The sequence below is a fragment of the Strix aluco genome, chromosome 3 (assembly GCF_031877795.1).
Source record: "Strix aluco isolate bStrAlu1 chromosome 3, bStrAlu1.hap1, whole genome shotgun sequence".
Taxonomy (NCBI): domain Eukaryota; kingdom Metazoa; phylum Chordata; class Aves; order Strigiformes; family Strigidae; genus Strix; species Strix aluco.
In genome coordinates this window covers 24,377,599-24,449,687 of record NC_133933.1, presented here as the reverse complement: position 1 = coordinate 24,449,687, position 72,089 = coordinate 24,377,599, and the positions used below count along the sequence as shown (strand labels likewise).

Here is a 72,089-nt window from a genome sequence, read left to right as displayed (position 1 = left end):
ACAATGAAAGCTAACATTCTCAATTCATTCCAATAAATCTTATTCAAAAAAGTAATCCCACAGCTCTCAGTAGCATTTTGTTTCTCTTCAAGCAAAATCTTAATTTAAAGTCAATGGAAAAAATGTTTAATATGGGGATATTTTCCCTTTCACTGAAGTTAGTGAAGCTTCTCCTGAGCAGAAATAATTTATGAAACTGGCCAAAGCATTAGTTGGAAGAAGTTTAATGTAAGACAGAACCAACCAACAACACCCAACTCCAGGCCAGAACACAAGAGGAACGAGATCTTCTATGGTATCAGTATAAAGGAGCTGGTAGTGCTGTGGACCTCACAGACAGCAGAGTAAGATACAGCCCTCAGCACGTTCCTTTCTCTGTGTTGTTACCCAGGTGGGTTGCAGTATCTTGCTGGGTTGCTCCAACAGACTACGACTGCTTGGCTGCAGTCCAGTGCTAAACCCTTACATGGTGGTGCTGCTGTGGTGGCAGGTAGACTTCAATACCATATTCATACTGTTATTCAAATGAGTGATTTTCTTACACTGACAGGCTTGTCTCCCTGGATTTGTCAAAGGGTACAAAGTAAATTTTTTTTCTAAAGTCAAATAGCTCTGTTATATAACACAAAGTTTATGATTATTGTAAAAAGTCCAGAAATTTACCCTGGATTTTTCTGTGTTGTGGCTGTGTGGTCTGGCCTCTGAACAGTTGTACTCGTGTATAGTGGATGTTCTCAAGACCAGATTTGTCATTTTCTCTGTTAGACTTACCAGCCCTATTATAAAAGAAGCAGCACAAACAGAGGAAAGAAGAATGAAGGATACAAGATATCTGTTGCCCTCTTAACCCCATGCCATGTATCTGGCTAAACACAAGCTAAGCATACTTTGACCAAAGCAAGGGAAGTAAAGAACTGCATAGCTGTTGATGAAGAGCATCAAAAATGCTGTGATCTTTGGTTACAAGGCACTCTTCCCCATGTCACACTTTTAAGGGGGAAATATTCTATGCTATCCCTTTTGTCTCTGGTTCCTCCTTGCTGGTTGGTGGAGGCTAGAGATTCCTCCCCAAGCCTGCTCCCTTTCTGCCTTTTCCTGGAAGGGTGAATGTCATTACTTGGGAGCAGCAGTTTTCTTCTCTCACATGCTCTGGTGACACAGATAAATCCCACAAAAGTCATAAGAAAACATGTCATCTCCTTCTGCTCCTTCAAGCAGGTGTGCAATAAGCACACACTTAAATGAGTATTCATTTTCCTCATTTGCACCATCTGTAAAGCGAGAATGGTAATACCTAGATTGTGAAATCTTTCCATACTTATAATACTCTTTTTTTGTTGTTGTTTATCTGTTTTGGATTTTTTTGTAACTGTTGAATCTGCTTAAAGGAAAAATGTGGGAGATGGAAAAAAATGTGAGTGGATGAGACCTGAACAAGCTGCTTACCAAAGGGGTAGCTACACAGTGTGCTGTCCTGTAGCTGCCTGTTTCTGGAAGTGATGAAAAGGCAGCCCTGTTGGCAAGGTGTTGCTCTGTGGTTCTGCCTGTACTATATATAGTCAGGTAATTGAAGCAATGCTGAATAAAATTTTTGGTGCTATGACTGTTTCAGTTTCAAATACAGCAAATCAATGCTGATAGCAGAATGCTTCGCCTACAAATAATTAACTGCACTTAAGCTGTCAGAAATGTTTTTCCATCTGTTTCTTTGGGCCATACTCTTCCTTTTGCAGAAGCCACTGAAAGTGGAAGAAAAAGTTCTTCAACCTACACCTTCTTACAGGAACTACACTGAGGTTATTATGATCTGGCACTGCTGTTGGGGTCATGATTACTCATACATTAGTACGGGTATTAGCAATCTATTGCTTTTTCTTTCTCCATTCTGTCTCCACACAGATATTTTTGTAAAAAAATTTTTTTACAGGGAATGATACAAAATCTTTGAGTTTACTGAAGATTTTCTGTTGTTACCAATAGACTTCAGATAATGTTCATTACTCTAGAGCTGTGTGGGAAATAAGTTCACACTGGAAAGTCCCTAAAGTTTTGCTGGTAGGGATCCTGTCCTTTAGATCCTGATATCAACATCCATTTCACTGACTTGTCTTAATGGAAGAGGAACATGCACTTCAGAGGGATTAAGTGTAACATTTCAGTGCTCATGTCAGACTGTCACAGAAAGTTATACCAACTTGGTAAAATCTGCCTTCGTGGAAATTAATGGAAATCTTGCCTCTCATTTCACGTGAGCCCCACTTAGCATTGTACAATTTCCACCAAGAGGTCAATGGAAATTAAAAATAGACAAAAACCCTAAAGCAATGTTTAATTAATCAAAAACGTTAATGGATGTTACATAAAGCTTGGGTTGCTACAAATAAAACAGGAGAGCAAAAGGTTGAAAGCAAGATTTTTTTATTTGGGAAGCAACAAATATTAGACTGCCATCCGTGCTGCACTGAACTTTGCATTGGTGATCTCAATCCATATTCCTGCTTTGGTGAGTTTTTTGATCATTCATTTCTCATGAACACATTGTTCTGATTTATTTTTGTTCTGCACAGTAATGCAGTTGTAGGTGGGAAGGAGGGAAAATTCTGCTCTAAAATATAGAATTCCCCCTTTTTTCTCTGAGATAACCTATGAACGTGCTGTAACATAATTCTAATGATGTATTTCAGTGGTACATCTCAACCTAAGAATGAAGCTGTTTGCTGCAGATAATATTCTGCTGCAGTTTAATAAATCACAGTTCTAAAAATATTTTTAAGTGCTTACACAATTAAATGAGTTATTTTCTTACCTTTAAATTGCTGACCAACTTCTCATGCAAGAGAAAATGTACTTCCGTGGCCCAATTCCATGACTTTCTGGGTAGTCAAACTCTCAGTAAAGCTCTGAGGGATGTAAAGCACTTCTAAACTTTTTTTTTCTAATAATAAGACCCCACGTTTAAGTCATATATTATGGAAATGGAAATGAAGAATTAAAAAGCGAAAATCTCTTATTTAGTCAAAGCTTGAATAGATATTGCTCCTTTTTAACCCATGAAGTATCCCTAATATCACCAGTCTGTTGACAGATCTGAAGAAATTTGACTGTCCTGCTGTTCTGACAGGTTCAGTCTTTGTTTGCAAGTCAGATTTGCAACCACTGATCATTAGCATGAAACACTGACTGGAAAGCATAACTCCTCTAAACCACGCCAAGATTTATGAGAATGTGTTAAGTAACACAGCAGAGATCCAGTCTTGTGGAATAGCTCTCACATGTGCATAGTAATATAGAGTACCAAGCAAATAATAGTACAAGTAATATATAATACAACTCATATGGTACAAGCAAACCAGAATTTCTGTTCCATCTGTAATACGTTTTTTGTAATACAGTATTTTGCTTGGTGTAAAAAGCAATATAAATTGCAAGACAGAAGATAATCAGGCTGCAGCAGTTAACAGGAATGAAAAGTTTCACCAAGTTATTTCTAAACATTTCAAGTAATTACTGTTTCTGACAGTTATGGACAGCTTGGAGTTAGCAAATTTTGATGTTAATAGTGGCTTTAGCAATACTTAATGTTTGCTTCTCTGGGAATAAGAATCCATGTTTCTATCTAAAACATATTTAACACATTTTCAGACCTTTCCTGGCTCTCAATATATAGCAAATTTAAATGTATACAAGTGAAATGCAAATACAAAATATAGCAATCATGGTAGAGTCTTTAGCAAATTTCTAGAGAGCCTTGTTATTCAAAGGTAATGTCTAGGTTTAGTGTCATTTATTGCCAGTCTTTGGACTGTTGAAGCCCACTTGAATGCTGCCATTGTCAACAAAAGTTCTGCAAGAATATGAGCAAATACAAGCTTGGTTATGCCTTCCGAGCTGCCCAGAAACATCTTTTCATGTAGCCACATTTACAACAGAGCAGATGACATCCACTTTGTCATTTTGAATCACTTGCCCTTTCAGAAGGTAAGAACATCACAGTCCAAAACTCTTTTTAGCCATTTGCAGCCAGTGATGTTGACCTGCCTTGTCTTTACAAGAACACACTGGTCTCCAGGTTGAAAAATACCATCAGACAAGAGCAGTTTTCACTGACCTATTCTTGAGCTTCAGCTTTTCCTGTTTTGGGATGCATTTTTTTTTTGTCTGAAAGGACGATTCATTTCCTATGCCTAATGACCAGCATCACTACATTGGTTTTGGAAGCCTTCTTCCCACCTACCCTTTTGTTGGGTGCATTTTAGTACATATCAAAGTGTACTAAATCCATGTCTTTGAAATGTGTTTCTCCTCAGGTCTGATTTTCCGCATTCCTGCTCTTTCAGTGCTGAGTAGTTGTCCAGCCATAGAGGTATATAAATTAATTATAAAGTTGTATAAAATAACAGGTGGAAGAGGGCTCTTATCTATCATTTCTTATAAAAAAATTGAGACACAAAGATGTGAAACATAAATATATGCATTTTAATCAATGAACACATTGTCACAAAAGATACAAGTATCAGGACACCAAATATTCACTATTGTTCCATGTGAACCTATATCCTCATATCGATAACAAACACTTCCACAGTGACATTTGAAATAATAAAACTATAGAAGAGTTAGAAACCCACAGCTTTCAGGAGCCATCCAATTGCCAATGCTTTGAGTTCAGCAGACTATTTAATTATTATAATTTATTATTATATTATTATCTATTACAAAGTATTTTCCACTTTGTTCTGAAATGCCTAGAGGTGGCTGCTGTCAGAGATAGCAGCTGAAGCCAGACGGGCCATTGCTGTGTTCATTCAAGGACTCAGATTCTGTTCTCAAATGACCATAAATCCAGAACATCTAGTGAATTAGAAACTGTGTTTCAAATTATTAACTTCTCTACACCGAGGATAAAAATTTTAAAAGTTCCTAAATGACTTTGAAGTGTAAGTCTAATTTTCACAAATATTTGGATATTTACTTAATAGAGTTAAGGATCCTAAGAACCTCTTGAAAGTGAGATGAAACACTTGTTCACATACCAAGACTGCAGTACACAGGAGAAAGCAGTAAGAATTTGCCACACAGTAGCTATTCCTCACCAGGTCTTTGTATTTGCACTCTACATACTACAGCCTTGTAAAGCAAAGTCTGCAATTTCACAGGTAGTTTGCACTGGAAGTGCCCACAGAGGAAGTTAATGCCTAATAGCTAATGTACTCTTCAGTCCTTCCTTGCTCTTTAGATTTACTTTCCCTACAGGTGGACTCTTAAGCTCCTAAATACTTTAGGCACTTCAGAATGTTATTTGAGTGTGGTCTACTTACTCCTGTTAACTGCAGGATACATCCACTAATCAGCTAACCAGAAAGGATATAAAATTAAGGCAAAGTCAGATAATCCCTTTTTAAAAAATGAAGTTCTCATGGTTGAGTTATCTGAACTGAGAAAATGAGAGCTCAGTTCTTGCCCATTACACAGCCTACCTTTGTCACTTTGGGCAGGCACTTAATCTCTCAGCTCACCATCTCCTAACTCAAGGTGATAGCGCTTCCTTTCTCCCTCATTTTGTTTGTCTTGTCAGTTTAGATTATGAACTCTTGTGAGATGGAGCTGTTTCTTTGAGTAATGTCTGGCACTGCATAGTTGAAATTGGGAATTACATGTCTAGATGGTATTATAACCATAAATAATTAATACTTTTTCTCATGGGAAGAAACAACTGAATTCAGTAGAATTAGTCAAAATGTATTTGTTCCACTGTCACCAAGATCGGTACCTGAGCTGGTATGTTGCTGTGCCATAGGGCCTACTGACAAGTGTGCTTTAGCTTCTGAATGCATGTAAAGCTGTAATTTGATGCTGCCAAAAAGCACTAAAATGTAAAGAATAATAAAAGTCCAAACAGCTCCCTATTTCAGTATTTTACACCGTTCCAATTTCTCTTTGCTCTACACTTTTATCCTCTTCCTTTATCACACAATGGCATCCTGTTTTACTCATCTTTCAGCATTGCATTGAAAGCAAACCCAGTGCAAACTCAGACTAAAACAGTGGCACTGGATCTAATCCCAATCATTTGTCTGCTTGTGGACATTTATTTGAGAATAAAATTATCATATTTTTGTTTTAACTAGGTATAAATGGAAACCAGCTATTCTGATAGAAATCCTTTTTATTCTGGAATATGAATAAAGCCACATGTGTACAGGACTATGATTTTTAAATTTATTTATCTGCATTTGCACAAATTTGTTATTAGACTGGATCAGAAGCATAGATGTTGTCTCCATTTGACAAAGGATGATATATTTTGATAGATATATCCTAGCTGCAAAACAGCAGAGCTGTGTTCACAGGCAAGAATGTGCCCCAGTTGCAAGCACTGGTGTAAGCCCTCTCCAACCTTTCATGGTGTGGAGTCATGGAGGTTACTGGTGGGCAACTGGCCTCCGAGCCAATGCACTTGATTTTGCACTGCAGTGGCTGCGGAGTGGTCACAGCTTAGCTCCACTATGGGACCAGTGTTTATAATCAAAAGGGAAGTAAAACCACCCAGGAAGTTATTGTATTAAACAGTGCCAAACTTCTGCAAAGTGGATACATGTTTAACCCTTGTTTCTTCCACCACAGTTTATATCACCCTTGAATTTGGCCACTTAATATTTCAGTTCTAGATCCTTGAGTTCAACACTCAAGTAGACTGTTTTTTTTGTACATGTGTATATATTTTCAAGAGATTGCATCAGATGAACTATAAAGGAATCTAAGGGGTTTCCATCCCTTTTATCATCCATTTATAAGCCTTTAAATACTTTGGTATTTAACTTCATGTTCCTTGATATGCACATACACACACAAGCTAACTAGAAGCTAAATAAATTCTTGTCTGTTAATACAATGAACAAAGGCAGTGCTCTTCTGTTATCTCTGTGTATCTACCACTTATAGCAGGTCCAAACAGTAATATTACTTATGGGATTATACTGAGCAAGAAGAGGAAGCCGTATTTCTGGACTGGCGTTTCTAACAAGTTCATTTAAAATTCATTTTTGACAAGCGCCACTGGCGGGTTCAGAGGAGCTGCTGTGTGTAAACCACACCACCTCAGGTTGTTTGAGAGTCTTTTTTCAAGGGATGTTGAAGACACTCCCTGAATGTGCTCATTCTTTGACTCTTTGGCCTTGAAAACCTAAATGCAGTTAGCAAGGTCTGCAGCAGGAAAATTAAAGCTGATCAGTCCTGCCTGTCATCCAGAGCACTGTCATTCTTATGGCAGCAGACAGCGCTTTGGCTTTGAATATCTGTGAAGGAATTAGTTGTATTTTCTATCATAGATTTGCCTTATGAGAGCAGGAAATGTCCATTTAAGTTAATTGTTAAATAAGATTGTTAAATTGTATTGGAAAATGTGAATCATTCTTTCAAAACCTGTTGCCTTTAAGTAGAAGCAGTATTTGTACTCCAAAAGCTTCCTGGAGTGGTAGCGGCAGCAGCAGAATTTTAATGTACCTTCTCTCATTCATCATTTGAAGTCTACAACAACAAGTGATGAATCTTTGATGAACCTTGTCAAGCTTCCTTCAGATCCTAATAGCAGTTTTATAAGCTTCAGAGAAGTCAGAAACATTTTGTTATGACTGTATCTACTTTTTTTCTCTATGAGCACTCAGCCCAGTGCTGAACATTAATACATCACCGAATTAGAAGGTCCTTGTCCCTGTGTTTTTAGTGTAAATGAAAACCTATGTGGCAAGTACCAGAAGGGTATGTTCCAGAGAAATCCCAATAAAAACTGCCAGACTGCAGGGATCTTTTTAAATAATTTTTTTTATATTGTTATTATAAGTGTAATGAATCCATTGACCATATCTAGAGGCAATCTCTTTTCCCAGAGCACTGAATTGGAGATGCTTTTTTCATGCAGTTCTAGGGCTCCATTTTCTCTCTGCAACATATTTTAACATCCGTGAAACACACTTCTGTCTCCAGCAGATACCTTGTTCCCAGAGCTCAGTACAAATTTTATCAGAGACAAATAGCGTGTTCTCAAATGAGGACATTACTTTTGTCATTTCTTGTTTTGTCATCTTGTTTTCATGCCTCACCCTGCTAGAGGCTAGAGTCTGAACTACTGAATGCAAGCACGGAGAACTCAAAGACCTGGAAATTTGTTTATTGTTAACACAACCTTTGCAGTCACCAGTATTGTTGGCTACGAAAATAACCTGCTCTTTTAAAAGTTTGCCCTGGAACTTTATGACTTGCAGAAACTCTGGATATAGTTTCACGCCTGGATTAAGACATATCTGCATGGCTGTCTGGTGTCAAGGCTCTCATAAAGACAGAACAACTGATTGACAGAAGATTCTTGACACCTTGCAAAGCCCAAATGGAGCAAAGCTGCCTTGCCATGTCCTTACAATGATCAGGAGCAATGGGCTCTTACTGGGATTCCATCCTGCCTTGCTGATTCTGACTGCTGGAGTGGCTCCTTGTGAACTGCTATTAGCTGGCCCATGCTGAGATCAGCTTTCTTATGATGTTAAATGATGGGCTACTCTGCCAGTTCTCGCTTGTTTCACCAGTGTTTCAGTTCAGCAATACATTAAAGAGGTATAGTAACTCCAGAGAAGTAAAGCAAAAATACACAAGTTGTTTCATGGTCTTCTGCAAATTAGTAGTGAGACTACAGGCTCCTTATATCCTCTCAGGGTAGACAGGTATTTATCAATTCCAGTCAACTATGAAAATTTTAGTTTCAGTCACTGATGGCTTAACCTGCAGGCTATATGTGCAGAGGTGAATTTTTCAGGAAATCTTCATCAATAGTGAGTGAAAGAGGTTATCAAGTAACACTGGAAGTGATGTGTTCTCTTTTAAGCCTGACTTTTGAGTCTATGGTTTCTCCAATATGTTCAGAAAATTCTCATAGTATTGGTCCATGTAATTCATTTGACTGTGACTAGTGACCCCTCTTCACATGAGGATCCAATTCACTGGTTGGATTCTTGATCCACCAACAGTCAGTCACAGTGGCTGAACTTTTAGCTGTCTCTCTTTGTTCCTTCTTGGAAAGCTTCCTCCATTTCCTGACTTCTCAGTTTCTGCCAGGTGATGTCTGGAGACACAACTTTTCACAAAAATGGGAAGTTTGTGTATTTACATGAGGTGTCCATACGTAGTTTGGACAGCACAATCCCAAGAAACCAGAGTATGGATGAGGTGACTTTTGTGTCTTCAGCGCTGGCAAAGTAGACTGACTTTATCCTGTGATAGATGCCAATCTTTGGTAACCCTAAGCCCTGTGAAGTGCCTGGGATGATCAGATCAGTGGATGTTCATACCTAACTGTTCATACTGACTGTCTAGCTCAGTAACCTGTTTCCTACGGTGGCCAGAGTCTTAGAGGAACACTTAACAGGCCGTTAACAGATGTGGTACAATCTGTCCATCATGTTAAGTCTCATCCTGACCTCTTATAGCTGGAGATTGGTGCAAGTTCCTGAAGCCTGAACAACCCTGAAATGTTAATTGTAACTCATTTTTTTTAATATATGCAAATATCCAAACTTTTTTATTCCAGCTAAATTTTTGGGTTTATGTTGCTATGGGCTCTAGAATTTTATTAGATGTTGTTTGGGGACAAAAAATTCTTTTACTGCCTTAGAATGTAATCCTAGTTTCATTGAAAGTCCCCATTCCCTTTGGTTATGAGATTGGTAAAACAGAAGTTCCTGATGTATCACCATTACAATATTCATTATCCAATTCTATCATGAACCACTTTGTCTTCTTTTTTTTTTAGTGATAAATATCAGAATTCTGAGTGTTTCTGCACCTATTTTTCTATGCCTCATCTCAGCCTTTCTCCCTTTTTGTGACACCATAACTGCATATATTTTTAGTTTGGATAATCTGAACAACATTTTTGTATTCTCTGTTATTCATTGTTCTGCTTCACATGCAACTGTGCATGTTTATTTTTTTGTGTTTAAATTACAGCTGCTGTGAAGCAGAAGTCTTCCCTGAGCTCTCCAACTGTGATAGCCAGCTGGGCAGATATCCAGCTGGGCAGATTGGACTGAAATATCCAGTTGGACCAATTCCTTATTTGTATTTGGAACCCAAAGCAGCTACTTTTAAAACCGAAATAAAGCTGTGTTCTAGCCTTTGCAACATACAGTCCATTGACCAAAGAGAGGTAGGACAACCTCTTTGCTCTGGCCTGTGATTCTGCAGCAGAAACATACACCCCCAAACAGAAGTATTGCTCATCCTGATTTCTCAAGCTGAGAGGTGCAACGTTGTAAGAGGGAGAGGAGAGAGGGAACACAGAAGTAGATGAAGAAAATTAACTTTGGAGGGAAGCAGGACAGTATGGAAAGTGTGTAAGTTCTGAACCCATCTGACGCTCATAGCAGATAAACTGGAATATTTAGTGGCCCATCCATTTATCCAAGCAAAAGTATCTGCCCACCACTAGAGCTGCTATTCCAGGTCTCATTGCAGCATTTTATTAGTACTTACCCAAGCAGCTTACCTAGCTGCTTATCACCATTTCTCTTCTTGAAGCTACTGCCCCTGCACCTCTGCTGACAAGATGGTTTTTTTATGACTGTTCCCTAATCAGTGAAAAGCATCAGCTCACATTTACCAGCCCTTTGAACTCATATGACGATACTGAAGACCGTATTGTCGGGGGAGCCTGCACATATCTTGTGCCTCTGCTGCTTCTGGCATGGTGCACGGTGGGTGGTCACAAACAGAAACATCTGAAACTGTGACAGGTGAAGCTGCCATTAAAGACTCTACATGGAAAATAACAACTCATTTTTCTGTCATTTGGGGCGTTATGTACTAGGTGGGAATGAGAAAAGACTCAGACAAAATTGAAACTGCCCTGGGCTTAAAATCTAGACTGAATCTTTTGGAGAATTTGGATCATCTCTTTATTCTCTTGTTGCTGGGACTGGAAGAGAAAACTTAGAAAAAAGGAAAAATCTGTTCTTCCCAAACAGCCAGTACTCTTCTGCCAGCCTGAGGAGGCTGGTTTGTTTTAATAATCAATAGTATGGGTAGGTGGTTGTCTGACCAGGCCCACCAGAACTTTTGAGGTAGATTTTCTGTGTCATTGCTGCAGACTTGAGAAGCAGATGAACTATTGTACTCTGACACAGGTTCAGTGTGTGATCATGGTCAAATGACCTAACATTTCTACACTTCTGTTATTTCATCCTTACAATGGAGATTTAGATACTGTGTCTTGGCACTGCATTGTGAGGTTTATCTATAGCTTGTAAAGGAGTTTGCATGCATCGAGTGTGACACGTTTTACTAACAAAAGAAAACCTTTTCTAATGAAGAGAGGCAGCATCTTTTAATATTTTAAATACTTGACAGGGAAGCCTAGGTTCGTTTCTGATTATCCTAATGACTTATTGTCAATGAGGCATCACTTCATTTTCAAGAACATTGATTTTCCCCTCTCTCTAAAATTGGGTGAGTGCTGAATTGAAAAAGGAAAGTTCCAGATTGAAAATATCAGAGAGGAAAGAACATTATTGATATCACAGCTCACTATTGCTGTGTACCTTGAAATAAGGGATTTTGAATGGTTAACAAATTGCATGTCCTATTATGAAAGCTGCCTTGGTAGCAGAAGCCTTTAAAATGGTATTGTTGAACGACTTTGTTTTTAAGAAATTGTAAGTCCTTATTTGCATAGTAGTCCAACAAGTTCATCAACTCAGCTCCTGTTTGTAAGAAATCTAATGCATTTTATTAGCACTCTGAGCAATTCATAGGCCTGTGGGTTGCAACCTATAGCACAGAAGTCTTTCAGGTCTGGCTGCATGATAACTCTCAGGAATATACTAGTTGACTGACAGTTATCAGCATTACCTAGTTTTATTCACATTCAGCAAGTGAAGGGGGAGACAATGGTTAAGGCAGCCTGTAAAACAGAGCTCCCGTAATCCTCTGATTCAGGTCAGTGAAGTTAATTCACTTGAGAATCTGTTTGAGAATGAAAACTAACATAACTAATGCTGGTGCCTGACAAGTGATCACTCATTTCAATTACCAAAGAGCAATTTTTGCTCTCAGCAGCACAGCAGGTTGAGTTCTGACTTATAGAAACAATTTGTAATAGTGGATCAAAAATGCATTCATTTTCATCTGGAATATTTAATTTATTAGGCAAGTTGGGGTTGCACGGTGGTATAGCAATTCCATTACATTTCCAGCTCATAAAAATGGCATTTAAAAGCAAAAAAAGACATGCTAGCTATTTGTTATGCTAACAGAAAGTTTGGCTGAAATCTTGGCAAGTCCTTAAGGAGACGTTGTGGTTCTGTTCTTCAAGTTCTGAACTGTAGCTCCCAAGGTGGGACTGGGTCATTCACACCAGTGATGTGCAAAAGCCAGAATTTCTAGGGCTCTTTAAAATCCTGGGGTGAAGAACATAATTGATTTAGAGTTGGCTTGGTTTGGGTTTGGTTGTTGTAAAAGCATTTAATTTATTGGAGGAATTGCAAGTCCCTTCCTATCTCCGTACCAGAAAACACACTAAAAACAACAGCTACACACTTTTAATATAACCTATGTTGTGCTCTGGCGCTATAGTAACAGTAGAATTGCTGTTAATTTTTTATATTAGATTTACTGTCTGAGACCAAGCTGTGATAGATATCAAACAACTCAATTCTATATTTATGTTCTCAGAAAACAATTTTGGTTTCACAATGAGACCAAACTCCTTACTGGGTTATTTGTAATTTGAGAATATTCTGCCTAAACCCTAATTTGGTTTCCAAATTCCTTGCAGTCATTTGAAGAGGGAAAGGTTTATTAATACTCACTAGAGACAAGAGGTGAAAAATAAGAAAAATGTTAATTTCTGATTATAACTTTTAAAAATATGCTGTTCTTGAAAATGTTTTCTCTACTTTGTTGCTCTGGTAGTATCTTGGGGAAAATCTGATGGTTCGTCTTCAGAAATGAGTTAATTGATGATTAGGCTGATGTATCCAGGGGACAGACTCATTTTCCTGCTTGTTTTATTGCTGCTAAGAAGTACCCTGTGGCTTGGAAAAGGCAAAAGGAATATGTTCTACTGCTAAAACCGCTAAAAACTTTAAAAATTTGCAAAAAAGCACAAAAACTGCAAAAAAGCTATAGATGCTCTGATAAGCCTGATAAAACATGCTAAACCACACTAAAACATACAAAAATTGCTTAAAACACTACAACACAGTAAGCCTGCTAAAGCACGCAAAGCACACAAAACCCACAAACCCACAAAAAACTACATGCACACACAAAAGCAAAAAATGCAGAAAACAGTGTAAGATGCTACAACATGCTAAATCACCTAAAACGTGAAAATCTCACAAACCCCACCAAACCGGCAAAAACTGTAAGAAACACGAATGCTAAAACTGGAAAAAAAATATTCAGAAAATGATAAAATTGCAAAATTGATAACAACTAAAAAATGCTAAAAATGCTAAAAAGCTAAAGATGCAAGAATTCAGTCTGAAGGGACAATTCAGTCCCTTCTCTGAAGCATCTGGAGTATCCATCAGTCTGGAAGTAATACCATTTCTCTATACTGCAGCCACTTTATTATTCTTATAGCATAGAACAATTATTTCTGTAACATAGATAACTTTTACTGATAACATTTTGCTCATACACTATGCACTACTACTAAGAATCTAGGGGGCTTTCAACTTCTATTAGTGTTATAATAAAGATGTGACACGCAGGAATGGTGCTGGCCTCTGCCACGCTGGATGAATTGGCCAAGCAAACAGGTGTATCCCTGTAGCTTACTCCAGCAGCTACATTACATCAGTTCTTATCCCTGTTTCACAGCTGGAGATTCAAGAAGACAGAGAGGTGAAGGTCAAACAGTCTGAACTTTGAAACAGGTCTCTAAAACTACCTTAAAAATTCTGTCTTACTGGTTAGATATCTGCTGTCTGCTTGAGGACTGTGGGTACTTGTGATCCAGGTCATTCATCCCACGAAGTGATGACGTTTGACATTCCATGGATTAAACAGCAGGTAACGGAGGAACTAAACAAAGTCATCAGCTATCTCCTAAGCTATTGCTATCACTATCAGCTATCCACTAAACAACAAACATTCTCTGAGACTTAAAGAATAATGATGCCTTATCACTTTTTGCATAATTAACTACTTGGTTTTAAGTTTTTAATGTAGATGTGTGGTCACATAGGATGTGATATTTTTTTAATCTTTTTTGTTTCATCACTTATTGCCCTGCCACTATCACATGCTATGTTCCCATGGAGTTTAATCCTCGCGTCTCTAAAATATTAAAACCACTTGAGACACAAGGTCAATGTTGCCACGCACACAGTGAATACTAATGCAGATGCTGTGCTTCACATTCCAGACTGAGTGATGAGTCTTCCAGGAGGAGGAAGGATCAGAAAACCTTTTAAATGCTGCACAAACATTGATACCTTTATTATAGCGTAAATCAAATCAAAGGAAACATGTTCAACAAAACTTAAGAGTTCATTAGGGTTTTTTTTATTAATTAGGAAATACCACATAGGAAATGTAATTTTATTTTAAGATCTATATTAACTGCATGTCTAAATGCAACTGTACGGTTTCTGTAAATGTGATGTATACAGAGTGAGTAAACTGTTGCATAAAAAAGGGGCTATATAGAACACTTGTGTGAATGGCAAAATCCATACACGAGTTAACATGTGCAACAGACTGTGATTTATTTCTTGGCATGTAAAATTGCATATGTGGAGTTTAGAGTTGCCTGGCAAGCGTCAGCAGTTACTGGTTCCAAGAGCTGCTGTTGTACTTGTGTATTACCACAATATCTGGGCATAATTCATAAATATTTCATGGGTTTTCATGGTGTCTCACTGAACTAGAAGGACCTGGTGATAAAAGTATAAATTCAGAGTCTGTGCTCTGCAACCAGGAGGAAAGAATAAAGATGACAAGAGAAGCAGACAGGTAATCAGACTAAATTAATTGATGGAGTAGAGGCAAAAGCCCACTTAACAAGGGAGAAGAACAGATGAGCAAGAAGGGGAATTTAAAATGATAAATAAATTTGTTCTGTCTTTCCATATATGTTTCTTACTGGTCATCTGAGTTCCAAGAAAACACAATTCCAAGTGTGGAGACCGGGAAGCCTGCAATTACTCAGAGCACAGGAGCAAAATAATCATGGCAAGTAAAATCCTGAACTGGAGCTTGCTGATTTCAACTTCTAATCAGACCTGTCTCACAGCACAGAATAAATGATAATTATAAGCACTGCAGGAGCTTGTTGCTGTCACGACTGAATTCTGATCATTCTGTATCTGTTATTTAATTAAATTTGCTTATAAATTCCACATTACATGACATTAAAGATAAGGTTCGAAGTTGTTCTTCATTTGGTTTCTTTTCACCTTTTAATCCATCAAAGTTTCTAAGCCCAAACTGCTCCATTATGCTTTCTTCCCTGAAAAGCAGTTAAATCTGTTATTATAACAGCCTGCTCCTTTCAAACTCATTCATGCATTGAAACAAAGGGCTGAGTATTCCACAGTGACTTAAACTTTGACTTGTTTTTATTAAGTGTAATGGATCTGATTAGCTATTTACGGAGGTAATCATATGGCCACTGTTGCACAGCATCTGAATACCTGCAATAGTACAAAAATTATCATACAGGATTTCCAGCCTTTGGGGACTGTGTTTCTGGTTTCAGATTTAACAGCTCAGAGACTATACAGAAAACATGTGTGTACAAGCATCTCACATGTTCTTTCCCTACTAGGGAGAAATCTGTAGGTAGAAACTTTGGGCAAAAGAACAGTTCAGAGAACTGAGTGAGGCTCAGCTCTGCCACTAATCTGCACGGGGCTTCTTTTTTTTTTTTTTTCTCTTTATTTTGCAATTAACTTCAACATAGCCTGAATTTTACTTAGAGAATGGAAGGGACTGAGCAGTGGAAGTGACCACTTCTGTGGGAGTTCTGTGCTTCTGGGCAGCTGTGGTTATTTGATGCTACCATTTCTTAGCTTTTTGAGTAGAAGCTTTAACATCCCAGATTTCCCTTTGTTAAAAATCTTGAATTATGCCCTCAGTGGTAGTGTTGAGCCAACATTTTTTCTTCAAAAGAATTCATGTACCTTTTCCTATTATCCTTTTTCGCTGGAATGACTTGGAATTGTTTTATACATCTTACAGTTTTGGTGTCTTTATCCCTAACACAAATTGCAAATGATCAGTTTATGGTGTTTATATGGCTTAATAAAACTCTTTTTTTTTTTTTTTAAACAGAAAAACATATCCTGACACATCAACTAATTGAAAATTGGTTTCACATATAGGTCATCTGTTGTAAAAACTATTTCCTAATATTAAATCCAAGTCTGCATTCCTAATTCTATATTTGGTGCTGTTTGCTATTAAAGGCAGTTTAACAAGAAGAGAGCTGGTAAGAATTTATGATGGTCTGTGAGAAATATAGTGAGTTCACAGTGATTTAGCATATTTTATGGATTTCATACAGTACATTCTGCTCTTAACTACAAAGGCTCCTTTAAGCAAAAATGATCTTTAGTCTTAGCTTTCATCAATACATGACAATGCAGTGGCTCTGAAGAGCTTTACACACTTCTGCTACTGCTCTGCGTGTTCATGTTCATATTTTAATTGGCACTGGTCTGCACTGAGATACCAATTGCAGTTGACTAAAACCAATTTATATATGAGATGTTAATACAAAAGCCTGCATTATTTTAATTAATGTGGTATTTGCATACCTAGTCTTCCTAAAACAAATCCTTTGTTGTATCTTACGTTTGGTTTTAGAGAAGTACAATATTGCATCATTTTAACCTTCTTTGTTGAAGATAGCTGCATAATTGTAGTAATATATTGTCCTTTTTATGAGCAAAAAGGTCCTTCTTTAAAAAGGTGAATAAAACAATTAAATAGAGGGATTTAAATATATTTATTAAATAACTGAATTCAAAAAGGATGAACACAACAGCTCAAAAAGTTGTTAACAGCTCAAAAAGGATGAGCGCAACTTAACTTCAGTTCTGTCTCTATTTAACTTCACTTTCAACTTGGTCATGTCTTCTGCATCCTTACTGAATTAGCACTGTGGCTTCCTTAAAATCTGTCCTGTTCAAGTCTGGAAAAATTACTCTTCTATTTCTAATGCCAGTAAGACACTCATCCTTTTCTGCTTAACTTAGCATAGAGACAGTTTTTTCAGACCCAATTTTTTTTTTTTTTCAGCATTACAATTCATCACCTTTCATGTAAATTTTGTTCTTTCTAATTTACATTATTGGAGGCTGAAGTGATAGTCCTTAGCCACCGGAGAAATTTTTATTGCAGGGTGCATATAACATAGCCAGAGCAAAGAATTCATGTGTTCACATGATTGTAGGGAAACGAATGTTGTTATTCTGCTGAAGTGTCACTTGTTAATAATTCAAGATAGCAACAGCTGAAAAATAACTGTATAGCAGTAACAAATCAAAGTGGAAGGAATTTCACTACTGAGGCAAAATGAGGGCTAATTTTGCATGAAACTAGCCCCATAGTAGCTCTAAGCTAACCAGAGCATTTCCTTTTTACTGTCGAGATATACAGTCTGAATAAAGTGTGTGGGACCAGACCATTGGTATGGCACTTCCAGGCAAACAACCGCTGCACAGGAACAGGTAATTTGGTAGCACATCAACAATGGTTTCCCTGCATCCTGAGACACAGAGCACTGTACGTCATGGCTGGTTCCCAAAGTGTGAGAATAACTTACAGCATGGCAGAGCAAGCTGTATAAGAGGTAAAGGGCAGGTACAGCACTTCCCACTGTGCTTGACATCATGTGTGTGTGAAGCCAAGCAGTGGAGACAGGCAGTGGGTGAGGAACAAAGCAATTCCACCTAATGAAGCTGCTCTCCCACTGATTATTGGGAAAGTGATGCTGCAGAGCACTTGGATGTATTTTTTTTGTCTGGGAATACTTGACAGGAAACCAATGACTTTTGCACTTCTGAGGTAGTAGTTGGTATTCTGAATAGCCTAAGAAGCACAACTACAAGGAAAAATTTTCTAGCTGTTTTATTTTGAACAAGCATATACACACGTGCTGCCTAGATACTTCATGATTAATTAACATCTTGTGAGTCTGAGACTCCTTAATTAGACTAACAATTTGAAATTGCATTCAACAATGCAGGATACAGTTTATATCAGAAATGCCCATAGTAATTATTAAGAATGTAAAAGAGATGACCTAGACGTGATTTAACTAAAAATTTTTCAGCAAAAATAAACACTCAATGTTCCTGTGAGATGAGAAAAGTGAGTCCCTCATCACTCTCTCAGTGTGTGATTTTATGCAAAACTGGTCTGTCATGCTAATTCAAGGATTAGTTCTTGCTGTTTAGCCTCCCTTTGCTTGTCCTCCACATGGTTTCGAATAATGAAATCGTCTAACAATATACCTGTAATATTAGTGAGAACATATCTCAGATTTCTACATAGAAATAACTGCATCTCAGGCAGTGACCCATGTATACACTTACTGAACCTTCTAGAGGAAGCACCTCTAGTACATTAACTAATAACAATTTACTCAATACATTAATCATAATTATTTTTTTAGAACAGGTTATGTTAGGTTATGTGATTAAGGGTTCATCTCCATGACACAAAGAAGCATAGAAGCTCCATGGTAGATGGGGGAAGCCCCAGTAACCTTACCTGGGGGTATGGGATATGTTATGGGATGCAGGGAAGAGCTTTTGGTGATTGTACAAGACCTATGATAGGATATTTAGGAGAGGAACCAAAGGTTTGAGAAGGGACAAGTATGAGAAAATAGAAAGATAAGGAGACAGCCACGTGTATGCTCATCTGACTGACCCCCGCACCTCGTCAACGTAGTCTACACCATTTTCTCACTAAACTCTGTTTCTGAATACTGTCCTGAGTGAAGGGACTCTCTGCTCTTCATGTATGTGTGTGTGTGTAGGTTTAAATGCCAGCAACTGGGGTGGGGACCATGGGTCACAGCAGGGGCCCGTGTGTCTCTGTGTCCACAATGGGAGACATGGGAGAGATGAGGGTCCGTGCCCATTGTCTGGGTGCGTATGTCAGGGTGTGATCACTAGTGACTATCAAGCAGGACCAGTGACAAGCAGGATAAGAGGCTTGGGAGCCGGGTTTCAAGGTGGATGTAAGTCTGGGTTGGATACTGGAGACGTCAATGTCACAAGGTGGCTACTGGAGGGACCAGGAGGTCCAAGCCAGCTACTGGTGAGACCATGGGGTCTGGGGCTGACTGAGACCAGTTTGTATGTCTATGTCTGTGTATGAGGCAACTGGAGCTGAGAGGATCCAAGGGCCAGCTACTGGGGCCATGCTGTCCATGTATTACATATTTTCCATCAATGGACCTTCATCCTGATCAGCCAGAGAGGGAACAGGATGAGGACATTGGTGTCATCTGTGTGTGCGTGAGTGTTTCTGTCTGGGGTAACGTGTGTGTGTTTGCCCTCTACTAGCAAGAGAAAAAAGCAGTTTCTGGTATCTCCTGGTTACCATAAGGTGAGCTTTCCTATACATCAGGTACACTGAGTACTGGCAGTGAGAGGCAGGAGCTCTGAGGCAAATATGTAGATAAATAAAAGTAAGATACCTTGTTTGTTCTGGGCCACAATTAGACCATTTCAGGGTTCCTGTAAAAAAATATTTCTTTTTTGTATCTTTCCTCCTGTTTATCTGTAAATATTGTTATATATGTTCAGCTGTTATTTGAATAGCATTCTGTTGTTTGATGTTTTGATCCTGTCCAAAGATGGACTGTAGTTAGTGTCAAGAGAGGGATTTCTTACCGGCACTCCACATGAGCTCAGCTGCAGTTTCAAACACACAAAGGATGCAGCTCCTCAGCTTCAACAGAAAGGTAGGCAACACGCACAACTCGTGGTGGCTAAGCTGCTGCAATGCAGTCCTTGATATATCTCTGCTTCCCTCCTTCAGACAAAGTGGGAGTTGTGCTCAGAAGAACGTGTGATCTAATGGTCTTCTGCTGACTGAATACAGATGATACCCTGGTATGATTACAGTTAATGGAAATACAACACAGTGCTTAGGCTTTGTTTTTCTTTTTTAAGAACAAGCTACCCTGATTACAAAGTGGATTTATATAATATTCGGTGAGGAGTTTCACTTCAGGAATCCTGGATTAGTTTCGATGACTAGCTTGTAGAAACCAATGTGACATTTTCAGAGAAAAGTGGAAGTTTCAAAAGTTTGTTTTGATATAGAGTTAAAATCACTACTGGAACTGTGTGTGCAGCTTCATCAGTTTTATTTCTACTGGATGAACAATAGAAAAGATACTTCTTTAAACAATTTATTGCAGTTACCATCCTGCATTAGCATCATCATTATTAATACCAAACAACTTCATGTTCCCTTAGATCCTTTCCTTTTCCTATGGATGATCAATGCCAACAGCAGTGGTGTTTTTACTGTACTGTGAATACGGTTTACAAATATAAAAATTTTTCATGATACCACTTTCAGCTTGAATCTTCCAGCCCAGAGAAATGAGAACATTGATGGGCATGAATAATCTATCAGTGGTATATATCTTTGTCAGCTCAATATTTTTTCAGTGATCTTGAAATGGAAATGAGAAAAAATTCTGTATGCATGTTTGTATTTATGCATTAACGGGTGACAGTGTAAATTATTATTTAATATTTCTATTTAAGACACCAGACATTTAATCATCTGATTGCCCAGACTCTTCCTCAGTATTCCATCAAGTTTATGAATAACCTGTAATGACAGATGGCAAAGGGCATTTTGCAACAGTCAGTGACTGACTGGAGTTGCTGAGGGATAGAGGCAAATAGCTACATAACCATCTGTAGGAAATGGACAATACTGACTTCTCAAAATAAAATCTTTGGCTAACAACTTATTAAATTTTCCTTTTTTCCCAATCATATTTTTTCCTAGGTTTGGTCTTTCAGAACCTTTTGGAGTGTTATGGAATGAAAGTGGTATACTTCCAGACCAGTTAGCCAAATATGCCACTTTTAGCATTTTTCACCAATAGAGAGTGATGGAAGCCATTATAATCTGTGGATTAACAACATTTTACCAACGTGTTGGCAAAATACTTTTCTGTGAAGAATTTCAGAGTTATATGGAACACATTCATTGTCTTAAAACAAAATAGCAAGAGTTAGGTCAGGTACCTGACTGCATATTTGTTGATTGCATATGTGCTTCTCCCTTCTGGCTTTTTGAAAGATTAGAACATATAACATTTAAGTGGAGTCTAACATCAGTAGCTTGACTAGCAGATTATTGTAAAAGCCATGCTTTTGGAGAAAATTAATCTTTCTTCTTTATTAATTCTGTTTGAAGGGTCTTCTTTGACTTCCCTTATTAGGTTCTGGACTAGTCTTGCAGAATGCTAGAAATTCAGTCTCAGTTAAGTCTGCAGAGCTGCCACACATCAGCATTTGTCATTACATCTTAAATGAAACTCAAAAGACAAAATAAATCCTGCAGAAAGCAAAGGCATTGACAGCCTTGTCAGTTTACTCTCTCCATGATGCAGTGCCACACTACAGAAATTGTTGAAGAAGTTGATGAACTCATTTACTATTGGTTTTACTCAGCATATCATGGAACAGTTTTCACCAAAAATTGAATGGTTTTCATGAAAAATTAAATGGTTTTCACCAAAAATTAACCTTACTTCACCTCTCAATTGCGGGATTTTATTGCTGCAATGACTGCCCTCTGGTCAGAGGTCAGTATGTATGAACCAAGGCTGGCGCTACAGAAGCCATGTGGCACGGCCCATCCGGGAGAGCCGTTAGCCCTCAGCGCCTGGCAACGGCCCCCCAACGCAACCCCCCAACGGTCACTGCTAGTGGCCAGGGGCCCTGTGCCATCCAGCCCAATGGCTCCCGGTTGGAGGTAATGGCCAGGTCAGCAGATGGTGAGTGGAGCTGGGGGGGTCTGTCTGCTTTTTGGGTGTGGAAAGAAAGCTTGCACGACGGATCCCAAAATGTAGAAACATTAAAGTTGATGTCTATTTCATGATTACTGCTAATATAGCTGCTTCTGTATCAAAAAATGTTTTGCTTATATAGCATTATTAGTATATGTGCCACTTTGAGGCACAATTGCAGTCTTTTTGGATCTAGCTGTTATGGGTAAAGAGTTTATTACTACTCAGTTGGAGCTTACACTTCCACAGTTGAGCTAACTGTGCCTGCGAACTGCCCTGATCAATTCTGAGCAGAGTTAGCTGTTGCATTGGTTTGAACCATCTGTTCTGCACTGAATAGATTGAGGAACCTGCAGGTGATGTCTGAAAGCGCACTGATTGTGGGAATATTAGCTACTACTTCAATGGTAAAAAGTGGTGAGGAAAGAGCAGCACTTTGTATTCTTGGGATGTGAGTGGATGTACTGGATCTAGTAGGAGTGGTTTGAAGGGGTACTGTCACCATGTGCTTGCAGCTGCCTCAGCAACCGATTCTCACAGCACTTCCCTGCTGAAACTGTTTTAGACTGTTCGAAACATAGTTTGTAAAGTAGTACTACAAGGGGGAAAGTGCCACTTCTCAACATAGGATGCTTTTATGTTGCCAAAAAAGTAATCTTACCTGATGTTCAAAAATAGGCTAAACATCGACCTTAATATTAGATCATAATTCATCAAACCTCTTCAAGACATCATGAAATTTAAGGTATGTTCATGCTTTACCATCTTTCACTTAATCTTTAATCTAATGAGCACAGTGACCTCCTGCCACTGTGGATACAGATAGATCTAAAAAAATACTGTGTAGTTTCAGAAGAGATCTCAGCCATTGGGATAAGACAAGTCCTCCTTCCTTCCATTTCCTAATTTTAAGATCAACTGAGTGACCTGAGCCCTGATGCACAGGGCTACTTATGGATCCTAGAGAAACAGGAGAAAAAACCTGAGCTCAAGGGATCAGCTATGCTTGCAGCCTCATAAAACTATGTTCTGCTGCTGAGTTGCCTTAACTCCACTGGAATAATCAAGTCTGCCTCACTGACTTGTTACACTGAGTTTCAAAATCCCAAAAGATACTATAGCCAATGACTAAGCCTCCTGCAATTCAAATGTGAAGCAAGGCAAGATCTTTACCTCTTTATATTTTACCTATGATGTCATACATTTTCTCTTATGGAATATACAATAGAGACTAACACTTCAAGTGGCATTTGGAATTTGTCTGGAGATCTGGATAAATAATATTATTGAAGAATGTATGGTGTCTATACTTCATTAACACTGTTTATAAACTCCAGTTCCAGGGTTTAAATATCGTTGAACTGTGATTCGGACTTTGATCCATTTTTAATCTACAGTTCTGGAATTCTTTGCAGATCCCTGGAGGTATTTAAAAGACATGTAGATGTGACACTTAGGGACATGGTTTAGTGGTGGACTTGGCAGTGTTAGGTTAACAGTTGGACATGATGATCTTAAGGGTCTTTTCCAACCTAAATGGCTCTATGATTTATTCTTCTATGTACTCTGTTTGTTTAAATCACTGAAAATGCCATATGCAACATCATTTCAGTGATGTTTCTTGAATTTAAGTATTTGACCTTAATAGTTCATAAGATTTATAATAGGATGCAAATAAAGCATCTTTTTCTAGACTGCGGCCATTAGGACATCAGTCACTTTTTGGGTGGGAAATAAGAGTGTTTAATTCTGGGAGATACAGGCTGTAAGCTAATAACATATGAAATTAAGATGATGAAGGAACTGTGTGTCCTGTGAGACTACTTTCTCCTATTACATATCTGTCTTGTGTCCACCAATGGCCACATCAATGGAAAGATGAAATTGCTTTTCCTTGACCCTTTTAAGCAGATGTTGGCACAGAACAACATTCACAAGTGGTGAATACAGAGCAGGCTGGTTTTATGCAGTGAGCTAGCATGTGTTGAGCCAGACCCTACTAGTTTTGCAGATGTTGATCTGCAGTAATCTGTTTCAGTCTAAATTTGATTTTATACATATCTTTGCAGTTCATAATTAACTGTTTGTCCTTGTTTTGGCTGGGATAGAGTTAATTTTTCTTCTTAGTAGCTAGACTAGTGCTGTGTTTTGGATTCAGTATGGAATTTGGTATGAGAAGAATGCAGATAATACACTGATGTTTTCAGCTGTTGCTATGAGATCTAGGACGCTCCCTGTCTCCTGCCCATGCGCAGGTGTACAAGAAGCTGGAAGGGAGCACAGCCAGAGCACCGGACCCAAGCTAGCCACTGAAATATTCCATATCCCGTAACATCGTGCTCAGTATGTAAAGGAGGGGCAGCCAGGAAGGAAGGAGCTCTCTCTCACTTCTGGGATTGCGATTGCAGGATCTTGATATTTTGGGATTGCTAGCTGGGAATGAGCTGGGTATCAGTCAGCAGGTGGTGAGTAATTGCACTGTACATTACCCATTTGTACTTTCTATTACTGTTATTGTTTTATTACAATTATTAAGCCATTTTTATGTCAACCTGTGAGTTTCCCTTTACCCCTTCAGTTTATTCCCCCATCCCCCAGGCAGGGGGAGGGTGAGTGAGAGGCTGTGTTTGGCTGCCAGTTGGGTTCAAACCATGACGCTGTTGCGTATCAGCTTCTGGAGACTGAGACAACAGTCGAAGTATATAATACTTAACTTTTTTAACATGTTACATATTATCACATCAGGGCTTTGATGATGCTGTAATTCTGAAACATGTGAGGGAATGGAGAAGGGGGACCTAACTGGGAAAATAAGCTACAGTGATATCTGAGTGAGATTTGCAAGTCAGGAATGAAGACACCTGCTCTGTCATGGTTTTGAATGCTTTTTTAAAAAATTTTGTATTAATATCTTCCTGGTCAGAAAGTACAATGGTCTTTTTGAACTAGATTTTCAAGATTACTATTTTTGGCTGGATTTAGCATTTAAAAAAATCCTCAGAATACGTTTTCAGACTCTTTTAAACTTTCCATATATACTGTATATAGTATATAACTCTTAAAAAATTCAGAGATTCTTTTTTTTCTCGTAGACGTCCTTGTAAAAATGTACATTTTAATCTAAATTATGACTATTGCCTTTATAGTTCTACATTATTCATTTTTCAGAGCAAATGTATGTTTCATTTGCCACTTGGTGTACAATTAACTGGTTTTAATTTGTCGACTGTGTGAGCTTTCAGTTCCAACACTGCAGAAGCAAATATCCGAACACCACCTGATTTCTAATAAGTCATGCAGATATTCTCAAGTATGAAGTTCACTCTGAGAGTATAGTGGGAGGACAGTCATTGTTGCAGATTTAATTCAATAGTTATTTTCTTGCTGTTAGGCTGAAGAATACCTACCCCAGATGAATGAGCAAAGCAAAATGCTGAAAGAAAAATTAGTATCTCATCTCCGGTTTGAACCAGAGAGGGCAGAGGTACTGCTTATGGTAAAAGGAAAATATATTGTGTGTGAACCAACTGACAGCAGTGAAAAAGACAACAGTGAACTGGTGAGAATGTGCATGATTTTAAACTAGACAATGTGTTAATATTTTAATTGCAGTTAATATCCTTCTAGCTATAGTTTCATTATACTAAAGTCTGACTTAGAGTTTACGGATACAATTATATATTGTCTTAAGCTAAAGTTAAATATAAAAGCATGTATGTTCCTGAGTCCTTTCTAAATCTGGGTGACCAAAATCCCAAATTTAGATCTTTAAAAATGCTGGTCAGTTGCTGCTAATCCTGGAGTCAGGGTTAGCTCATGCACTCATAAATTAAAACTGGTGCTGTTGTATGTGTGCTTCTGGACTGAGCATGCTGTGCAACTGTGGCGGTTGAAAACATAGCGTTGCTGAGCTGTTAGAGTGTCTTAGGAGTGGTCCAAAACCAAAATATAAACAGACTTGAAGTAGAATATAGGGACTTGTAGAGACTCTCTGGGAGTTTGTAACAGTGTTAAAGTAATTTTTACACAACTGATTTTGTTTGCCAGCACAGCTTTGGGGATATTGGGAAGTTTTGTAAAACTGAAAAAAGTGATGTTAACCTAATGTGTAGGCAGGCATCCTTTGTTTGGATAACCTTGGTATACATAGGCTAATCCTAGATTTACAATATATTTATGTACAGTATTTTTTGTTATTTTAAATCTGGCTTCTGCCTGGGAACATGTTATATGAATACATGTTGATTACATATTTAGTGCCTGTGCAGTCATGGGAGTGAAAGTCTTCCTCCTAGGAACCTTGTAAGGAAAATTTCAGAGGCTGCCATTTATTGTGAGGCATTTTCCTGGAGGAAATATTTGATACCGAGTAACAATGAAATACGGGAATTTGGAAGAAAAGTGGTTTTGCTTGAAACCAAATTACAATCCTGCCATTGTTGGAGGAATCCTCTTAATTTGTTATAACCCTTTGTCTCTCCAAAGCAGAGTACAGTGGAGATCCTCACATAACTTAGGTGCTCTTACCAAATGTGCTACAGTATGTTAGCCTTCATCATTTAAACTATCTTCTCATACCAGTAAACTGTATCTTTCAAATATGAGGCAGAGACATTATATTCAGTTTTACATTATCTTATTTTTTCTTATCCAGTGTAAACTGTTTCTTTTCATCATATCAGGTAGCAAAATTCTATTTTATGATGCTAGTTTGAATAACCAAAATCAGACCTCTACATTTTATATATGTGAATCCCTTACTTCCTGTATAAATTCATGTAAATTAATCTAATTTACATGATTAATGGAAGTATTTTCATTTAGTTAGTGTTTGTCTCAACTGTCCTGAAAAACAATGATTTGTTGTTCTAAACTTAGAATTTCCTTTTCTGAAGGTTTGTAACTATTAGGCTTAGGTTGATGGAAACAGGAGAAAGCAAGTTTATACTCCATATGAAAATAATAGACATTAATTTTAGTGTTCTGAGCACCATTATTTTTAAGTCATTTATCAAGATTCTTTTTATAAGTAAATTTTTATGCATGTGAAATGCTGTATATCTTAACTCAGAAAAATTCTATAATGAAAGCCGAGTTAAGCTATCAGTTGGTTTGAAAATGTTTTCCATGCCTGTTGAATAAATGTCTTCTTGGATTTTTTTAGATCATAATATATGATCATTCACTCAATAGTTATTAAAATTTATGTATTTCTCTGCCCTTTGTTCCCAGTCATCCTCAGTAGAGAAGAAATACCCTATTCTTCACACAGCAGTTTACAGACCAAATACAGAAAGGAAAAACAAAGCAACAATAAAAGTGGAAGGCGTATATTTTGGAAATGTGTATGTGAAATTATATTTTTTTATGATAACTTTTTCTTTACTGCTACTTAAAATTTGAAGCAGCAATGGATGTATTCTACTGAATTATTTGACTACTTCCCTGCAAATTCTGTAAAGCTTAGACTGATGCTCCAGCATAAACCCTATAATTTTCACCCCTTGCAATAGAGTCTGATCCAGTTTATGTCACTGAAAATCTGAAGTGCTAGAGAAGTCATTGCAACCAGAATACAGTCTAGTCAATGGGGAATAATATACATGTGCAAATGTATTCCTATGTACTGTCTGGCTTTCGCCTGTATAAAAGAAGACAAGCATTAGTGTTTCTCAAATTTAATGATAGAATACGATGACTGAGTTGATTTAAGTGTTTAATGTTTGTTGTCCTGAAGTGAAACTAAAGGACTGTTCATATTGCTCACAAATACTGTATCAAAAAACCTTTGAAGTGGCATGACAAGGTGAAGGGATGATGTATACTTGCCAAGAACTGAAGGTTCAGAAAAATTGCTGTAGTGGGATCAGTGAAGTCCAGTATTCTGTCTCTAACATTAGCAGTAGAGCCTATTTAGGGTGACCATGCGAGCCTCACTGACTGCCTTCTGCAGTCCATTTCCCCTGTAGTCCCTTAGCATCCATAACATATGGAAATTTTGCATTATGAATGTTTGGGGCTGTAGCATTTCCAAGTACCTGTTTATGAACCTGTTGACCATGAACTTGTCTTCTCCCCTTTTAAACATCCTCAAACTGTCATCCTCCATGGATACCTGTGGCAGGAAGCTTTAGGAGATCATAATCCCCAGTCTTCTGGCACAGTCCATCTTTTGGTTTGCTTTCTCTTTCATACAGGTGATGAGGAAGGAAAGCATTTTTTGGAGACTGAAGAGACAAGAATAGCTTCCTCCAGGCAAACCTCTATTCCTGAGTTTTGTAGATTGGATTAAAACCAGTCCTGGAGTATTTTAGCCTAAATTCCTTTTTTTGGGGGGGAAAGAAAAAAAAAAAAAAAAAAAAAGGAAGTTTGTCTAGGATTTTCTTCTCAACAGATTTTGAACTAATTGATCTCTTGCATCTAAACTCATATGAGAGATGTAGACATCTGGAGGATGTGAACTTCTCAGTTTGTGAAAAATGAGGTTTTGTGTAATGGAACCTCAATTTTTATCATTCCTGAGCCAGTCAGAATGGTCTCCATCCTAAATATTGGAAAGTATCTGAACAGTAAGGATCTGCATTCTGGCTTGTATCACCAGCCACAATACGTGCTGCTAATTGTCTAGTTTAATTAGTAAGTGATGTGAGAGAAAGCTGAGGGGAGGAATTCAAGCATGGAAATTGAAGATGGAAGTATTTCTGGGGAGTGATTAGGCAGTATTAAAGCACAGATTAGGAAACTGCCAGTCTTCATTAGTTTCAGTGCTCACAGTACAACTTATTTTGTGTTTGTCTATTTTGAACAGATAAAACTTTTGGCTTTGTAAATTTGTCTTCAGGAAAGCACGTAGGTGCTGCTACTAGTATATCAGGGACTGCTAACAGATTTCTGTCTCATCCTTCACATACTGGGTTTGACTTTGCCAGCACTTTATCACTCTTCAGTCAACAGAGGAACCTTATTTGGGGTTTCCTTTTGCTACCCGAGGTTTCACTTTTTTGCTCTCACACCTCTTTTCACAAGGCAAAACTCCTCTTAGCACAGAACTGTCTGCACTGGCTGTACCATCCAGTTCAGTGCAGTCTAGTTCTCCACTCCTTTTTTAGATTTTTCTCACAAGTTTCTTTAAGAAATCTTCTCTGCTGTAACTGTGAGACTGTGAAGAAAGGATTCTATAACAGTTAGCTCCTAGTCCCCCAAATAAAGGATGTTCCTGTATCTTTGAATTAAGGAAGAGCCAGTCTCCATTCATAGAGTCAAGTATTAAGATAATTGCTAACCACCATAATCCTCCTTTGCAGCCAGGGATCTAGTTTGCACCTCTTACATTTTGGAATAAATTCTCATATTTGCTTGCATCTTATCACATGGCAAATGTAATTCATAGTGAATGAGGGCTATTACTGAAAATTATTCTACTGATCTACTCGTCTAGGTAAGAGGAGAGCAGACCAGCACAGTGTAGCACTATGTCCTAGCTAGAGAAGAGATCAGTTTAAAAAAAGAAGTGTTTCTTCCTAACAGTTAGCAGAGGACAGCTGCATAATCTTGACCCAGGGAAGGGTAAAGATGCGAAAATCAAATTTTATTCTAGTACAAATAATGGAATTTATAGGGCCATGTCAGAGTTTGGCCAAATTACACTTCCTCCAAGAATTCCAGATCTGAGTGGACATTGGTGTCTCTCAATGTGACAGTCTGATGAGGGAGATAAGAACTTACCTGCCTATTCTGAGCCATGTTGTCTCCTGCATCTGTGTGTCGTTGCATGACAGATGTGCCTCAGATATGTGCAAGGGAGTGACTGTGGTCTCTGCCAGATAAGCAGTAAAATATTGATACCTAGATAATCACTGTATATGATTATCTAGTTAGTAGATATTCACTGTTCTGTTACCAGGTCCCCTCTCCCTTTCTCCCATCTTTCCAGAAAGTGGCTACTGTTCCTGTTCTTTCTGATTAGTCCCTGAACTACCACATGCACATTCATGCACTGCTTTGAGGTTCAAGACCTCTAGAAGAGCCACACTGAGAATGCTAAGGTTATATCTAGTCAAGATTGCTGTTATATCAGGCAAAGCTGCTCTTTCTCTCAAAGACCTGAAATCAGTCTTCAAAGGAACAGGCTGCTGTCGAAGTGCTGCCCACAGCTAAGTGTGCACGTACCAGAAGAAAGAAGTTACAGTGAACAAGTACCAGGTGAAGAAAGAAGTTATGGAATAGAGTAACGTCTTTGAGATGTATTTTTGGTGGCTCTGTCCTTCCTTTCAATAGTTTGCATTATGGAATTCTGTTCTGGAAGAGAAGCTTCAAGACTTGTGTATTGATCTTTCATGCTCTTGTGGGAAGTGTGTATATAGTGTGTGGCTGCTGCTAAAGCAAAAATTTCTGGCACATGAGTTTTAGAGAATTTCAGCTGCTCTGAGTGATTCTTTGATGCCATTGCCACTTTGAAATAATCTAGATTATGAATTAGCCTTTTCAGTCTGAATTTTTTACAATGTATCCATAACAGAGTAGGACCAACAGTTAGTTGAAGCATAGTTATCTTAATTCATTTCCCCACCACTGTTCCTGTAGTTTATTTTTGATTGTTACTGAAGATGTAATTGACTAAATGAGAGCAAGCTGTGAATGAAATCATTACTTCCTTCATGGTTTTTATTTATTTTTTGTCTTGTCCTGACAAGTGAATGTAGTTGAAACTTCAGAGATTAAAAATATATCTAAACTGTGCATGCTTTAGTGCGTGCAGAGGCTAAGTCATCCACAAGAAGCTGGTGTAGCTGACTCTCCTGTGTCCTTTTTTTTTTGTATTTTAACTGCTGATAGTTATTTTTCTTATGTTTTCATAAAGGCAGGCTAATGTAGGGCATATACTTTCCAGAGCTCTCTAGCTTAACCTTGAATTACTTTTTCATGTGTATTAAACTTATTTAAGAGACTTTCAGATTGATTTATAAATCTAAGAATGAACTTGAAAAAAAACCCCACTATAATGCAAAACCTGTATTACAGGATTCTTATTTTTATGCTTTCTCTAGGAAATAATTTAATTTACAAAATACAACTTATTATCTTCTTTCTGCTTTTATAGTAGATACCATGCTGTTGGAATTACTAAGAATGAGAACAAATTATAGCATTGATTTTCTGAAGTATTATTTTCTCGGTTGTATTTCCCAGAGCTTAAGCTTAGTTTAACCTTGAAGCTCTTTTAACTTTGAGACAAATCAAAATAATGGGCAGATTTTATGTAATATTGCTTCTAATACCTATAGTGTAAGAGAACAAGAGGTAGGGATGTAATTTTATTTAGATTTCTTTCCCCGCCCTCACTGTATGTTTTATTCATCATGAGTAAAGCTCTAATTCTGTGCTGTAGGACAGCTGTATCTTAATCATAAATTCAAACCATTATACAAGTCGCATTTTAGTTGATTGTTCTATTTTGCCTGTATGACTGCATCTTCAGGTTTTTTCCTAAAAGAGTATATTGTTCAATTTTAGACTCTCAAGGATGCATAAAGAGGGAAGAGAAGAATCTGTTTGTCAGCCTACTAACATGTCAGAGCATGAGACAATGAAGTTAAAAAGGAGCATAATAAAACCGGCATCCCTAATGTCAAAGAATGAGATTTTGAAAAAGACCCTTCCCGCGACTTCTGCTTGCAAAGATGTTCAGCCTGGTTTTGGCACACCAGCTTCATCTTCTGTACATGGTAAAGTACCTAAAATGGCAGAAAGTGGGGTAATAGAAGGTATTACTTTCTTCCCTCATCGTTGTAACAATTCTTTTTGAAATAGTTGTACATATACGGTGTCCTCCAGTGCATTTCTAACAAAGAGTACTGTAAGTCACAAGCATTCCAGTTTTTACTTCAAGCATGGTCTGATAGCTCATTTTTTGTTTTTCGGCCAAAAATAACAGACTTACTGGGCTTCTAATATTTGCTGAGATACAATATTGCAGCCGTACATGAACATACACCCTGTCCTTCTCTCTGAAGCCCTTAGGAGGGAATGCTCTTCTTTCTCTGGGCATTACAGGGGATGCAACCAGCACTTTCTTTGTAGGTGGTGAATACATAAAAAGACTCCTGCAAAGCTTCACATCTTTTAAGAAACAAAAAGGAAAAATGGAATAGTGTAGATGTAACACTGACTTTAACTCAGTATACCAACTGCAAAGTGCATAATAGTGTGCATTTATTCTGGTTTTCAAAAAGTTACAGTTACCCCTACTTCTTTTCTGTGTAGATTTACCTATTCAAAGTTTCTTTCAGTGCGAAGGCTGTGTAATGGGTCTTGAATATGCTTTTTCCAGCAGATGTTAATGAAAACTAAATATATGATTGTCTTTCGTATTGTTCTCCAATCAACTTGGGGTTTTTTTGAAGTGTGAAGTGAGATCATCTCTCTGAAATGCAGAATCATAGTTCATGGAAGTGTATGTATGGGGAAATACATACAACTTCCCACATCACAAAGACTTGGCGGCCTTGTGATCACAATTCTTGCTCTTTGAAAGTCATTGCAAGTTTCAAACTGACATCAACAGGTCAAAATTCAAGCAAGTCTGCAAGCTGGAGTTCATTTACATCAGTAATTTTTAGACTAGACTTTGAATGAAACTTGCAGAAAACATTTTTGAATCATTTGTGTCCTAGAAGTCTTCAGCACATTAAAAATGAAAATTAAGAAACTGTGCCTTGTTAAACAAGGCATTGAAGTGTAGGGTTGTACTGACTCTGCCTGGGATGGAGTTAACTTTCTTTGAAGTAGTCCATATGCAGCTGTGCTTTATATCTGTGGCTAGAACAGTGCTGATAAGGCATCAATGTTTTGTCTATTGCTGAGCAGGCTGCTTTCCTGGGATCCAGGCTTTCTCTCTTTCAGAATTGATGATAAGGTTTTCCAGTAATAAACAGAACCAACCAAACAACAAAAGTCAATGTTATCCTCTTTACCTCATGGGATAGACAGGAAACAAGTACTACGTTTCTTATCCAAACATACTGAAGTAACTGATGCCAACTGATGATCTGAATACAAGTTTTAATGTATTGCCAACAAAAAGAAACATCATCTCTGTGTGTGTACGTCTCTCTATATACAAATATTAAAACCATCAGAATGCATTTGTGGAAGTAGATATTGCAGAAATGTAAACTTGTAGGAACATTAAATTAGAAAATAATTGTGCATAATGATCTGCTTTAAATTACTATTTTCCTTTTTAATGTGTCAGTTGCAGATTATATTCAAAAGACTGAAATGCAAACAGCTGTTTTGGAACCAAGTTGCCATGAGAAGACTTGTGAGCCACTAAAAGTTGAAAGATCTTCCAAAAAGCTTTTGAGAACCAAAGTTCATTCTTATGATAGAACGGGTACGTAAATTGTAGCATTGGAGGGGAAGAATATGCTGTTAGTTATGCCTGTACAGCCAGAGTATTTACTTCAGATTACATTGATATAATGGAGAATATACTCAACTGCTACTGTCTTTCCTCATCCCTCTCCTGCCTTTAGAGTAAGAGTATATGTGTAGGGCAGAGCTGATACAGTTGTAAATGAGAGAGTGCTGTCATTTTAAACCTTATTTCAAAGAGTAACAACTTTACCCTCTGTATTCACCTTCTAATTTTTTTTTTATACCCGATCTCAGAGCAGAATTTCAGACAGCATTTGAAATTTTCTTTTAATATTGTTTATATTTTAGAGTTAGCTACAGTAAGTTTTCTTTTAATCAGAAGATTTCTAAAGAGTAGTCATGTTTTCCCACTTACCTTCCAGGATTAGTGTTGGGAAAAATAGATTTTGGTCATTATTTCTCCATTAAAAATACCTATCACTGAGTCTGAAAATGGGGAAGGAATGATACCACAACTGGATTTCAATTTTCTTTTTGCTTTTTTTGCAAACTTTTTGTCTATGTACATTTTAATAGGGATGAAAAAACTTAAGAAAAAATATTTTTAATGCTTTTCAGGACATTGCAAATAGTTTTCCATAATGTTGCAGGGTCTTTTGTTCAGCTAGAGTGTTCTTCTCCTATGCAGGATTAGATTGGTCTGATTAGTGGAGTACTATGTTTCCATGTAAAAAGGAATTTCTTTTTAATATTAGAAAGAAATGTATTATTGTTATTCTTTTATTTTCACCATTCTTCTTGCTGAGATTTTGCTCTTCAGGAGCCCTTTCTTATTCTTTCAGGCTTTTTAGCATTCGAGAAGGTCTTTGGGAAGTAAGTCATGATTTTTCTACTGAGTACTTTGAATTTTGCTGTGTAAATTACACCAAATCACTGTAAAATCACTGGAAATTGAAATTACTCTGAACTCAATTGAACCACTGTCCTTCAACTGCAGTAAAACTGGAATATCTGATGGCTTGGGGTTTTTTTTGAGGAAGACTTTCTGAGACATGTTTTTAATGTCTTCCAACTCAGTCTAATTAACATTAGACTAATCCTCCACACTTGTTAAGGCTTATGCAATGAAACTAAAGAATGAATGTCTGGCTGGCTTGTGTAATAAATTTAAAGATTTTATGTTTAAGGGAAAAAAACCCCACTTTTTTTCTTTTCTTGATGTACCAGAACCAATTGATGATGATGTTATAACACATATTTTGAGGCTTCGAGGCAAACTTGGATGGCAAACAGAGCTACCATCATGTGAACGGTTAGCTAGAGAGGCTGATGTGGCCAGATTTCAGAAGTTCACACTTACGGTGAATTTTACTTTCCCTTCTCCACATCCTGTGCAATTACACATTCTAGAAATGATGTTGGTTATAAATCTAAAATACTTATTTCGTGAAAGTTTTTGCCTCTAAAAAAGGGTAGATCTGTTCTTAGAATCAAGAAATTGTTTAACGTTTAAAGAGAATAAACTCTTAGAATTCTAATTAGCAGGCTTGAATTACACTGCAATGGTCAGAGCCATAGTAGAGTTCTGCGAGGAGATGGTACCTAGAATTATTCTGGGAGGAGAGTAGTGGCACCTAGAATTATTTTTTCCATCTCTTTGTGCATAGCAATCACTTAAACTCAGTACTTAGCCAGTGCTCCCCATAGTTGAGCTATTCTAGCACTAAGTTGAATTGTGATCATGTCTGTCCTGATCAGACATGCCAACTATGAGGCCAGTATTTGTTGTGAGTGGTACTGGGCAGTCTGCTCTTAATGTAGCCAGATGGGACACTGCCTGTATTCTCTTACTAGTTTGGTGCATTCAATGACAGACAGACACATGTCTGGTTTAATTATAACTTTGCATACACACTTTTTCACGAAGAAAAAAAAAAAAGGTCAATACAGCAAAAATAATCAGGTTTTTTTCAATGTGCAATGTGAAACATTTTGAATGCACAATAAAAATGAAATCTATCTTATATTTTGTCCCTTGGGAGTTTTGATTTCAGATATGGCTGCAAAATTTTTAAGAAGCATTACAATTGTCCACAAAACTAAAAATTCTTCCAGCTGTAATGACATATTTTCAAAACAACGAGGTATCACTGATGTTTACAATCTTTAACTGTATAGGTGTTTGCTACTAAAGAGCTTTATGGTGTTTTTTTAATCTTAGCAGTGTTTACCACTTTTTATAGATGGAGAAACTTAACTACTAAAATGTTTCTTCAGATTTGGATAAAAACGTTATAACATTAATAGGGTTATATGAAACTGTTTTCTCAACAAGAAAAAGTAATATTTAACTAGCTGTTGGTGGAACTGAAAAATAATTATCTAGAGCAGAAATAATAGAAAAATGTGATGATAGTAGAATAACTTTCTAGTCCATTCAGTGTTGCCACTAAGTACCTTATCAAAACTTTTGGGTACTTTTTTACTTTTCTTCTCATAGTAAAATATGTAGATATATAATTTCTAATGATGAAAAATAAATTACATATATACATGTAAATAATTTCCTCTTTTGACAGAAGCCTTTACTGCTAAAAGATAGTGGAGAATATATATATTGTCTTGAACGAAACAGGAAGAACTTTAAAGTTCCCTACAACCCATATGATTTAGAGGTTGTCTCTACAAATACAGCTCTGCAGAACAAAGAATATTGGACCATTACAGCTTCATTTGTGTCTAAGGTAGTATGTTGTACAACGCACAGAATAACATGAACCCAGAGATTTCCACAGAAAGAACATTTTGCTTTTCATTTATTGTCATGTATTCCCATTGCAATTATGTTACCTTCTTTGCTTAGGAGCTTACTGATCCCTCCTAAAGACAAGTCCTCTGTTGGCTTTGAGCTGAACATAGTTCATCCTTTTGCTCAGGCACGTGTTTAGATCTTGAACTATGGTATAGCTCAAGACTAGGTGTATCAGAAGACGGGTAACTTAAAACTTAGCATCCAGTAATCCACCAACCATCTGCATTCCTAGGCATAGTAATGCAGACCATCCTGTGTGTTCTCATCTCAGACAAGGGCATACCCTCTGCTGATAGTTGTGTGTGACAATTGGTAATGTTCATGCCTTATCTTTGCTTTTTCTGTTCTTTTACTCTTTTCATTGTAAATGGGTAAGCCCTTAGTGACTTATTAATTAGTCTTTGTTTAGTCTTGACAGCATTTTCTTTTTAAAAAATAAAAGACCAAAGTTTATTCTCTATCTCAGAATGACATCTCACAACTGGTTTAAGCCCATGTAAGGCTGCTGAGAATCCGGCTTTAAGCCACCCTCTCCATTGCATTGGCACTGGTGATTTCATGGCCAGTATGATGGATCATCTCACTAATTTAGCATAAAATGAATGAAAATACTTTATATGTGTATTTATCTTGTTAGGTGAATTTTCAGTCACATTAGAGAGCTAATCCATCTCACCAGGAGCACAGAGTACTTATATTCCTAAAAGAAGCATTAAAAATAATACCTTTTAAGAATATGAGCACCACATTTCATGATGTTTCATCAGTTCCTAAATGTCTTTGAACACAACTCAACTTTGAAACCCTTTTTCTCTTTAGCATCAGTAAATTTTAGAACTAGTATGACACTAAACTTGCATGGAAGAAGTGATAATTGCATAATTTACATAATTGGATTGTTGCTGGATGCTAAAGTTAAACTTTTTTTGTTGTATGTATGAGATACATGATTTGAATGTCAGAAAATTACAGACATAGCTTAGAAACTGATGCAATTACTGTTGTTAAAATGAGGAAAATGTCTTTTCTATCAGTGGAGTTACTAAGCTTTTATAAAACCAAATTGGAAGAAAAGAATAAATGTTGGGAACCTGACAGAGGAAAAGGCTGTGACCTTGTTCCTTTGACTTCAGAATGCTTGATGTAGTACAGAAATTTGAAGTACAACCTTGATTTAAATACAAAGTGATTTGTTCCAAAACATCTCTAATAAAAGGTCTACTACTACTGTGGTCTGAACCACAGAATGATTCATTCAAAACAGTTAATTAATGCCTAGTACCTGATCTTTTATCTCTTATACTCCTATGAAAGATAATGAAGATTTCTACAAAAGTACATATGCCCATTACCACTTTACTGTATCCTTGGCAGTCAGATTCCAGCCCATGATTTGAAAAGGAATTTTGCTAATTTATAATTTGTACTTTTTATATCATTTCACACAGGTGTGAACATTCTCTTTGGAGAATGAAAGTCTATTTGCTTGCCCTGCTGTTGATTTGGTTCTAAGATGCTGTTTGTCTACCTGAAAGATATGACAGAGGTTCAGGAAAAGGTTTTTTGGAGTTTGCTGCCAGAATGTGTTATGATGACCACCCTTTGAGTGGGTGTATCTGCCCACATTGTATTGAAAACCTTTCCACAGGTCTAATTCTCATTTCCTCTTATTCAGTGTTGTATCACATAGTGATGGGAAGAAATTGATATTCCATAGTTTTACTTGCTAACAATAAATAAGTACATTCAAATTTCTCCCTCTTACATACTTTCTGTGATAGAAAGCATTTTTGTACAAGAAAGGTATTCAATAAGCCTAAATAAGTGGATATTTAAATGTACTGAGGGGCTTTCCTAACGAGGGACAGACTCAGACATCTGCCTGAATACTTTCCTGAATAGTGTGTATGTGCCATAATGACATATTTTGAATGACAGAAGCATCTTAATATTTAAAATGATAAAAACATGTAACTGTAAGCTTGTTCAAAATTAAACAAAACTACATAGGTAGACAAGATAAAACATGATTAATGTTGCCACTGCTGAGGTCATCAGCATTCATGCTTTTTTGTCTTTGATAATGAAGAATCAGTATCGATTGTCAAATTCTTTTTCAAAAGGAGTTGTATATTTTTTCTTATTTTTTTTCCCTAGTTTTCTGCAGACCATAAATTAGGAGAAATGGAAATAACACCAGTGCCACAATGGCTGCGTGAAAGACACCTGTATTCTAAGTTACTTAATCTGAATTTCTTTTCCAATTTCCGGTAACGAAATGAAAAAAAATTAATTGACATTAACCAATTACAGTAATAATTTTCAATATGTTTGCATGATAAAATGCCAACTTAATACTGTGTTAATTCCTGCATAGGCATTTTTAAGAGTGACAATATCTAAAGACTACTCAAGATCTTTTTGGTTCTTATGTCTCAATCATTAATGGAACCAAACATCCTCTTTTCTCTTTGATTATTTTTTGTTTCATCTTGTTTATTTATTTGACCTTAGAAGAAATAAAAATAACTCTAATAATATCTTCCTATGCACTAATTTTTAGGAGGCAAGTTAATTCTTCCATTTGTTCTCTTCCACATTATATAGAATGTACAAAGCAGCTAATAACATTCATCTTATATAGAATGCATTCAAGCAAATTATGTGTAAAATAGAAGAAAATATTTAGTGGCTGGCTGTTTTGGAAACATCAGTAAAAACATTATAGCTGAATTTTAACCTCTTGCTTAGACTAATATTAAACATCCACCTCCTACACATTTGTCTCTATATTTTACTTTTATTACTTTTTAGGGGGAGATACTTGTTTCTGGTTTATTTTTTTACTTTCATGTAGAGAATATTGCTGGAAGTGATTCAGTTTTGGTGCTTGACCCTGTGTCTCATGTTGGATTTGTGCATGCAAGTTTTTTTGTGTGTGCACCAGTCCTCACAAAGATGGCATCACAAATTTCACACATTTTCAAAAATGCATTTTATGTTTGCCAGTGCCACATTCCACATCTAAAAATTAACCAAAGTAATCATGATTTTATTTTATTATATTGCTCCACAAAATTCTGATAATGCTGGTTGTTACTGAATATGTGTGTATATATGTCAATCAGAGAATTAAAGATTGCTGTGATGGGAATGTTTAGAAGCCAATTTTAAACTTTTAAATAAAATTTTACTCAACCGACATTCTTTAACTATGCACTTTATGCTAATACTTAGTTCATATCCATTATCAGTCATTATGACTCCGTAGTCAGTTAATCCCTCACAATCTCTACCTGTGAGCATGCAGTACCACAGTGCTGATGTGGTGTGTTTAGCACAGTTCTTGATTGCCTTAGTCACCGAGGTTGAGGTGGCAAGGCTCAAAACCTGTCTGCCAAGGGAAGCTGAAAGGATAATGAACTTGTTTCATCTCTTCTCCCAGCCCAACTGCATTGGGGACCCTACACATTTATAAATGTATTGTGTCTATATTGTTTCTAGACAATTGGCCTCTGCCTCTGGGCTAGGTGTTGCAAAAGCTTAATTAATGAACACTTTCCCAGTCTGAAGCAGGTTCATTATCCTTTAGCTTTGCTGTTTGGTTGTTTTGGGTTTTGTTTATTTGTTTGTTTCTTTGTTGATTTTCCTTAGTTGGCTGCTGTTTCTTTTCTTAAAGTAAACGTAGTATTTGCCCAGCTTTGGAAGTTCTGTTTTATCACTGCCCAGTAACTGTGAGTTCTGGGACTCTGTTTTCAATTTGTGGTCGTATTTTCAAGGCCTTTACTGTTATTCTGTGCTTAACCTACATCTCAACAAGAAATGTCTGGTACCAAGGTCCGGTTTACACAGGAAATTTGGAGAACAAGTTGGTAACAAGCCTAACCAATCAGGACTGGGACTTGGTACGATTAACATAAGGCACAGTTAGCTTAAAGCTTCTGGTTTATTATTGGCAGTGGCAATACTATTTTTACTGGACACAAAAATGCTTATGCAATTATGATACATCAAGGATGCTCATGTTTGGGTTTAAAACAAGCTAATATTAATGTTTGCTTAGTGTACTTTTTCTTTTGTGGGTACAACAGGCCTCTGCTTTAGCTATCCTTTTCATACATCTGTCAAGACAGATGAAGAGGTGTGGAGGCAATGTTTGGGAGCAGATTTAGAAAGTGGGAATTGGCTAAATAGATCTGCATCTGTCTCCCAGTAGCATAAGTGCTGTTAATGAGCTGTTGCAACAGCAGGTATGACAGTCAGTAAAATTTACATGCATAAATAATTATTTCTATTGCTTCTAGAATGAAGAAATGCTTTCTAGTCTGGAAAATCAATGCTAGAAGAAGCAAGGAGAACAAGACCAAGTCAATTTGAATATAGGTTTTTCATGGGAAAAGAATTAAAGAATACTTCATCTCCTTCTGTAAAGATTACCAATTTGTATCTTATTTTCCTTAAATACTTTATAAATCAACAAAGAACATTATTCAAATGCCAGATAACTTGTTAATAATAGCATGAAAGATGTACTCTGATAAAACTTTTATGGTGCCTTTATATTGCTTGTAAGGAGCCTGGAATTTTAATCTGAAGAAAGCTGAGCTTTAATTTGATGTTTGTCTAGTGCCAAGCACAGTGGGATTCTGCTTTATGACTAGGGATTTTTGCTATAAATGGGATGAAAATAATAATATAGTTTTATATTGTAAAATGAGAGCAGTTGCACCAAATCCAGACTGAATATGGGCTGAAAGAAAAGATGGAATTCAGTCTGTATGTTGAGGCAAGTAAATAAAATCCCATCACACTTCATCTATTCTCCTTAAGGCCATCCTTTATTGGCGTGTAAATAATATTTGTATTGTGTAGGTTTGATTATGAAAAAGACATTGTTAACTCTTCACAAGAAATTTTTTTCCCCTTTTATGGAAATGTATCCTGCTGTTCAGATTATCCTTACAAGTTTTTAATAAACCATTATGTGAGGAAGAGACTTCTTTCTGGGGGTTATATCAAATGATTAACTTTGCGCTGAGAGCATATGGATTAGATCTTTCACTTGTACCTAGGGGTAAGGAGCTGGGAAAGGTTGGTGGCCTTTTTGTTCTATTAGAACAGTCAAGTGAAAAAGGCATAAACTGTCAGGTAGTCCTTTGTCTTCTAAATTTAAAGTTACTGAAATAGGAAAGGTATTTGAATAAACAGGGTTTTTTAATGGCATAAAATCTGAAAACTGTCATTTATGGAATGTATAATTAAAAATAATATATGATGAGTCAGCTTCTGAAAAAAAAAATCATGTTTTCTCTTTGCTTGGCATTAGTCAGAGACGCGTTCATTAATTCATACATTAATGTTTAACAGCTACATATCGCTTTCCCTAAAAGCAGATTTTTTGTAGGTGGCAAGTTCATAAAAATTCAGTTGGGGCACTTTAAATGACCTGACTATAGAATATTTTTAGTATGTTTTGTCAAAATCAGATTTGTCTTTTGAAAGGTTTCTATGCCGTGAAATCATATGACCTTAAACTGTAACCCTTTTATAAACTATAAAGTAGTTCTGATGCTCTCCACACTTCAGCATTTGAATAAATTTTCAAATTTCCTCTGAACAGAGATGGTGAAAGAGAGCATAGTCCCTATAGAGTCCATATATTTGTTCTGGTTAGTTTTTGGGTTTGGTTTTATTCCTTAGTATTTTGCTGCTCACACAAAGTTTTTGGACCTTCATATAGGTAGGTTAGGGCAGGATACTTTTTCAAAAGGAAATCACAGAAGGACGTCTAATGCTATGTGGACTACACAGCCTGTTTATGCAACTGATTTTTCGTAAAATGATTTAGATCTCTACGTGTTAAGAAAAGCAATTTGTTGGATTTGTTGAAATCTTTATATTTCTTATATGTCACATCGAAGCAAAGCTCTTCAAAGTTTATTCATGCAATAAATAGATTGGATTATGCTATTCCGTGTTTTAAAATCATTAAAAAGAGTACTCTAAACATGGATAGTGAAATGCAAATACGTTTGAACTGCACATTGACTGTTTGCTGTATTTCTGTATTCTACACAAAGGTGTGCACATTGTTTCATACAAATCACAAAAACAAAAGGAACCTGTTTTGATTTGGAGACCACATAACGGCTTTGTTATCAGAAATAAGAGGTTGTGAGCTTAGCCTACTTATATATTTATTCTACCCATTACAGTCCTTCTTTTTGGTCTGTATTCCCCCACAGAACTTGAGCCTAAGATTTTGTTATCAGGAACATCTGCTGAAGAGAGACCCTCCCTTTGAATATCCCAGCGCTATTAGTCAAAGGCATAAAACCCAGTGCTGCTTATCGTCACCTTACAAGTCCTTCCTGGTACTTAGGGTCACATATTTTAATGGTGTTATTATAAAGGAGTTGTCTCTTAAATAAAGTAATAGCTGATATCATTTTAGTTGTCCTAAACTCTCAGATTTTGGATTACTCATGGTTTCAGTCATTTACGCCATTGAACAATTGGTTATGTTAATGAAGACAAAACTGTCTAAGATTTATATAAATTATTTTCAAAGACTGGAGAGAGTTTAAAGGAATCTTATGTAAAATAAAAAGAAAACAAATATTCTAGAAAAGATCAAGCACTTAGCAGCCCTCTGGACTTGCTAGGGTAGAACATAAGATTATGCCTTATGGAAAAAATGCTGTATCTAGTTGTTCAAGGATTTGCACAAGTATTAGAAACTGGCCCTTCACCTTCTTTAAAAAAATAAAATCTTTAGACAGCAAAGGAAATTAGGAATGTCAAAACCAAAGCAACACTCGTCTCCTAGCCATCTCCTTCATGGTCTTTAGATTCAAGGTCCATAAATCTTTTATAGCCTCACTGATCTGAAGGGCAGCCCAGCAAGGACCTCTTCAGCAGCTGATGATAAAAGCCACCAGGGCATCATGTGGCATCTCAGTGCTCACTTGCTACTGACTGCCGTTCTTGCAAATGTGGTGAGAGTGGGTTAAGTCTTGCTACTTCCTCTATTGATTAGTGGAGTGCCATTATTCATAGTAACTGCTCCAGCACTTTCCTATGACAGTCCACAATTTGTCACTGTTCCCCTATAGTACCACAATCAACCACATTCTGCTCACTCTGAGGACTTACTAGTGAACGTCAGCTTTTTTTCTTTTTTATGCTATCAGTGCTAAGCTCTATTTTGCACATATCTAAAATTATTTGTAGCTTGGTACCCAGTGTTGGTGTTAATCCTTTTAGGGCACGAGAGAAACTCCCCAGCTTGCAAGGACTATGTCAGTAACAAAAACTAGATCCTGACCATGTTTTCCTTCCTTGCCAACCAAGAGGGACTGATTCAGAAGGAGTATAATTCAGATAAATAAACACAAGAAAGCTGTCTTCACAGTGTTTGATAGCAGTCTGCATACTTGCAAGGCTACTATAATAACGTCTACTCTGGAGGTATGGGTTGTGGATAAAATCTTTAACCAATGGATATTACTCTCACTTCTGGTTAAGGTTAAGTAGATCATCTGTTAATGGGAACTTAACCAGACATAGCAATGTTACTATGACAAACCCCTTTCTTGAGAAAGAGAAGCCAGCTGCTTTCAGATTTCAGAAAGATCTTGCCAAATAAAGTCCTACAAGTCAAATTAAAAACTCAAATAATAAAATGAGTTCTTTAGTAAGAAAAACTGCTAATAAGAAAAATCAGTACAAATAGAAATATCAAATTATTTTCTTCCAGACAAGATATGATTTTATCAATTAGGATTCTTCTAAGTTTTCACTTTAAAATTTCCATAATATTTACAGGTGAAATTAAGGTTTGTTATCACAGAGAAGGTTAACTTCTGTTAAGAATAGTACTGTAGGAACCCCTGCATGCAAAAACCAAAATCTTCTGGCATTTCAGTCGCTGAAGTTGTTCAGACCTTTCTGACACCATTTTTTCCTGGAATGTCAGAGAAGATGAAAATAACCAAAGTTCCTCCATTTTAAAAGAGTATTGCGTACTTTTAAATAAATAGAGTTTAAGACCTCCTAGTATTTCTACTTAGTCTAAAATAAAAATAACACAAGCTGTAGCTTTACTAGAGGCAATTCTTTTACACCTCTAACAAGAACCAGATCAAGGAAGAAATGCAAGTTTTTTACAAGTTTTTTTTCCTTCTCTGTTTACTGCTCCATTATACCACCAGTGTCCTAACAACTTCAGGGCAGCTAATTTGGTCATTCCAATTGACAAATGCTATGGGTTTTTCTGTGTCACTTCATTTTTAGGTACAACATTTCAGGAACATCAACAGTTATTAAACGGACAGTCGTTCAGTTGCTCTGCTTCCTCCACTTTCATCTTCCTTCTTTGTTCTTATTTAGGACTCTGTCTCAAGAGTAGGGGTCTTGGTTATTTTGAGTTTTGAAATTGGGATTTGTGTTTTGGGGTGGGTTTTTTGATGTTGGAGTTAGATATGTGCTATCCCTAGTATACTGCTTGCTATGACATTCTGGAGAGCTTTTTTTTACTCATTTCCCCCTACAGTGAAGTATTTAAATTACTTAGAATCCTTTATGTAAACACACTGGTCATGTGATATAGCTTCAGCAAGGGACCTCTGTGCAACCCATGTCAACCACACTTATTTTATGGTGAAGGAACTGAGAAGTGAAGGAAGCAGAACCTGTTTTTTACACTGTTTGCTGAAGGTTCAGGGACATTCACAGTACAACCACTATCCTGAAGGATGCTCCATACCAAAATGTTAATTTTATATACAGAAGATGCACAAAAATAGAATAGGAAACTATGTAAGAGGAAAGATACTTACTGTACAGTAGCTGTAATTCCTTGAGAAAATTGCTCAAGAGGCAAGGCTGAAATTTTTGCTGTGTGAACCTTCTCCATCTGGTTTGAGTAGCTCTACAGGAACCTCTGCTGGGATTCTTTACTATGAAGGCTGCAATGAAGGGTGAAAACAACAGCTAAAACCATGATGAGATTGGAAACTACTTGTAGGAATAGACCTATGCTACTGTAACAACGCATGTGTCACAGGATTAAGAAATGCAGCTTAAGTGTCAGTGGTACTTTAACTGTAGAAGAATAATCTCAGAAAGTCTATATTTAAGCCCCAGAAGTGTGTGCACTGCTAAATAAAATGAAGCAATATCTGTCCTGAAAAGTTAACATCATAGTAACAAAACATTGAGGGAGAACCTGAGAGGGAAGTAATACTGAAATTGTTGATATCATAAACCAAGAATTTTTAGGCAGGCTTCGAAAGAGTTTAAAATGATTGCACAGAATAACAAGTTGAATAAACGTAAGAACATAGAATTTCGTGCTCTTTACAGCAGTTTGCCTTTTTGATAATGCTATTTCTTGGAGCTGCAGTAGTTTAGAGTGTGTTTAAGCAATTGCTTGAAATTGAGTTGCTTATTCTATTGCATCTTACATATAACTGTGCATGCTTCAAGAACAATGCAACTGAAAGTAGAACGTGTTAAAGTAGTCCTTACCCTAACAAAATCCTAACAAAGTAGACAATTGGTTGCAGTTAAGAGTTAGACATTTTTATTGTACAGAATAAAACTTACATTTTTTTCTCTTGCAATGTTAAATTCACAGATGGCAAGTCTTCTGTCTCTTAGTAGTTCAATGGCACAAGTAGAATCCAAGAGCAGACCGTTCATATTATTATCTTAGCATGGTGAATAATGCTAACATTGCAAACATCAAAATCAACACTATAAAAGGAAGTATCTTCAGAAGATTTCAAGTACATGCTAGTTAAGTGTACAAAGCCTATGAAATAAGTTGTAGGAATGACTACTGAAAAGCATATCTGTATATCAAATTCAAAAGCTTTAACTATCAGAAAGACTGCCTTCCACATTTTGACAGCCCTCCATTTGGTTTATATAACACATTTATCTATGAATAATAAAATTGCAGAAATAAGTTCACATCTCTTTCAATTAAGTGGATTTATAGCTGGTAAGACATAAACCACTGATGGAGATAAATGAGAACTTGCTATGTCATTGTTTTTCATATTTAAAATTCAGAGATACTTTGAAATCAAATGCTTCTTCTTGACAATGATGTCACTAGACCTTTATAATGTCTGCTTGGCACTGTGAACTGCATTCTGTGTAAATCATGGTTCTTTCTCAAAGCGACAAGTACAATAGCCTGTATGCCTATTCATAAAGTGGATATGCATGTGTCTACTCTGTGAGGACTTTTTATTATGATGGTCTGTGGTGGGCACACCAATACTCTGCTTCCCTTTCTCTTGAATACCTGAGAAGACAGAGTCATTTTAATTCCTTTCAGTTACCAAGTAGTGATAGACCATTTCACATCTAAATTTTTCAAACAATTCAGGTACCAGTGACTGACTCCTCCCATGCCCTCTTTAAATATTACACCATTTCTGAGCCATCCAGCAAAGATACAGTACTTGATGAAGTGGTTCTACAATTATTTCTGTGATGAATTCAAGAACCAGCTGTTTAGCACAACCGTCTAGAGGCTTACTTTTGGAATCAGCCATCATGCAAATACACATAGTTTTAAGGAAATTATGCCCAGTAACTTTATTGTTTGAAGTCTGTAGTCTACATTTCCTGCTCTTCTCCTTCTCCTGTAACCTCAGAAGAACTCTGATATATTTGCATTTCTGCATGTGCTAAGACTGAGATGGCATTGCGTGTGCTCTACTGCATCCTGTGCATTGTATCTCTGTGCATTCCACAAGTGCCTGTTCTATGACAAAGAAAGAATCTAGAGGTAAAGTCAGGAATCCCAAGTGATAAAAACACTGCATTCTATTTTTCCCCTTCTTTATCATGACAAATTCCCACAGTGTTCCATAAATCTATTTTTCGGAATGCCTCACGTTGTCTACCTTTGCCTGGGATTTCTGTTTGCTTGCATTTTTAGCAATCCCTCCATGTAATTTTACTCTTGCTGACACGTGTGTTCTTGTTAGCTATATTTGTGCAATATTTATTGAACATAAGATTGATTTTATTTTAATGTTTCATACCTCTTTCACTCTTTAGACACAAAATAGTAAAAACTGTCTGGTAATGTTGAGATTTACAGCTTGTTCTCATTACCTTGTTCCTTTTGGCTTTTATAATGCATTCTTTTGCTCATTTCATAGCAAAGATACATAAAGATTTAAACACTGTAGAATCTTTTTTTCTGTCCTGGGTAATATTCTGAGGGATTTGTGTGTATAGATAGAAACATTTCTCCAGCCCTTTTAAACTAAGACTAAGTGATCTGACTGAGAGCTCTTGTGAAAATATTTTCCTGCACTTAGGACTTGAGCAGTACTCACGCTGATACAGGCTTGAAGCATGTGTGATATCCCCCTGACCTCAGTTACACGGAAATCCGGATCTCTCTGGGCTCAAAATCTTATACAATATAAATAAAGAGTAGTTCAATTTGATCAAAGAAATTACATGTATATAAAAGTAAAGGAGAAATTATAATCTTGGAATCCAAAGCTGTATTTTTCTCTGTCGCATGTCATTAATTTTTGGATTTTCTTTTTATATTAAAAAAAAAAAAAAGTTTCCACAATGACTTTCAGTATTGATTGGTAAATGAAAACATATGTAGAGCTAGATAATATAAATTTCTGATTTTAAATGTATTAAAACTTATAAAATATTTAGTGACAAAGAATCAAACCACTGAATAGCAAATTAGCTGTTATTCTCCTCATTGAAAACCTCAAATTTACAAAAGAATGATTCAAGGGGATAATAAAACAGCTTATTACATTGTAGAAAGAATGAGTTCTTCAAGAATATTAGTACTCCTCTTCAAATATAATATTCTCTTTGAAATTGCTGTCTCTTTATAAAAACTTTTTAATGAAATGTGAGTAAAACATAATGCATTGCTTGACAGTTTTAGATATTTTTGAAATACCATTATGGCATTACCTGCATACAATTTGTTTAATCTTAGAAATCAGCGTATGCAGGACAGCAAGGAGAGCAATTATTGTTGCCAGTAACTGGCCAACTCAGGTAGAAAAGTTCATATAGTTTAGCAATCAAACTTTGGTAAGTGTGTCCATATCAAATCAATAACTCACTACATTTTTAGCTGTGCTTCCTTGGAATCACACACTGGGGTTAGTGAACAACTATTAACTGTTTCAGATTTTAGTATCTTTTCAGTAGAATCCAATGTACCATAACTAAATTGAGTTTAACTTTGCTTTATTCATTGACATAAACACAATTTACTGCCAGTATCAGTATTTTTTATTTAAATTTCTGCCAATAATGTAAGGTGTATTAATATTTATTAACATATGAAATGCCGTGAATTAAGAGGCATGAGATCAGAAAAGGCATAATTGAAAACTAAAATTTTTTCTCTGACGCCTTTTTTGTTAAATCTTTTTTCCTCAGAAGAGGAGAAAATTTTGGGTGTTGGTTTGGGATTTTCTTCAGAGAAATTTACATTAGGATTTTTTTCCTAACAAAGTAGGTATAGAGAAGACTACAGAGAAGACTATAGTCTGTAGAAGACTAGAGAAGGCTAGACAGTAGCTCTGATAGCTTAGGGCATTTATCTGTGATTTGAGACATGTGGGTTGAAATAATTGTTTTGCCTGATCCATTGCATTTTGGAAATGAAGTAATTTCTGTTTGGAATTAGCAATATTTCTACCTAGTGTTTTGAATGCTGATATGAGCTTGTTGTATCCATGGTTTGAGTTAGTAAGATGCAGTGCATCAGAAATTTTTAGAAATTTTTTTCTATTGGTTTGTTGGTTGATTGGGTTTTTTTCCAAAACAGAATTGGAAGGGAGTGCTGGATGATCTTACCTGATTAATTTCAGAATTGTTTCAATACACTGATTTCAATAAAAAAGAAGGTAAAAGCTCATGATGGCTGTTCTTTCAATGCCACCTTAATTAATATGGGCAATCTGTTTTCAGGCTTGTGTTGGCATAATATTACTTTGGCCCTACAGGTGGAGGGAAGACTACAAACTGAAAGATTTTAGGAAAAATCTTTGGTACTTTTGCATACTGGAGATTTTGAAAAAAAAATCAGACACTGAGCTTGCTTGGCACATGAGGTTTTAGGGATGTTTGCTGTTTATAGTTTAGTTTTAAGAGGATGAATGTGCAGAAATAATATTGTCTAGTTTATGAAGCAAACTTTTAAAAGTAAATAAAGTAACATGTATTTATTTGAGTTTTTCACTAAAAAATAATGCTAGGAGTAGCGCATTTGCATCTCTTTATAGTTAGGTTTCCAATGCAAGCATTGACCCATATAAATATAAATCAATTCCATTCCCTATGATGGTTGTGATTAGGAAAGTAGGTTAGATACAGCAGTGAATGGAAAAAGAATGAGCAGTTAATGACATCATTAGGAGATCCTTGAAGTTGAAAGTGATAATGATCTAGTGGGGAATCTGCAAGCACTTGCTGAACGTGAATCATATATATATATACATTTATATAAATTTGTTGCCATGCAGAGATTCTGCATGAGATACTCCTGTAATGGAAAGACCAGTTTCCCAAGTGAGGTGTTCTGCATGGGCACCACTCCTGGAGCTCAAGGTAGGCGTGATTCTATGTGTCACTGTTAGTACAGGCATTTCCTAGAAGTGAAATCTCATAGATTACCCATCTTGAACTACAGTTGCTTCAAGATTAGTAATCATTTTTTGTCCTTGACTTTTAAAATGTCCAGAAACATTTTGTTGTCAAAGACTTGGCATATTAGTGCACTTGATAAGGCTCAGCTATGGCATCAAAATTGTTCTTCTTGTCCACACATTAACCTTAGAAGAGCGTTATTTCAGTCCTAGAAGACATCCCTGCTACATTTGTGGATATTTTGAATAAGATGTGAAAGTTAAAATAAAACTAACAGAAATCAGCTGCTTTTTTGGTAAGAATTATGTTTGAGTCCTGCAGAACTTAATGTTGACTTGTTAACTGGATTAGCTATAGAAATTTTACAAGCTTGATCAATTTAAATCTATTTTCAACTGTCATATGAAAGAATTTTGGAAGTTGCTCTTCCAAATAAAAAGTTAATCTAATAAATTAACCTATTGTATCACCTAAGATCTATTGGATTTTTATTATTTATTAGAATGGGATCAATAATTCATCTTCAGAAAGCTGCAGATACCTGTCTCATGTTGCATTGTGCATTTCTAGGCATGGATGCAGACACTGCAATTATCTCAACATCTGAACAGCTTCCTTCTTACACAAAATGGGTGTAGAAATGTTTTGGCTTTCTGAGGAGGAGTGCTAAGATTGGCTGTAAGCGTTCACTTTGTTTTCTTGCTGAATCTCAGTGTTACTTGGTCAGACTTGAGACCTTGTTTTAACTATGGCCCCTAGTAATTTAATTATCAGCCTCCTCAAAGTCTGCTGTGCTTTTTGGGACCCTAAAATTCCAGGATCTGTAGACATGCACCAGATAATCCTGTTCTGCTCCAGCAGGTCACTTTTGCCAAAACTTGTAAAAAAAAAATTCAGAAAGGTTTCTGACTGTATTATTTCTATCACGGGGAATTTCCCAGGCTCAGCTGAGGTTAGGAACTTAAATCCTTTGCTTGCCGCAGCCATCTTGTCTGGTGTAAATGACTGAAATGAGAATAAGAAACTACTCTTGTAGGAGATTTGGAAACTTCAGCACCAGGCAGTACTTTCCAGCTTATTTCTCAGTTCAAGGAAATCTCTAGAAAGGGTGAAAAATTCTGAGCTAATAGCTTATGCAGTAGAAAGAAAACTTCAAAATGTCTAACCATGAGAAATATGTACATCTGCTATAACTTTTCCTGATGATGAACTTTCTTATGATGTTAGTAATGGGAGCTCAAGCATGGACATTAGAGTTGTGTTTTACAGTTACCAGTTTTTGTGCTGGTTGTTTCTAGAGTGTGATACATTTTTTTTGAAGATCAGATTGTTAAACTAATGCATATGGAGAAAAAAATAGTGCTTTCATCTGTCTCTCAATAAAAACCACAATTAATAATCAAATTACTATTAAAGAATGCAATGAAACTTTTATTTGCATCTTAATCATTTGCAGAATGTTTCTTTGACTATGCAGTTATGCCTGTATGATGACTTGATATAAATATGCTAGAGCTGACTCGAGCTGTATGGGAAGAGAAAGCATTGTCTAACCAAAATTAACAACTCGATTGCAAAGCCTAATAGAGTTATGTTGTTGGGTCTTTTTCTATTAGAAGTTAGATTCTATTTACAGGCCAAAATTAGCAGTCCTAGTCATGCTATATAACCTTTTCCATCTCCAACAGTTATTTTTCTTTGCCATTTGACAGCTGTAGCCCACAAGGTGAGGGAAAATACTTCTGGCAAAAATGCTAAAATAAGAGATTCAGAAAGGTTTCACTTTGCAGCCTCTTCTTCTAAATAATATTTGCATATTCTGAATTGTACACAGGGTGTTTGATAGCAACATAATTAACTGGAACAGAGTATAACCTTTCTGTCTTGAAGTCATAGGGTGCATGTCCACTCTAACTGCAGGTGCCTTTGTACTGTTTGAGAAAAAGGAGTTTTCTCAAGTCTCTGCTGTAAGCAGCTGCTGAGCTCTGGCAGCTCAGTCAGTGCCTGAGAACATACTGGAGAGAAAGGTTGCTCCAGACTTGGACTACAGAGCAGCAAAGTGGGTAAGAGCCCTTGGTACCAAGCCATCCATGCATTGGTCCTTCCTTTTGTGCTCACAACCATAAGCAGGAGGTTGTCTGCTGATACGCTCTGGCTTTGAAAATAGTATCCTTTATTCAGAAGAGGATGATTTTAGGACTTCTTGGAACCATAAAGCTGGCTGTCTTGTAAACTGTGCACCAAATTTGACAGGCTACCTACTGTAGTTCTGTGCTAAAAGAGTGGATGGCAGATACTAGATCTATGTGAAAATTACTGCTGTTCCTTTCCTGTGCTTTCCCCTCGCTTTGGTTAGTAATTGCAGCAAAGGAAAGGTCAAAGTCACCCGAGAATGACTCAGGCAACCAAATAAACTGGATTCATTCTTTTGATTTCTTAAGTTCAGACTCACACATTATCAAAAGCTTTTTGTCAGATCTGAATTTAATGTCATGACATTTTAAGTTACATCATTCAGCTCCAGAGACAGCTCTCCTAGCTTTCTCTTCAACCTCCCTTTCAGGCTGTGATAGACGCTGATTACAGTCTCTTGTGTGTTGGAGGTGACAACTGCATACCTGGCAAGGCTGGCTCTCTCTCACAGGATTCTGAAAAATTGCAGATGGTTCTTGTCCCTTCAGAGGGACAGAGTTTATTCAGTGACAAATCAAATCAAATGATTCTGTTTGTTTAAGTCATTGCAGGCAGCTTACCCTGAACTATTTCCTGCTATTTGAGTACGTACACTCAGATGTCTGCAATACCTTTTGTTTCTGGTGTCTCTGTCATCACAGCCCTCTTACCATCAGAAACTTCAAGGAGAAAGCAAAATCAAAGCTACTGTCAGGCTGTTCTGGCTTCTTCTGCTTCAGTTAATCTCATCTTTCTCGTTCCCTACCTCAAGGTGTGATTACTGCCTTCATAAATGCAGTGGTTCCTCCAAGAGACCTTGTTACTCTACAGGACTGAGGAGACTCAATTTATGCATTGCCATGTCCTCCCAGTCCTCTCTCACTGTTCCATGTCAGTGATGACTGATCACTTGTCTTTGAATTGGATACTACACAGGCAGCTTGGGAACCCAGGACATGTGGGAAATAAAGGAGACGAGCTTTCATATCTAGATATCCTTAATACTGTTAATATCTCTTCCAGAGCTCAGAACACTGAGAAGTCAACCGATGAGTCATAACTACTGTCATACTGTGATATCTTAAATTGAGAAGCAGGATGGAGAAAAGATCCTTTGCTCTCTGCTGAAAAGCTGTTGGTTTATTGGGTGATGTCTCAGGTTTAGGCTCTCAATAGTCTGCTTCACCAGCAGCATGGAGCATGTGGACAAACAGCCTGAGCTCATTTCAGATCATTAGTAGAGAATAAGGGAGGATGTTTCTTTAGACATTTTTAAAAAACAAGTATATTTTCAGGGGCAGCTCCTTCCATGAGATATGCTAACATAGAGAGGAAGACTTGACACTGTAACTTACATAATTTATGTCTATAATGTTATAGCTAATAATCTTGGATCCTAACAAGTCTCACACATAAATGGCAATACTGACAGTAGAAAGCAATTGACTAGATATAATGAGCTGGCTATAGTGAAATAAATTCCTTTGTTCCACCAGATCTAAGTCCATGCTTTAGTTCTTGATTTCTCTCATATTAGACTCCCTGCTTGGCCTGGAAGAATTTAGATTGTCCCTGAGCTTGGACTGTGTTTAGTTAACAGAAACCTCTGCTCACTAGCACTCTAGTGAGATTCTTCTCCATTCCAGTTTTCTTCAACTACATTAGGCTTTATGAGCATGTTTCCTTTCACCCCATATCTTATTGCTGAGTAGTTCTTCATGTCCTTTTTTTGTTCTGCTAGTAATGTTAAAATTATTGCAGCTTTTTTTTCCCTCTTCCTCCAGACTTCACAATTTCAGGGTGGAGAAATCTGAGAACATCAAGAGGAGTTTGTCATTTTACATACAAGGTCAAATCTTTCAGATGCTGCCCTAAATCTTTTCATTTAATTGCTAAAGATCCAAGCTATGTTTGTAAAGGAGCTGTTAAGCTGGACAAAATTCTGTATTATTCATTACCATTTATGTCATGATCTATTTCCAAATAATCACCCTACAGAGCTGAAGCTGTGTTAGCATTCTTGCCCAAGAATTGTTCCTTCCTAAGTATATTCAGACAAACCATCTGGATTTCTGCTCCCCTCAAGTAACCAGTATGTCATCTGGGGCCAATACTGTGTTGGGCAAAAGGGTGTCAAGGTTTGTGTTTGTATGAAGAGCTCCAAGATCTTCCTCTAATTTATTGTGCCTTTATGGCATTTGGTATCACCTAAATATGGAATAAGTATATGTAATATAATAAATAATAATATGTAGACTATTACTCAGAGTAGAGAAAGTTATTACCAATAGCTGAAGTCCTTTCAGATACAGTAGTCTTGCACTACATCCCTCCTTCCCTTTTTTTTTGCAGGTCAGTGTTTCTCTTAAACTCCATGCTCAGAGAAACTTTGTACCTAGAAGTGTGTTCCAACCTGAATCCAAACATGTCAAGGCGGGGGAAAGGGCTTGGAAGTTCCCTTATGTTAATGGCAGGACACAAAGAGCTTTTGGCCCCAAATGCCTGTGTTCCACCAGCCTTTAAAATTAGAGCACCTGTAAGGAGTACATACGGTAAACTCAGGGTATTGATAGAAACAGGTTTCATGTTTTAAATATCCTGCATTTTATATCTTGCATGAATGTTTTAACCTCTCTAAAATGCTTCACCACTGACTGCTGCCATTTACTCTAGTTGAACACCCTAGGTCAGGCTGACACCGTTGTGACTGCAAGAAGCAAGCAAGTAACAGAGCCTGCTTATGGTCACCATAACTGCTCATATGTAGTTATGGAAAAAATGTCAGTCATTTAATGAAATAAGTTGACTTGACTTTAGCTCATTTCTGCTTCTTTTCCTCCTCTCTTCACGATGATGTAGCCAGAATCTGTAACTGTACATCTTAAGAAGACCAAACTGCTTCTGTAGAGGTTTAGTATGAAGTGTTTTTGTGGCACACAGCTAAGCATCTTGGAAATTTTAATTCTACACCAGTCATGCCTGTCAATGGTTACTGCAATGGCACTGTGGTCAAAGTTATTTACAATATAAAGCACACATCATCTGTATTCTGCTTGTTCCTCATCGTAAGCAGTTTTTTGTATTTATTCATATCAATACTTACCGGCAAGCATATGAGAATGGCATCCTAGACACCTGTGTGTTAGAGAAATCCGGGGTTAACTGGGAGGTTAACTCATGTCCTTCTCCTGCATATCTCTGAGAACTGAAAGGGAGCAAAAACATAAAGACTATTTCTTTGACCTAACCGTAAGTCACAGACAAGTCAACAAAGTGTTACAACCGTACATACCAAAGGCCATTGAAAGACTGCCTGATCTTCTGCTTTTGTCCAACACTAGAGGGAAAATATCAGCTGAAACAATGGCTTTTTGTTTTTTATGAATTTTGTATCTATATATTTTTGGCACAGATGAAATAAATGGGAGAAATGTAGATGGCAAATTGAAATGAAGCAATTGTTATCTACATACAGAAAAAAAAATTGTTGTCTATGGTGAAGGTTGGAATTGTTATCATGTCTCTCTTTCTGGCAGCCAGCTGATTTTGCAGTATCGTTTCTATCAAAGAATAATATATCAACTTGAAATCTTGAGAAATATTGTTTCACAGTCCTTTAAGATAAGTTAGTGTAGGTGACAATGCAATTGGTAGTGTAACTGATTGTTTAAAATCTGACTTTTTCTACTTCACTGTAATTTTAATAAAGAATACATCAGAAATGTTTACTGTTAAAAGTAGAGGTAAACTATCTGCTTGTTGTCTGGGAAACCATATACAAGAATCAGAACAGAATTGAAAAAACAAACTTTGACTTCCAGATTTTTTTGCCAGTTGGGAAAATAGTGATAGTGGAATCCTAAGGATACAATAAAATAATGAAGAAAGTAAGGTTGATGATTTGTCAGCTCTATTTTAACTTTTAACTTTGCATGCAGCACAAAAGTCAGCATGAAGTTGGCTAAACAGACATTTTGGCAAGTGAAGTTAGTTACATAACATCCTTAGTTGGCTTTTTTATCTTTGCCCCTCATAGATCCTTTTTTAATATTACCTTTTAAACAAAACATAAATATTTGTGTTAATGGTTTTCTGCATTCAGAATTAGGTTAGAAGTATTTAATTACTCTAAAAAATAGTTTCAAGTGAGATTACTTAGTTATTATTGAATAGTTTTATTATGTCCAAGCGCTTTTCTTTCTTTCCCCCATTTAATCTAAAGTTTACATGTTTTAGGCAGTATTTTAAAGCTGTTGTCTGATCTTCTCTCAGAAATAAACCGCCATTTATTCCAGATAGAGCAAGAAGGATATTTAAAAGTAGAAAAGTAGTAGCTGTAATTGCATTTTGTTTTCTAAAATTTGATTTTATTTTGAAATGTTAGCTCAGTTGTTTAAATTTATCTTTTTTTCTTGTTTCTTTATCCATAGAAGGCCTAGGATGTTTCCTTGGGTGCTGACTGTGCCTCTCCAAGCAGTGGAAGAAATAAGATCAGTTACTATTTTCTCTCATATTTTTGCACATTAGTTCTCCCTCCACCTTCTTTACAGTCCTTGTAACATGTTTTTCCGGAAATAGGTCAGATTTTTTTGAGGAATCAGCACATTAGATAGATACTTAAAAAAGAATGAATACTCTCTAACAGTTTCAGCAAAATAGTTTTTTTCTTTTTCATACTGCACTCTGAAGTTGTACATACTCTTTGTACAATAAAGAGGAAGGGGTTTTAGATAATAAGAAATCAACCTGGGAGGATAAAATACAGGAAGGCATTCAAGTATCTCCCCAAAACAGATTGAGATTTCTCAGTTGTGAAAAAATTTTCTGATACAAGACAGTGATCAAACTGCCCCTCAGCACTGAGAAAGATTTTAAAGTCTTAAAATAGCTTTAATTTAAAAAGCTAGAGGTTATTTTATTTCTATTTGAGTGAAACTGAAAAGGTATCTAAAGTTTGAGGATCTATTGTTCTGAAAATCAATTGGGTTTGTTTGTATTTCTGAACTTACAATTCTTTAAGCCAAAGTGTTGATGGAAAAGGTTGAAATAGCATATGTTGAGTGTTATTTGATTGCCACAGCTATGCTTGGTCACATACATTTCACTGTGCTCCTGATACTTTTGAGAAACTGTATCCCATCTTGAGACGAAATGCCATCAACCACTGCAAGTTACAAAGCCTACTACAAAGCACTACACAACTTGGACTGTTTCCTAGAAGGAATTTAGATGGATTCATATTTTATGCTATATTGGATTTGTGTCCTGATGTTAATAAAACACACAGCTGCAACCATGCATAAATGTTACAGATCCCCTCTGTAGCTTGTACCTATTCAACACGAAAGTCATTCTTTGCGCATGAGAAACTCAACTCAAAGAGCAGAGGCATGGATGAAAAGTGTGAAGAAACATTGAAATCTTGGGTGGCATTTAACTGCATTAACCTGCAGTCACTTTAACCAAGCATATCTTAATTACTAGCTTTTAGTTACTCAACCTTCACAAATTATTAGGAAATTAAAAGAAAAATCAATTTAATCAAATCAATATCCAGAGGCACAAAATCTCTGGCCAACAATTTGCCGTGTCATTAATGCAAATTTGCAATGATCTTTCAGCAGCAATTTTTAGGACTAAAGGTCTTCCAAGATTTTGTCTTAAGAGGTCAATAGGAGACACACAACACTATTTTCCAGAGTCACTCTCTTCTCTAGATCTGTTACTGAAACCATGGCAGAAAAGTTTATACAAATTCCTCTGCTTCTGACCAGAAGAAAACAGAAAAAAAAAAGGCAAACTGCTGATCCTGCTGGTCACCACCTAGCCCAGGTTGTTTTTACACCAGGACTCACAGCTTGGTGAGTTCAGGCACCCTAGAGACATTTTGTGAGATCTTTCTCTGTACATTTAGCTCAAACGTCAGAATGTGTTTTCTCCTCCTTCTGGCCTGGGTGCTGGATATCACCAGGGTTTACTACAGAGCAGCCATAATTCTGTTAGCAACATGCTAGTATTATTAGGAAATTGTTGAGAAAACCTTTGTTGTCAAATTGGCTGTTTTATGGCAGAGTTCACAACCAGATCACATTCTTCTGTGTTACCATTCACGTCTTCCAATTTGAACACTCTTAGAACTGAAAATATCTCCTAGACCTGAAAATATCATGTCTCTATTAGCTAGCAACTTTTTCAGCCTTGTACCTCCAGATCTGGGGCTTGGGGTTGGAACTAGGCGATCTTTAAAGATCCCTTCCACTCCAAACCATTCTGTGATTCTATGAGTAGATTGAAGACTCTTCCATTTTTCTCATGGGGAAATCAATGAGACGATTTTGATCAGCAGGATTTTGATTAGAGTTTTTTTTCTAATCCAGTCCACCAATGGGACTTCAATCTTATGGGCAATCCTTTACTGTTTACTTCTTAATAAGAAAGTCCTTTATACCCGTGGCAAAACATTCCCATTTTCATTCGAATTTCTGATAGCAATTATATTTGCTAGAGAAGGAAAAAAAATCAAACCTCTGATAGATGATTTTTTGAGGATGAAGTAACTCTCAGGACACTTCCAGGCACCTTGCACGTGTCTGTATTCCAAGTAAATCACAAAATTAATTTGCCTGTGATTTCTTCCAAACCCATGTGAATCCACTGCAGGAGCTTGCTGTCATATACTGGGTCTTAGTTGTGCTTTATCTTTTTATACTGACACAACAAAATCCTTCAAAGGCATTCCTTATCTTTTAGTGTCATATGCTGAGAAGTCCTAAGATTTTATTTCATGAAAGAGCAGTTCTCCCTGGCATAACTGACTTGTGCAAACATGTTACAAGATCATTAAAAGGGAATCTCTGAACCAGTCAGGGTTCATTTGGTAAGAGCTCAGGCAAAAATGGGATTTTTTTTTTCATGGAGTATGCCTGCAGATGGAAACTGCAAAGCAGCCATTTGAAACTCCACTTAATTCTTAATTTGCAATATTCTCCCACTAAGCTTTAACAAGTCAAATCTGAATTTACAGAAATCAGGACTATAGTTTTACCCATTGCTTCGGTGCCTGGCTGGATGTTGGTTTATTTGGATGTTGGATTATTCTCAATGTTAAACCACTCTGTCTCTCTTTTGTGATTTAAAATGCTATATAACACTAGGAAAGAATACCAGAAGTATAGTTAAATGGCCACACAGAGTTTTTGTGGGATGCTCAGGAAGGTTTTGTCACTGCTTGAGACCTCTTTCAGCAACTGCAGCAGCTTAAAATTGGGGCAGCTGTTCATTAGTTGTGCTAAGATACATTTCACAGCCATGGCTGCTCATCACCTGCCTGAAGACAGAAAGTGGCACTTTCTTATCTGACCACAGTGAGATTCCTTGAGGGCTTGTTCAGCCAACGCAGACTGGTTAAGGATCTGTTCTTAGAAAGTTTAAATTCACTTCTTTCAGCCAGCATTCTTACTTCACTTGTCACTGTCCTTTCTTGATGCTGCCTCTTCCAAAACAGTAAGAAAAAAAAATCCAGCTTCCTGTTGCTGTTCTGCTCTTCTGGGATAGGGCTCTTCCCAGGATGCATCTCAGTTTTTCCCTACAGTGGACTCTGACTTTTACCTTAGTCAGGAATTAATCTGCTGGTGGTCTTTCCTGTATCTTATACCATGACAGCTCCAGCATAATTTAATTTCCTCAGTGACATATATGCCCAATCATTCTATTTATGAAGGAAAAAAACCTTTCAGTAGGACTTCTTGCATTGTTTCCACAAAAGAGATATTTGGATGTGCATGTCTATATGAAAACACATCTTCTTGGGCATTCAGATACTGACAGCAACTGCTCTAGTCTTTATGTTCATTTTCTGTAAAAGTGGTGAAAAATTTTGTCATCTGTTGTTTATTTTAGATTACAAAATCTTGTAGACTTTGATGGGTTTATTACATGTATATTCTCCTGTCATGATGAGACCCTTAACTATTACAGTAATACATACCCAGTGATAAATATATATCTAGTCAGACTGAAGAGAGACCAACTTTAATGTGTTTTTCATGAACATAAATTATATTCCTGACCTATGAGGATACTTACCTTAAGTGGGAGGAAGCTTGCAGGACACTCCCTCGCAGAGTAGCTGAGAATAAGCCAGTTGAACAAATTAGGTGTGAAGCTCAAAGACATTTATGAGTAGAGGCAGATTGGGGGAATCAAGCAGATATAATATTTCAGCATCTATTTCACATGTTCTCTGTCAGTTGCTATTTTAATCCATTACTACTTAAAACCTGGTTTTGTTGATGGGATTTTTTTATCCTATTTTCTTATTTTCTCACTTAACATTTCACTTAGCAGAAGCTGTGAAAATTATGTATTTCTGTAATAGCATACACAGGCACAACACATGACTAATTTGATGGAAGAAGTTTTAGGCAAACGTATTTATTGAGGAGCTTATGTATCCCTAATCTAATATTCTGTAACTTCTCAAAATAGAAACGTACAATGGAGAGACATGATGCAGTCTTAAACATAGTATTGAAAATGTTACACTATTGTAATTCGGTAAGTCATATTATCTATAGTATTATTACCATTTCAATGTTAATGATGAGTTTTCATAATGTCATGAAGAAATACTTAATTTTGTTTCATTTAGTTCCATTTTCTAAATGGCATAAAATAATACCAGGTACACTCAATAAAACAATTATTATAATGGACTAAATTACATTTTTATGTTACCTTTCTTTTTTATAATTACAACTCTGAATACAGACATATGTTATCAGAAATATTAATGAATGTAATTAGAGTATGTATTTTACATATATATAAGCTATTGAAGTCACATAGATAAATGGGGAATCTTTGCATTGCAGTTGTATATAGCTAGCAGTTTCAGAAAGAGTATCTCTAGCATACTTTTTACGGCTCAGATAATAGCTATAGATAGGTAAAAGTTGCTGTAAATTGTGTGGACCATGAAATATTAATTGGGGGAGCACTGCAGCCAAAAAGTGTAGGACTTCATAAGGTACAGCTAAAGTGGCTCCAGTGATGTAATCCCTTACTTCAAAAGTTAATGAGGTTTGTAGTAGACTATACTTTAGACTGACAAAAATCATGAGGACATTAAGCAATTTCTTTTATTTGCCAGTACCCTATAAAATATCAACTGCATTAAAGGAACTGAGCAGAAAAATACAAAGTAAACCGTGGAGTTAAAGAGTGAGACTGGAAATTTGTGGGTTTGCTATTAAAAAAGTGGTGAAAATTATAATTACAATTACAATTTTGTTTTGTTTTAATAAAGATATTTAAGAAACATATCTACGGATATATCTGATATCTGCTGACATATCAGCATCTTTGTCCATAACTATATTCAGCAGTATGTGTCACAACATGCTCCCAATACCAACTAAGTGCTATCACACAATCTATAAGATCTCTACAAGATACGCTGCATCGCTCTACACATTCAAGAGCAACGTGAGAATATTTTGGCTTGTGTGTAGATAAACAGGAAAAAACAGAAGTTGGTAGCTTTACTTTCCCAATTGTCAAGGCTGTTCAAAATGTGTTACTAAATGTAAAAGGAAAACGGAGAACAGGAAGGCTTCAGAAGTAAGCTCCTGCCCCGTGGAGAGTCCAGTGAGCACATGAGGTGAGTGGGAATAACCTTTCCTATTGCCATAAGCATTCTGGCTTGGAGTCCTGGGAAAGAAATGCTCCTGGTGTCCTGTCTGTAGGCAAGCATGACAGGACCTGGGCCAAATTCAGTCTTGACCAGGAGGTGCCGTAGCTGGAGCTTTTGTGCCCTGGTCAAGTTCAACCTGTGTGTAAGCGACATTTAATATACCAGTTCTTGTATGATGGGGTGTAATGCACAAGCTTTATAGCAGTATGTGTTTTTTGTGATTGTATATTAGTAGGGTCAGGTGTATCTAATCTTTATTTTCATGGATTTGAGGGCTATACTGGTGAAAGTGGAATGTAGTGGAACTATAGCATCACTAATGACTGATAATTATAAAGAGGAATATAATTCACATCTTCTTCATATGCAAGAGTGAAAAGACATCAGTTGACACTTCTGTCAAAGGAACTATATAATTATTTAGAGATAATGTTCCCAGGGTTTTTTTAACAAGAATAATAATCTGAAATTTAAGTTTTTTAAAGATTTTAAGATTTTTTAATATTTATTTATAAAATATTAATAATTACATATGCACACACAAAGGATTATAGTTTGCTCTTACATGCTAAGAGTTAAATCTGAGAAATTCAAGCTGTTTGACCTCCTTAAGTTCAGGCAAACAAAACAACCACAGAAACCTTGCAGGTTTCAGGAATGTCCTTGAGGAAGCCTCGTGGAACAGGGATAACAGATACTGGATACTGCTTGAGCAAATCCTGTGCTTAAGAAAAGTGCCGCCCCCACTCCCATGCTTTTGAACCCACAGACCGGAGCACTGATTGGCTTCCAAAGTATGTGGAGCTGAACCCAGGTATGGGCCCCAGAGCTCCATGGGCATACCGTGGATTTAAAAAAGCCACAGGCTGGTGTCACTTGTCCCATTATACAAGAAAGCACCAGCTGAAGAAAGCAGACAAAAGAAGACTCAGGTAAAAGCTCCTCCAGAAAGAAAGCTCCATCCTCCTGCGAGCGCTGCCACAAGGGTTTGAGAGCTGCCCCAGGCTGAAGCTCAGCTTGAGGAGCACATCTCCGGCTTGGTGGCGTGTCTCTGGCCATACACAGGGGACAGGGACTGTGGGCTGCAGCGGTGCACTACTCCGCCTGGGATTTCTAGATTTGCTCAAAGCTGCCTTTGAATAACGTTTGATATATCAGAGCCCTCTGCCGGGCATGCACAACGAACGGGCAATGCTCCCTGCACGCCGTCGTTTAAACAGGGGAGCACGGCACTCCTCACTATATGAAATAAAGACATTGCATGAATTTTTTTGATCCTTTAACAGGATAATATCTAGTCTTTCGTGATTTAGAACTCTTTGCCTGATGCCCACTTTGAGATCATTGTTCTCTCTTGGATTGCTCTGTCCCCAATGTGCCTTCAAACTTCGCTAATGTACAATGACTGGGAGTTTATATGGATTTAAACAGTGATTATGAAAACTCATAAAAGAAAAATTTACTGAGTGCTATTAAATACAATGTCTTTCATTTTGGAAGCCTTAGAACCACGAATTTTTGCAGACAAGCAAATACCCCTGGGAATGTACCATTCCAGCTGTAACATCTGCTCTCCCTCACTGGTTATGGGGCTGAATGAATCTTTGGTGGAGTTGTTTTCTGAGTGAAGATCAAGACAAACAAATCTAAAGAAATTAGAATGTAGTTGGTTCTATTACAGGCTTAATAATAATTTTGTGCTTAATGGTAATTAGTGATCAGAATTAGTTAGAAATAATTAGTAACAATGACATTTGTACAGAACCTTACCCTTTCTGGCACTGCTGAAGACTTTCTGTTTCTTCACTGCATGATTGAAAGAAACAGAAAGCAGTTGCAGCTTTGGCACTTTATTGGATTAAAAGGTTGAATTTTAGCAACACTTAATGATTAACCTATTTAAAGATTAACAAGGTGATTTGGTAGAATATATTATGATTAAAATAGTGACTTAATTACAGCCTCAAGAATGACAAGATTCACTCCTACTTACTACAAGGTATTCTAAATCCAAGTATATATATGTATAAACACAAAATGTACACACACACAGAAACAGCACTAAAATATGTGGATATCCAGTAAAATACATAGACATCCACACTTGTGAAGGCAAAATGTGTGTATTCAAGCACATAAATAAATAAAGAGGTGGATGGAAGAGGCTGGCCTATGGTTAAAATTTCCCTCTTCTCGAGTTTGGAGAAAATACTCTGAATGCATTGGTATTTCTTAATGGGCGATCACTGAGAAGAAGTCTGACTTCACCCTGGCCTTCCGTCGGCTTTGTGGGCAGGCAATCTTCAAACTTCAAGAAGTCTGCTCCTGAGAGGCATCCCAACTCAGGGGAGATGTTGGTCACAGCCCATCACGATCCAGGAGAGCTCAGAGGGTCTCTCTTAGAATCACTGTCTATAGGGTCTGAGATAATTGACTTTCTTCAGGTCACTTTTCCATTTCAGCCCAGTGTGGATGACAGACTATTTGGGTACTTTCTAGCAGTTGCGCAAGCCCAGAACTTTCTAGAACTTGAAGTTCTGGTATCACCCGCTTTGAGCTGCAACCCAAGTACAGGTGTCAAGAGATATTGATTGTTACTATTGTTCTTAAGCAATAAGAGAGGGGGGCAGAAACCAAGTCAGCTAATGGGGCACCTTAACACGCTGGTCTACTGCCTTTCCCAAGCCGTTTGACCTGACACAGAGTCTGTGGCCAAGTGGCAGGGAAGATAGGAGTCAGGAGAGTTAAGGGAGTGCCTTTATGCTCTGGTTCACTGCCTTTCCCTATTCAGCTTGCCTTGGTATGTGACCCAGACAGGGAAAATTGCGCTAAGCACCAAGGCCCCAGGTGGGGGGGCAGGGGGAGTTGCACCACCACAGCTGGTGGCTTCAGTGAGGCTGTGACAGGAAAAAGCATGGCAAACTCAGGCTCTTCAGTATGTGGAACAGACAAAATGTGCAGGATTTTGTCCATGATCTGTTCTTTACAAGCAACTATTTTAAAAAGAAACCAAGAGGTTTAAAGCAAGAAGAAAAATATACCTTTCTTTCCATTAACTTGAGTGGCAAAAACTGCCTGTCCCTTACAGCTTTTCTACATACATTCCCAAATTTCAGCTCTTTTTTCCTAGTTAGTTACCACAAATGTCATAAGGTTACTTTCTCACAGAATGAATAAAGTTTTCTTACTCTATCCTTGACTCCCACAGTGTCCATGGAAGCTGCCAAACATCTTAGAGGGGCAGCAAGGGTTTTTTGACCATACAGTGATGGTAAGAAAAACAACATCTTCTGAATTATCCTAAAAGTAAAAATGTGATCCCCTTGAAAACAGTCTTTCATTTATAATCCTCACTTGTTCTGATGAGGGTTACTTTAAGCAATCTGCCTCTCTGCAGTCTGCCTAGTAAGTACCTCTTAAAAAAATTGAGTTAACATAAAAGTATTTAGCTTCTTCATCCTAATAAGCTGAAATTTGTATTCTAAAGGAAATTATTTTAATGCTACCTAATGTTATAAGTTGATTAGGAATTTCGTATTCTATAGGTCTTACATTTCCAGCAGAGTACCTCCTGACAAGCTCTTGCTTTTCTAAGCATTAAAAACATTTTACAAAAACTAAACCTGGAGATTATAGCCTCAGCTTCTCTCCTTTTTGCACAGTAGCAGGACAAGACCTACCCTTCAAAACAGTTTTCTCTTTAAATATGCCAAATTGTTGCAGAGGTTTCTCAGCCCTAATGCTCTCAGGGATGGGAAGATGATTAATTGATGTCCTTTACTAGGAATGTTTTTTAGGAGATTTAGGAGATTCAGATGCAGTCTGAATTTTGGAGAAGTGCTTGGTTTGTGTGAGAAGGAGGGGCTGGATGATACTGCTGTGAATCTTACAGCTATTGCTGAAAAAGCTAATTACTCTAATAGCATATAAACTATTCTAATTTTTCTGCAGGTTGTATGTTAAGTATTAATTATTTAAAATGTTGAAATTTCTATATAGGCACTTAGTAATTTTTCAAGAGAAAATTAGCCTCTGGAGTCAGTTTTCTCTGTTTCATTTGTGGTTTTCAAAGTGCAAGTTTAATTCTGTCATATTTAAAAAAGTACCTCAGCTTGGGCCACTTGATGTTTGATCTTATAGATACATTTGATATTATAGATGTGTTGGGGTTTTTTTCTTCATGAGAAGAGCAAAATGGTGGTCTGCTGATAAATTTCCACTATGGCTGAGGTGAATTCCTGATATTCTTACAAATACGAAAAAATAGTTGAATAAGAATGATGCTCACATAAGGGCTGCAGGTTTAAATAGTGCGATAAGAGGAAACCTTCCTTAACATTTAATATGTCTAACTTTTCTTTTAGGTAAGGTAAATAATGTTTCAAACCATGCATTTGCATAGTCAGGAGTGCAGGATTTAAAAATGATCACCTGATTTTGTAAATTGTTAACAAATAAACACTAATAAAAAGTGGTAAATTTAACATACTCTCAAAAGCAATGAAAAAGCTATTTTGAATCCAATGCTATTCTATGTAACTGCTGTGAGAACTGGCCTGAAAAAGCTCCTGCACGTTACAAAAACCTGTCTTAGCTGTGACTGATTTTTAATCAAAATAGGTGGTATAAATAAAACATATCTTTTTCTTTCATTTCCTACTTCACAGTGATATTTTTCTCATTTACCGTTAGTATAGAACTCAGATCTAGAAGTGCATGAAAATCTACAACTGAATTAAAAAATGCCTTAAATGGAAAATTTGATTCTTCTTGGCCTGATTACATGAGTACAAATCAGAAATGATTCCATGGAAATCAATGTGACTGTAGTAATGTAATCTCAGGAAAATATATAGGTCCACAGGATAAAAGATTGTCATAAAAAAAATGTTTGCATTTAAAAATCAGGATATTCTTGCTTCTCATTGAAAAATAATTTTTACTTCAAAAATATACTTACTACACAGATCTTCTTTTTATCAAAAGACAACTTAACCAGCATACATTTGATGTAAAGTGAAATTTTATGTTTTCCAAAACTTATGATGCAAAGACTTTTGTTTTTCAACATCAGTGCATATTTTACCCAAAGCTGTATTATTAAATTCAATAATTCAGATATTTTTCCTTACAGTACACTGTTGTAATTTGACTTCATTTTTATCACTTTGTAACCAGAGGCAGAATTCAGCCATCTATATTGCTTAACCTTCTTGTCAGTAATCATATAGTATTCCTTTAACATAGAAGTGGCTAATGTAAATACCAACACATCATGTTTCAGTGCATGTAACAAAATCACTTAAATTTAAATCTGAAGTATGCCTAAATTAAAACCTTAACTACATTGGTTTTATTTTTTTTCTTTCTTGAATTGCACTCTATTCCAAAATTTAACTGCATGTGTTGAAACCCAACAAAAGCGCCCTGAGGATAATGAAGAACCACTTGACCGACACAAGGTGGGATTATGTCACTCCCAGTCACTACTGGCAGTTCCTAGGCACCATCTCAAGACAACTACAGCGATCAGGAATGAAACCTCTGAACAGGTGACAAACCAGCGCCATTTACGTTACACGCTTTGTGTGGAGCTCCCATTGTACTGCTGTAGTCAGGCCTCATCTTTATAGAGAGAAACTTAATCTGTGCCCATGGAACCCGCCTGCACATGGATACCGACGTTGTGTAGCAGGGACGAGCGGTCTAAAGCTTCCTGCAGGTAACTATGGAATTTAAATACCTCCATGGTGACAAGCTCGATGTTTATTTGTTTCTTAAGGCACCCAATAATCCCTCTTTTATTTAATACTTACTTCAGCTCTATATTCAGGGTTATCACCATATGATGCTAGAAACAGCCCAAGTCCATTTGTTAGGTAGAAATAGCTAAGCCTGTGTAAACTGTAAATTATCTACCTATAATTTAATGAGGGCGGGGACACACACAATTATTTATACTTATGACTTACTGCAGTAGTCTTTGGTTACCTCTGCAGGCCATGCTGCATGTGTTGCAGCTGACTGAGGGGAAGTTTTGACAATTCTCCTCTGCCACGGAATCTCAGCCTTCATCCCACCAACAAATGTTATTCAGTATTAAAGCCAGTCAAAACATTAAGCTGAATCTGGGCTATTATTTCTTACAGCAAACTTAAAAGAATACAACTGTGAAACACACATTGCAGTTAATTTTATTTCTAAGGATTTTTTTTCATAATGGTCTAACCAAATGTAGAAGCAATGCTTTCAGTTGCAGAAATGCAGGACATGTCACTTGTCTTTGGTCTTCAAATACAATAAAAATCAATGGTAGTTCAAAATATATTGTTGCTTTTAATCAGTACCTTTCCATATCTTTAGTGTCATCTTGTATTATTTCACCTCAAAATCTAATTCCTATACGTAATTCTTGGCTTGCTCTTAAAAATTAAAATTAAAACCATTTTTTTCCCCTGTGATTTCATGGATGAAGAACCATGAGCATATACAAACCTCTGTATTTTTTCAGTCATATCAGTTTAATCTAAGAGAAGAACTTTCTCTCTCTCTCTCTCTCTCTCTCTCTCCACATATATATGTGTGTGTATGCGCCACATAAGAGATTTGGTCACAGTGAAACCCAGTGACATTCCTTGTTGGCTCATTTCAGAGACATCACTCAGTAACCTGTCATATTTTCTTGAAATTCTGTCAAGAAAGTGTTTTCCTGCCAAAAAGATTTTTCCCCAAAGCAGGAGACAGAAGACACCGTGCAAGCTGCAGAGACTCACTAGCTGTGAAAGAATTTGAACACTTGTTAAATAAGATGAAGAGATCACCCTTGTATAAACAATATACAAAGAATATGCTCAGGTACAGTGTCCCTAGTGATCGTTTTCAGATTTGCACTTCTGCAGATGCAGTCGTCTTAGTTGCTAAAGACTTCCAGCTCCCATTTATTTTGGTGGGAATTGAGAATTTTTAGTCTGGCTAAAGTTCCATCCTCTGAAGGCTGTGATAAGCAGACATAAACACATACAGAAACTGTCATACAATTCCGATGTCTATCTTTTGCCTACAGTATCAGTTTGCTTTCAGAGGAGTCTTGACAAGATTATAAAATCACAAGTAGAAAAGAGCATGAAATAATTCTGCTTTGGTTCTTTGAATCATCAGTCTGTTTGAGCAACTTTGCATGAGCATCATTTGTCTTACCAGTAGAAAGACTTTTCTATTAATAGTTACAGTACAGGTTTTTTTAAAGCTGTGTTGCCAAAAGCAAATGGCTTGAATTTTAATGTGGCTTTGAGTTCAACTTTTTTCCTTTTTTCCCCTTTCTCTGCTCATTAATTTCCATTTATATTCCTAAGGATCTACCAGGTGTTACAGTAGTTTTCAGAGGAATTCACTTCATCTGATTTAAGCTTTAGATGGATTCTCTTTCTGGTCAGTTGATTAACATTTAAGTTTCTGCAGCTTGAAATACAGGAACAAGAAGGTCCTTAGTCAGGCTGACTAAACCTAGCAATATACAGCTCCAACAGGGAATGCAAGCACCGTAAGGAAGAGCCCTGGGAAGCTTGTCCTAGGAAGAGTGGACAAGCTCATGTGTGCACAGCTCAAGGCTCAGGGACCTCGAGACTACCTGGTCACATTAATATTTGGATGTGTAGAGTGAACAAGGCATATCTGTGTATATATCTTGGTTTAAATGTCGGAGTATGTTTCCACTGATTAATATATTATCAGTCACGTTTCTCACCCTTGGCATCGCTGTTAAATATTTCTCCAAACATCTGCAAAGACATTTCTCATGGCTGTTGGGTGGACTGACTGAAATTCTCTTGGCATATGCATCTTCCACAAGAAATATTTCACAAGGGAAATATTACTGGCTCAAAATCCCCCATTTTCAATTGGAAAGCATCTCCATTTACATTTCACACAGGTCCCCAGGATGGGCTTTATGATCCAATAGCTGTTAAGGCATTACTGCTGCATGTTCAGCTTTCCCTTCTTCAGCCAAGGAAGAAACTGAAGAACATGTGGACTCACTGAACCATTACCCCCCTATAATCTTTTATGCAGAGGGCAGGCAGAGAAGTAAACGGTTACACTGAAAAAAATATCATCTTGCAACAGTAAGCCATGCTATTCATTAATGTGAACATATGGAGCCGACACTGTGAAGTAACAAGCATCTAGTAAATAACCTGCTTCACCAAGCATATGTAATTTGATATACAACACTGTAAAAGACCTAAAAGGGTTTTGCTGTAGTCCACCTACCTGTGACTGCAAAGAGATCAGGTCATTTCCTATCCCTATTCAGACTGCGGGAGAATAAACTACCTCAGGATACAAAAGCAAAATTATTTGAAACATTTGGCTACAGCAGCACTGGATAGTCTTCTGAGGAGAAGGATGGATGCTATGTTGACATGATGTCAATATGACAGCCACAGACAAAAAAAAAAAAAAAAGTTGGAGTACCAATGCACTTGGGCAATGTGTGGCAGGAGCACCCGCCGGCAGGGGCTAGGGCTTTTAACATGGCCACCACTGGCTCTTCTGTGCCTTTATTTTGCACCTCCGGCAGCACACCATGGTTGCTGTCATGTATGCGCCCTGGCCAGGTACAGACCAGTACGCACCCCCCCACCATGGCAGGAAAAGGTAGGGGGTCCTCTGGTTGACAGACAAGGCCACAAGTCAACAAAACACCTCGGTTGAGAGAAGTTTCTAGAACACTGACCACATATAACCACAGTTCAGATCCAAGCAGGCTATAAAATGGGGCCCCCATCAGAGTGCCCTTTGAGTCATTCTCCTGGGAGCAGCAGGTCTGTGAGGGGAAGCCTTCCCCTTGGGTCTGGGACACCACCCAAGGAACCTTCCTGGGACTGAGCACCCTCACCTCCCCTTGGTGAGCAAATACTCCTTCTGGATATCCCTGAGGGAGTCCTCACCCCCTTGGATGAGCGATTACACCTTCTGGGTACCCTTGGGGGAGCATGCGCATGCTTTGGAGTCATCATTCTTGTGTGTCGTCATGCTCCAGTGTCCTTGTGCAGCAGTAACTTCCCCAACAGGTACACCAAACCTAGAATTTGTTAGATGTTACTGGAGCAGTTTTGGTTACCCCTGTCATCTCATTGGTTTCAGCTGTTCAGATCTGGTGACAAATCAAAGTTTGTTCACATTTATTATCTCCATGAAGGCACTTTGGTATACCTGATATATACAGATTCAGTCTTCAAAAGGTTTCCCCACTCCTGTGATGGGACATAAAATACTTTTCTCATGGTACTCTAACATTGTTATTCCTTATATTTTTATATACAAAAAGGTAGAATTGATGTTTTAAAAAAAACTTCTACCAAAAAAAAATTCAACGCTTAGGTTCACTGAAATATTAAAAATGTGAAAGCACCATCAAAGTATTTTCTTCTAATTTTAGGGAACTGCCCCACCAGAAAACAGCGTTGGAGTTTTTGGTTATATACAGACAGTGCAAGATGCTTTCCCTCCACACATGGGAGAGGTTTTACACCCACTCCCTGAAACAGCTTTCACTCAACGAGAGTTAAGAAGTATGGTTCCAATAAGGTTTTAATGAGCTACTGTAAATGTAATTTAAGCATTTTTATTACCTGTGGTAAGTAACTTTCTGTAGGCAAAATTAGCATAACTGTTCCTTTAGTCATGTATCATATTCCCACCAGAATCTTGTTCACACTAGCACAAAATGTATTTCCTGTGCAGTACCCCTTCAGCTGTATCCCACCATTACGTGAAATTGTTTGGTTTTGACCTCTAATAGAAGCTGTGGGGAAAAAATACAATGTATTACAGGTAAAACAAGTGTTAATTCTGTCTTTTGCCAGTTAAAATTAATTTTATTTTTGAATTAACTGAATGGAGGAACCAACCAGTAATTACCCTTGCCCACTCCCCTGGACTCCCTGAGGACCCAGGGTACCACCACCTCCAGGCTTACCCACCCCTCTAACAGCAGTCACCTACCACGTGAGCAAGGACACAGTCAGAGGCACAGAGGCAGGCGCCCAGCTGTGCCAGCTCCGCCACTGGCAATTCTCAGACATGTTTAATGAGTATTTCATTTCTCTGAAACCATCATCTATTTCCAGTAAAGATAATCACTTTTTCCTAACTTAGTAACAACTGAAGTTACTACCCACTGAGGTTTTTGAGCCTGCTTTTCCTTCCCCTGCCATGAAAAACTTGTTAGTGCTTTGATTTTCTGCAGTCCAGGCAGATGAGCAAAAGTAGCTGACACAGAGAGAGCTGTTTCAAAGAACAAA

The 72,089-nt window shown here is 37.1% G+C and overlaps 1 protein-coding gene across 1 annotated transcript; it reads left to right on the top strand.

Moving 5' to 3' along the window:
- The first annotated feature begins 24,418 nt into the window (after nucleotides 1-24,418).
- On the top strand, nucleotides 24,419-42,303 carry DNAH14 (dynein axonemal heavy chain 14). The gene is made up of 9 exons (XM_074820622.1): nucleotides 24,419-24,519; nucleotides 25,446-25,613; nucleotides 27,287-27,399; nucleotides 31,568-31,818; nucleotides 33,309-33,449; nucleotides 34,661-34,794; nucleotides 36,013-36,177; nucleotides 38,403-38,515; nucleotides 40,550-42,303. The coding sequence occupies exons 2-9, from the start codon at nucleotides 25,467-25,469 to the stop codon at nucleotides 40,620-40,622; spliced, it is 1,137 nt and encodes a 378-aa protein (XP_074676723.1). The 5' UTR covers nucleotides 24,419-24,519; nucleotides 25,446-25,466; the 3' UTR covers nucleotides 40,623-42,303.
- Nucleotides 42,304-72,089: the final 29,786 nt, after the last annotated feature.

What these genes read in the sequence shown, in the direction of transcription:
- DNAH14 (XM_074820622.1), top strand. Translation starts at nt 25,467, where the DNA reads ATGAATGAGCAAAGCAAAATGCTGAAAGAAAAATTAGTATCTCATCTC. An exon ending in TTCAGAAGTTCACACTTACG is followed by an intron (nt 34,795 to 36,012) that starts GTGAATTTTACT and finishes CTCTTTTGACAG; the next exon opens with AAGCCTTTACTGCTAAAAGA. An exon ending in AATTTCTTTTCCAATTTCCG is followed by an intron (nt 38,516 to 40,549) that starts GTAACGAAATGA and finishes TATTGCTTCTAG; the next exon opens with AATGAAGAAATGCTTTCTAG.